Source organism: Mya arenaria, chromosome 9, assembly GCF_026914265.1.
Source record: "Mya arenaria isolate MELC-2E11 chromosome 9, ASM2691426v1".
NCBI classification, from domain to species: Eukaryota; Metazoa; Mollusca; class Bivalvia; order Myida; family Myidae; genus Mya; species Mya arenaria.
Window position 1 is genome coordinate 68,482,263 of NC_069130.1, and position 72,089 is coordinate 68,554,351.

Sequence of the window (72,089 nt, forward strand, 5' to 3'; positions counted from 1 at the left end):
GGCAAAATGATAAACATTCTGCTATATCTGAGTTTAAAAAAGATCTTAACATGTCTTTGTCAACTTCAGTTTGATGTCTCAATCGACGGATTATCAGCGCTTATTTTATTTTGAAGCGAACGCTCCTATTTTCCAACAAACAAAATAACACTTTCTGCTTAAGGTTGGTTGAATCGAACAACGCAAAAAGCATTTGAATAAATGTATCTGACTTGGGCGGACTGAAAATGTTATATTAGACAAAAAGTTTAGGGTGTGTTATAAATTACACTTTAAATTAATAGAGTTATAATTATTCAGGTAAATCATATTTCCTGATAAATTGTTTAGATAAATGTTTGTTCGTCTATGTCTCCTGGTGTTTTAGAAGAGATGGAAAGATTGTATTCCTTTACTCTAGCTTGCACTGTTTTGTTTCCGCCAAAATGCGTGGAACAAAACAATAAATGAGTGAGGCTTTTAAGATTTACATTTTAATTCTCAATATGTCCCTGTCATCTATATTTGTTTTAAAATACATACATTATATAAAGGAGAATGATTATTTTATTGAAATATTACATTATATTATATTTCACCAAGTCACCAGGTGAGCTCTAAAAGATGTATGTTTTGTGTTCCGGAGGTAAAAATATTTGCGATCTTACACTTAAACCATTTTTCTTTTTAGAATTCGCCTGACATGCCTTAAATGATAGAAAAAGACTGGTAATTGTTTTAGATGTTTTTAAACGCTCTCAGAACGGTATGCGAACGAACCGTTATTTCAAAAATGACCTCGTTAAAATTGCATGCAAGCACTGTGCCCTCTGACGTATCATTTGTACGTGTGAAGAGTACTTTTTCAAAACAGCGATTAATAAATCAATCTTTATGGACATATTTTAACTACATGTGTGAATGGAACATGCTATGTATATGCGTGTATATATAAAAAATATTAAAACAAAAAATGACCGTTCCAAAACTGGCATTATTTGCAAAAGGCAAAAGTTCTGTGAAAAGTTATGCCAAACTAGTTGCAGTTATGGGTAACTATTTATGTGAATAACAGGGTATTCTAGGCATGTCACAATAGTTTATATTAAATTATTAACTTATGTTTTTCACATTATTACTATCAGATCGATACTTTAATAACCTGTACTGATACTTATACCTTGTTCGGTGCCTTAAAATGCTAGCAAACAGTCAGTAAATTTGGAGTGCCATGGTGGGTCCACAACAGCAAAATTCTGAACCTTAGGATTTTTAAGTGACATTCTTCAGTGGTGCATGTGTAGCATGTATACAAGCAGCACCATAATCTGTCAAGAATACAGCATTATTATTTGAGTTTATTTTTATTCATTTTGAAGACAGCTGAAACCTGAATATATGAATTACCCTCTAATATGTTTCCTTGGTACGAACTAGTATGATGTCCTTTTAGAGAGTCCATGAGAATGTGTTCTAGCTTGAGATCGAAGAGGAGAGGTCGACACCTACGCAACCAAACCATCTTAATCCTCTCACAATTGTTTGTCTTATTGTGGCACACATTTGCAATACCATCCCTGTGGCAAATACTTTGGCCTAACGCTGGTATATCCGTTTTCTGTGGAATGAGCGAATTAACTTTTACCGCTAACACGCTTGATGATGTGTCAATATGAGAGTCAATATAGCGATGAATGTCATTGATCGATCGCGATGAACTTGAACGTTTGTGCTTATATACCTTTAATAAAAAAATGGAGTGAACTTAATAAAAATAAGTGTTTATGTATCGTGAGTGTGTAGGTGTTGATGTTCAAACATCAGTTTAATAGGCTTGTCCCTGTAATTTCCATTGTTAGCGTTTGTGTTCAAACATCAGTTTAGTGGGCGTGTCCATGTAACTTCCATTGTTAGTGTTGGTTTTCAAACATCAGTTTAGTGGGCGTGTCCATGTAATTTTCATTGTTAGTGTTGGTGTTGAAACATCAGTTGAATGGGCTTGTCCATGTAACTTCCATTGTAAGTGTTGGTGTTCAAACATCAGTTTAATGGACGTGTCCATGTAACTTCCATTGTTAGTGTTGGTGTTCAAACATCCGTTTAGGGGTGTGTCCATGTAACTTCCATTGTTCGTGTTGATGCTCAAACATCAGTTTAGTGGGTGTGCCATGTAACTTCCTTTCTTAGTGTTGGTGTTCAAATATCAGTTTAGTTGGCGTGTCCATGTAACTTCCATTGTAAGTGTTGGTGTTCAAACATCAGTTTAGTTGGCATGTCCATGTAACTTCAATTGTAAGTGTTGATGTTCAAACATCAGTTTAGTGGGCGTGTCCATGTAACTTCCATTGTTAGTGTTGGTGTTCAAACATCAGTTTAATAGGCTTGTTCATGTAACTTCCATTGTAAGTGTTGGTGTTCAAACATCAGTTTAATGGGCGTGTCTATACACCTTCCATTGTAAGTGTTGGTTTTCAAACATCAGTTTGATGGGCTTGTCCATGTAACTTCAATTGTAGGTGTTGGTGTTCAAACATCAGTTTAGTGGGCTTGTCCATGTAACTTCCATTGTTAGTGTTGATGTTCAAACATCAGTTTAGTGGGCGTGTCCATGTAACTTCCATTGTAAGTGTTGCTGTTCAAACATCAGTTTAGTGGGCATGTCTATGTAACTTTCATTGTTAATGTTGGTATTCAAACATCAGTTTAGTGGGCGTGTACATGTAACTTCCATTGTTAGTGTTGATGTTCAAACATCAGTATAATAGGTGTGTCCATGTAACCTCCATCATAAGTGTTCGTGTTCAAACATCAGTTAAGTGGGCGTGTCCATGTAACTTCCATTGTTAGTGTTGGTTTTCAAACATCAGTTGAATGGGCTTGTCCATGTAACTTCCATTGTCAGTGTTGTTGTTCAAACATCAGTTTAGTGGGCGTGTCCATGTAACTTCCATTGTTAGTGTTGGTGTTCAAACATCAATTTTGTGGGCGAGTTCATGTAACTTTCATTGTAAGTGTTGATGTTCAAACTTCTGTTTAGTTGGCGTGTCCATGTACCTTCCATTGTAAGTGTTGATGTTCAAACATCAGTTTAGTGGGCGTGTCCATGTAACATCCATTGTTAGTGTTGGTGTTCAAACATCAGTTAAGTGGGTTTGTCCATGTATCTTCCATTGTAAGTGTTGATGTTCAAACTTCAGTTTAGTTGGCGTGTCCATGTAACTTCCATTGTTAATGTTGGTGTTCAAAAATCAATTAAGTGGGCGTTTCCATGTATCTTCAATTGTTAGTGTTGGTGTTCAAACATCAGTTTAGTGGGCTTGTCCATGTAACTTCCATTGTAAGTGTTTGTGTTCAAACATCAATATAGTGGGCGTGTCCATGTAACTTCCATTGTAAGTGTTGATGTTCAAACATCAGTTTAGTGGGCGTGTCCATGTAACTTCCATTGTAAGTGTTGATGTTCAAACATCAATTTAGTGGGCGTGTCCATGTAACTTCCATTGTAAGTGTTGGTATTCAAACATAAGTTTAGTGGGCGAGTCCATGTACCTTCCATTAAAAGTGTTGGTGTTCAAACATCAGTTTAGTGGGCTTGCCCATGTAACTTCCATTGTTAGTGTTGGTGTTCAAACATCAGTTTAGTGGGCGTGTCCATGTAACTTCCATTGTAAGTGTTGGTGTTTAAACATCAGTTTAATGGGCGTGTCTATGTACCTTCCATTGTAAGTGTTGGTGTTCAAACATCAGTTTAGTGGGCGTGTCCATGTAGGTTTCATTGTAAGTATTTGTGTTCAAACATCAGTTTAGTGGGCGTGTCCATGTAACTTCCATTGTTAATGTTGTTGTTCAAACATCAGTTTAGTGGACGTGTCCATGTAACTTCCATTGTTAGTGTTGGTGTTCAAACATCAGTTTAGTGGGGTGTCCATGTAACTTCCATTGTTAATGTTGGTATTCAAATATCAGTTTAGTGGGCGTGTCCATGTAACTTCCATTGTTAGGGTTGATGTTCAAACATCAATTTAATAGGTGTGTCCATGTAACTTCCAATGTAAGTGTTCGTGTTAAAACAGCAGTTTAGTGGGCGTGTCCATGTAACCTCCATTGTTAGTGTTGGTGTTCAAACATCAGTTGAATGGGCTTGTCCATGTAACTTCCATTGTAAGTGTTGTTGTTCAAACATCAGTTTAGTTTGCGTGTCCATGTAACTTCCATTGTTAGTTTTGGTGTTCAAACATCAGTTTAGTGGGCTTGTCCATGTAACTTCCATTGTAAGTGTTTGTGTTCAAACATCAACTTAGTGGGCGTGTCCTTGTAACTTCCATTGTAAGTGTTGATGTTCAAACTTCAGTTTAGTGGGCGTGTCCATGTAACTTCCATTATAAGTGTTGATGTTGAAACGTCAGTTTAGTGGGCGTGTCCATGTAACTTCCATTGTTAGTGTTTGTGTTCAAACATCAGTTTAATGGGCTTGTCCATGTAACTTCCATTGTAAGTGTTGGTGTTCAAACATCAATTTAATGGGCGTGTCCATGTAACTTCCATTGTAAGTGTTGATGTTCAAACTTCAGTTTAGTGGGCGTGTCCATTTAACTTCAATTGTAAGTGTTGATGTTCAAACATCAGTTTAATGGGCTTGTCCATGTACCTTCCATTGTAAGTGTTGGTGTTCAAACATAAGTTTAGTGGGCGAGTCCATGTACCTTCCATTGTAAGTGTTGGTGTTCAAACATCAGTTTAATGGGCTTGCCCATGTAACTTCCATTGTTAGTGTTGGTTTTAAAACATCAGTTTAGTGGGCGTGTCCATGTAACTTCCATTGTAAGTGTTGGTGTTCAAACATCAGTTTAATGGGCGTGTCTATGTACCTTCCATTGTAAGTGTTGGTGTTCTAACATCAGTTTTGTGGGCGTGTCCATGTAGGTTCCATTGTAAGTGTTGGTGTTCAAACATCAGTTAAGTGGGCGTGTCCATGTAACTTCCATTGTTAATGTTGTTGTTCAAACATCAGTTTAGTGGGCGTGTACATGTAACTTCCATTGTTAGTTTTGGTGTTCAAACATCAGTTTAGTTGGCGTGTCCATGTAACTTCCATTGTTAATGTTGGTATTCAAACATCAGTTTAGTGGGCGTGTCCATATAACTTCCATTGTTAGTGTTGATGTTCAAACATCAATTTAATAGGTGTGTCCATGTAACTTCCATTGTAAGTGTTCGTGTTCAAACATCAGTTAAGTGGGCGTGTCCATGTAACTTCCATTGTAAGTGTTGGTGTTCAAACTTCAGTTGAATGGGCTTGTCCATGTAACTTCCATTGTAAGTGTTGTTGTTCAAACATCAGTTAAGTGGGCGTGTCCATGTAATTTCCATTGTTAGTGTTGATGTTCAATTATCAGTTTAATGGGTTTGTCCATGTAGCATCCATTGTAAGTGTTGGTGTTGAAACATCAGATTAGGGGGCTTCTCCGTGTAACTTCCATTGTAAGTGTTGGTGTTCAAACATCAGTTTAATTGGCTTCTCCATGTAACTTCCATTGTAAGTATTGATTCTCAAACATGTGTTTATATACATTGCAACTTTGTCATTTTGTATTATAACCCTTTTGTATGTACATCGTTTGTAAAGGAGTATGTTCAATGGTGATTCCTGCGAAAGGAATACAAATAAGTACACAATGTATGGAACCCAAGATAATCATATGAACACAATTTATATGGTTAACATTCCACTTAGTATTTTAGCTCATTAATTCCTCAGTAAATGTCTTTAATATTCATCTCATGATATAATGACGATTTTATTATTATTACTTTTTTCAATTTCAGTACATTAAACGATATACAGTATATAAAATGATCGTTCTACATCGTTATTTGTTTACTCGTTAAAGCTGCACTCTGATAGATTCACCGTTTTACAACTTGATTTATCATGGAAAGAGCAAATGTTTGCGTTAACCAGTGATGCAAGGCTGTTGACAAAGGCTCAGGCCGCAGTTTTTCATATTTTCGTTGTGGCTTACAAGGATGAATAAAGCCTTATGAAAATGAGACTTTCGCCAGTTTTCTAAACAACTGATTTCTGTTCTTTTATGAGCCATCTTTATATGACTTAATTGAAGGCATAGGTACATAAAAGTTGATAAAACTGTCCATCTGTCATGACGTACATGGGGAAAGGGAAAAGCGTGTATCGAAACGTCATTTGGCCTTCTTGGGGATTATGGCCAAGCAAATACTAAACTAGAAATATCCAAATAAACAAGACAAGGCATACATCACCCAAGTAATAATAAACTGTATTAACATGGTCAGTTAAAACTAACTGAGAAACCATTGGAGAGTTAACCCGGTTTAAGTTGACTTAACGTCACACTTATCCCCATATGTATCAGTATGCGTCACATGTTGGCGATATGAGAACTAGCATTAACTGGATGGCAATGATAAAACATTACCACCGGAACAAATTTTTAATTAAAAACCACATTGCACTTAAGCGTCAATGAAACAAATCATTCTGCAGGAAACGGTCAGGAAGCTGCGGTAACAGTCGGATATTGGTGATACAATGTAACGGGGGCCTAGGAATGTTTGGTTTCTGCTATCGCATAAAAGGTATTGGCTTTTCAGGTAAGGAGCATAATGCAACACTGCAAAAAAAGATCATATTAAATATATATTCTTGAATTCTATAAATGAAATTCATAAAATAATTATAAAAAAACTATTATTACAAAATAAAAGCATTGCACCTATATTCTTTTAAATAAACATAAAAAATAGTTTATGATAGTAAAAGGAGGTCATTGCTATTATAAAGAACTAACGGTTTATTCTGCATACACATGATCTGACTCATTTGTTGAACAATGACTTGTATAAACCGGTTAAGTGACGATAAGTATTAACTGTGCAAAAGAGGGTACTTTTAACAAAATTTAGTAGTGCTGTCATCAATATAAAATTTGATTTGTATACGCCTTAATGAGAACGTGTCTTCGTTGATTTTCACAATTCACAATATGGAAACAGCGAACAAGCAAAACCTCATTATTTTATATGTTTTAGTACAATTCTATGTAATGATTAAGCATATATAATTTGCTATTTAACGCCATGTTTTGGTTTTATAGGCAAGTACGTGAAGGAATATTTGATCATAGCTTTCTTTTACATCAGAACTCATAAGTCACTTGAACAAAATAATCCGGTTTTTATGCCAAATGGTCTCAAATCTTCCAATTAATAATATATTTTGCTCACTGATTGTATTTTTTGGAATAATATTTATATTAAAAAATACATTATTATTCACACTTTTGTTAAGAACAGATATTTTCAGAATAACACAGGAGGCTCGCGTAGTAAATAATTGGTCTTAATACTCTGTAGCAGTGTTCGCTGTGTCATTTTTTGCCAAAACAATTAGCTGGGGCTGTTATTAAGTTCTCATTCTTAAAGGTTATGAGAAACTGTATCGCAAAATGGCTATATCTGATATAAGCCTTTAATATTCTTCCACCATATGTACATTTAAAATGCAGTTGGGCAATGGATTAATGGGATTTCCATTGCGGTAGGCCTTACCCCAATGCTAGACGGGAAAACAACTGTCTCGAGCTATTCTATTCGATAACATATGATATTCACTGGCTTAAGGTTCGAGTTGGTCAGAATTTATTTATAAATTTAAGAAAAGTTTCTCAAAATATGTGAATGATCATTATAGTAATATATTTAAGTACAATAATGATCTGAAATCTCTGATAGCTACCAGTATAGCTTGACCAGTATAGCTCATACCAAATTTTATGGTGATTTAAAAAAAGAGATTCGTCAAATTAAAATGATTCTAGCATCCAGTGGGGCAGATCTGCTAAATGAATTGCTGGGATCTTATCTAAGCCGTAAATACTGAGGCAATACTTTGAAGAGCACTTGTCTTCTGCTTTTTGCGGATGAATTCCTTTCAAATTTATATAGTTTAAGCTAGCGTCTTTATATAACTAAGCTTTCAGTCCTTTGGTTTTATTTCATATTTGAAACCATTTTTTTCATTCGTTTGGTTCACTCTTATTGTTTCAGTGTATGACGTCACTTTTTTCAAACAATTTACATAGGTTAAGTATTTAGAAAAAAAATGTATTATGATTTTATCTTTAAATGAAATTTTCTTTGTTTATTCTGAAAGGTAGTATAATGATTTTGTTTCATGAAACTCGATGATCAAACAGTTTTAAACCTTTTACTTACTAAGGCCACAACAAATTGATCATTTGTTCTACGGATTTTGCCCAAAAAAAGTAGGAGCGAGCGAGCGAAAAAAAAAAAAAAAATACTTTTTTTTTAAATTTAAGGCAAATCAGAGGCGAGCGCAAGGCGAAAAATAAAAAAAAAATAAAAAGTATATTTGTTACCAAATTTATCATACAATTATGTCAAGAAATGCTTTTTAATTGCAAACATATGTTCAGTTATTAATGAAAAGGTTTTGATTGTATCACAGTGACATGTAAATCTGTCTCAATATTTAACAAATGGCAATAAGGTCCAGTGCTTTACTATTAATTTTAATTTAAACGTGGATTATTGTAAAGACAACATTCCTCATAGTAACATACAATTATTCGAAGACCAAAAAGAAAACTATTGTATTCATTCCGTAACTTACTATTACAAAAAAACACATTTTAGACTTGTAAGAGTTATTCATGATTTGAGTATTTCTAAATATTGGGTCAGGTCTAAATTTGAACCTCTTGAAGCACATGATTAAATTGGTGTCAACTACTAGTGACTTTGACATTTCAGAAGATTGAAAATGTAAATAACACAGAGAACATATCTAAAAAAGACACTATGGATTAAATTGCGGGACAACATAAATGAAGCAGTATCAAACAAATCTGCAAATGTGGCACCAGTCATTATATTAGAGCAGGTGTTGGAATAAAGATATTTCCCTTTAAAGAACCCGCCTTTACCCCGAACCTATGGTTTATAGGTCCGTGCCTTGAAAAAGAATATCATGTCGGCCTCCATAGCTTCAATGCCCATAAGAAACAGGCCACTTTAATTACAGGCCATTTTATACAAATGGATCAAAGAAAACAAGTGGATAAAAACGTAGAATTGAGAAAATTAAAACAGTCATTTTACTTATAAAAGGTTTTATTTTCTGACTTTACTGATGTTTTTTTATACTGTCCATGTGTATGTAATGCACTAGTCAATTGTAACCACGCCCCAAGGTCCGGGAAATAGCGGGGACTTTGATTTTCAGTCCAGCCAACCCTGGGTATATCCACTGGAAGGTAAAAACTTGGCCCATTTCCCCGACTATCCCTGGTATACCCCAGGACCTGGGGGGGATGGGGGCGTGGATTGACTGGTTCATAAATTCAATGTACAGGCTGTTCTAAAACATTTACAAGTCCTACTATTTTTATCTGTTTATAACCATTATGATTATATGAAAACTGAGAAATGCATTTTAGAAAATTTAAAAAATAACTCACCAAAACATGTTCAATTGTGTTAAGTCGTGTGTCCGTGTATTTTAATATAAGTTTTGCACTCAAAATCCGATTTAGTTATTATTTAACACAAAATTTTGAGTACAAAACAATGAATTATTTAAAACACACATAGATAATTATTGCCTTCGACGCTGTGAAACTGTTGTTGTTTACTGAAGACTGTAATCCATTGACTTTGACACTGATTTTCATTTAAAACGTGTATTTTACATTACGAAAACTGAAAGTAACCCGAAAATTAATACCGGAAATAAATAACAACGGTGCGTCCTGCAAAATATTCCCGACAAAAAACTTGTCAACAAATATCGGCTGTTTTGCGGTTACCCGGACCTGATTTTGTCCTGACACGAGGAAATTTTGCTCGCGAAGAATGTAAAGCATGGAAATACCTTCCAAAAAGGCGAAGTTGACGTTGAAGGATTAAATTCTTAGTAAAAGAAATTCAGAAAGAAGAGGAAATTCAGAAGTAAAAAAAAAAAATAATATGCGCGGCCAAATAGTAAGTGCGGGCGCAAAAAAAAAAGTTTTTTTTTTTTTTCGTTTTTCGAATTTTAGGTGCGGCAAATCCGACGAACAAATGATCAATTTGTTGTGGCCTAAGGTAGATTTGGATTGTTTTATATATTCAAACAATAACGGCATAATATCACTAAACGTTTTTGCATAACGTGTATTTCTTCATAGAGTTGGGAGCATGGAAACACTTAGGGTTTACCTTTTGGTGTTATTACAATTTGTTTCATTCTTAAGTTTCCTCAAGGTAATGCATACTTTGATAAGATTTACTACTTACAGTTTTTACTTGATACGGGATTGTTGAAATAACAGTGAGGTTGTGCACACACAATAATTTAAACTTCTATTCTTTGTCATTGACCTTGAACCTGTGTCATTGAACATTGTTCATGTTCAAACAACCAATAACTGTAATTGTTTCTGTAGTTTTTCATGTAAATATTGATGACGCTTTTAAAATTGTGTGTACTTCAACGTAGACTATGTAAAGTCACCACGAATTAATTTACCGAGAAACTTCCATTAGCTCGTACATAACAAGTATGTAATTTGACATCTGCACGTTCGTCCAGTAATTGGAAACCCATTTGTCGTCATAAGAGAATGTGGGGAATTTTATTGTTTCAGAGAGTGCATAATTATAAATCACGCGAGGAAACACATTCCAAATCATTGCATTATCTAATGTTTAAACGGAACAGAAATCATGTCAACTGATGGTTGAAAGTTTCTACGTTTGCGTATCGTTAACAAAACACGTTTTAATTGTATTAGTTCCGTTAAGGAACGGTTCTGGTTAGGTTAATCAATACTGAGGAAAACTTTGAGGAATTTTATATATACAGTGTGTTATAATGTTTTGAAGATTGCTAGAAATCAAACGGGGATATATTTAGTATTCCAGTAAGTAAAGTAATGTTTGTGTTGATGTTTTGATGCAACAAGATTGTTTCTGTTTGCCAGTATCAATTGCTAAAGGATCGTGTTATTTATTACATGATTTATAACAAAACGGTTTATGTTTGCACCGGGAACAAAATAAAATACCATTTAGATTATTAAATATAAATTTAGATTTAAAAAAATTTCAAAAGTCTATATTTTACATTTACAAGGAATTCAATATAGCATATACATATAGCCAAAACGATATTTCTGTTACTTTCTTTACTAGTTTGGATTTTAAATTCAATTGACAGCTATAACTAAAGACAAACTAATATGAAGCCTGATTACGCCGGATATTTCTTAATGTCTATTATAAAAATTTAATTGAATCCATAATTATTCAGACAGTAATTGCTTCATTCACAATATCTCATTATATTGTTTACCAATACAAATGTGTGTCATTCTTGAAATATATATAATGGCTTCTTATATGTCATTAAATAACATATATGCATGCAAACACCTTAAAGGTTGGACAGGTCTGACAATGCCAAATCAGTTTATTGAAAAACAACAACAACTATTTTAAAACAAAACAAAAATTAAACGACCTAACTTGAATCAAAATGTTTGACAGCATTAAAATCTGCATTTTTTTTATTTTGAGCGATCACTGTTTGAACAAAGTCGGGCTGGAAAAATGGGAATCAAACAGTAATTTACTAAACGCAATGATTTTTGTACATTTTGCATTGACAGAGTAAATTACCAAGCCGACAAACGAGTTTCGAGGTATTTGGCAACATCAATATACGCAATGAAATTATACCATCAAGCGTTGGCAGAGTAACATAAGTAGAGAGAGTAAATGTTCAATATTCTGAGTGTTCATCTAAAGTGGAGTCAAAGGAATCGAGGTTTGCATAAATTAAAAATCCTGCAGCCATTATTTAATCAAAGGCTGTGATATCAATTACTCGTAAGATTTTAAACTACTACGGTAGCCGGGATATAATATTTCATTCCTCACAATAGATGGTTTCTTTTTGCATGGCCTTATGGGAAACAAGTAAACTTTGCTGAAGAATATAAAACTCTTGACATTTAAAGAAAACAGAAGTTTTTCTTATTTGATTCTGTCATGATCAGGCTCACTTCTCTGTTATGCATACATGCATATCTAAGTTAATCAATGGAAGTTCTTAAGTTTGTATATGTTATACATACTGCGATGAAGAAGGATCTTAATGATAGCTTTAATACATTTTCGGCCATTAGTAAAATAAATTAAATAATTAAAACAACAGACGTTGTTGTGTCAAATGTATGAAAATGGTTATGTCTTGTTTCCATAAGCATTAGTCATTTTTTAATATGTACATATATAAGGACCTTTTGGAAAAACTGTGTATTTGTGGTACCTGCTATCTAAATAACTATTTAAAACTTTTTTTTTATTTCGAGATGATTCCATATGACTGTGGCGCCTCTATGTAATGCAGGCATTAAACCGATTTGTCCTGTATTTAAGATATTCTATGACTCGGTTATCATATCCTTTAAAGCTTATCATAAATTTAAACAAATGTTTTTGTTTCTTTCGTTTGATCGTTTCATCATTTGAATGGTCACTAAAAATGAGCTTAAATGTACACAATAATCGAATCGCTTCAGTTGTATTACAATGATTAACGAATTGAAGGTCCCTCCTAAACGGTTTAAGTATTAGTTACTGCTCCCACTATCTCCACAATTGAAATTTAACACGAGCGCAAAGCTCTTCAAATGTATATGATTTCCACTCGTTAATGGTGATATGTCTGCAGTTTTGCATATTGAATAAGGACAAAGAAAATAAGATATTTCGTACTGAACAATTTATTTGTGTTTACGAATCCGGAAACTCTGGTATGTCGATTTTTAGTTCCTAGAATAATTGTGTTGTTAAGGCGTGTGTTGAAAAAAAATATTATAAACGTTCAGTGGAATTGTTGACATAATTAGATTTATTGTTGTTTTGATTTGGACAGGTTGGAGATTCTAGATAAAAGACCTGCATTTCCATTGTTTACCGTTATATACATATATATACTATCAGCCTGATGTTTGTCTCAGTTCACGATTTCATAGTAGTATAAAATTATTAACCTTTGCAAAAACCACTTAGCCTTCTGGCCTGTGAAGTAAACTTCGTTACAAACAGACAAAATTTGAATCATCCACATTTAGAGACAAAATGGCGGATATCTTTGACTTAACGCATGAACACATGGAAATATGTTTTTACATGCATTAACCCAAATAAGACAGAGCTGGTTTCATCCATAATTCCATCGTTAAGTTGTCCCCTGATGAGCCCTGTTATATCGGTATGCATGCCAAAAAAAAAAAAAAAAAAAAAAAGTTTATCAAACAATGTATGTACATTACATTATTGTCTTTCCACTTTTTACAGTTTCTTTGTTCTCATATAAAATCTTTTACAATAATGCCAAACTTAAATGGGGTCACCTTGCATCCAATATTCACATATCGGATACCGAAATGAGAGCGTTGACAGACCGTTTTACAACATGCCTGTCAGATAGTTGATATAACAATTCCCTAAGCTTATAAGTATCTTCCATGGCCGAGAGTGTAAGATTCATTCCGACCCGAGCGTAGGGTGTTGTTGAAACGAGGTTTACCGAGTTTGCTAAAGCTCTTACACGAGCGGCAATGGTAGATGCTTTTTCTCCCACCTCAGTTAAACAAAATTAAGATAAAAAAATATTTTTTTGCTGGAACGCTTTTGAGCTTAGTGAAAATAATTGCGGATGGATATGCGATTATTTGTGGTTGTCATGGATATGCGCGCAGTAATTCAGATTATGTTTATAGTCAAATCGGTCTTTAAATAGTTCTTAGGAAAGTGAAGCATTATTCCTTGAATGGTGCGTGAAAACTGTTTTATGGTTACATTTGAAGCGAGAAATAATTAATTAGCGGTCTATATATTGCTACAAGACAAGGTTTCCATGATGCTACAGACGACAGTCTTCAACAAGGGAGGTTATTACAATGTGGTGATCATTAAAAAGGAGTTCCATACGGGCATTTTATCTTCGCCCGTGGTCAAGATAAGAATTTCTAGCATGGTTAAATTATTGGATCTACTTATCTGAGGAAATGGATATAGTCATTCAAACCAGTGACAAATATTTCAGAATATCATGAAGAAACTCTGCAGCAACGTTTTATTTTAACCTTTTTTCATCTTCCTTATTGTACGAAGCAATGATATACCAAAACGTTTTATTTATTTGATGTTAATCAGCCATAAAGATTATTCGACGCCTTTCGCTAACATTGATTTCTAAAACAAAGTTGAGAAATATCGTATAAAATACAATGTGCAGTTGTAATTTACAACCAATATTGATTCCGAGCACCGTAATTGTCAAATAATAAAATCTGATTTTATAGTCGAAAAATGATTGTTTTGAATCAATTGCTCAAATGCTTTTGCTTTGATATATCATGCTTTTAATTACTTTGCAAACATTAAATCACATGCAATATTTATACATTCACATTAAATGAGTTCATTTTGAAACTCGAACCAACTTCAACTAATATTGAAAACGAGTTTCGTAAATGTCAAATAATAAAAACTGATTTTATAGACGAATTATGATTGTTTTTAATCAATTGCTCTAATGTTTTTACTTTGAACTATCTTGCGTTTTATTACTTTGCAAACATTTATCACATGCAATGTTTATACGTTCACATAAAATGTGTTAATTTTGAAACTGCAATCAACCCCTACGATAGGAATAATTCTGAAACGAAGCTTATTAAATTAACCCCTCCATGTTCTTTCTTTTTTATGAAGAAATGACAATAAAAGACATAAAGCAAATTTTGAAAAACAAACGAAAAAAGGCAATCACTATTTTCATTTTTTACGCTCGTCCTCTTACTCCATGAATGATGTCTTATTTGATTCTCCTAAAAGAGTAACACAAAAACTTTGGATAAAAAGTATTCTCTTTTGGTGTTCGTGTCCTTAGATGAAACATCTTACGGGATTTAATATCCGATTGAATGTTCAAAATATATTATGGCAATACATTTAGACTTGCAGACCAGACATCTTATAATGTAATGAAACTCTTTCTCTTGAACGAGCTGTTCTTTGTGTTATTATATAGATCCAGGATTTGGCGTTAGAGGGAATGCGCTTTGGGGTGAAACTAATGACATGCGGTCCCTCGAAAAGGGTTAACAACAAACATGTGCAAAAAGCATGTTTACACGTGTTCTTAGGGGTTTCATTCTGCAGTCGTGTTCACATTTTATTTCAATATATATGCATGAAAAGTGCACTTGATCAATTTTTGAGCTGGACTAGTGGCTCTGGTTGTGCTCCCCTCCTTTGAATTATCTTATAATCTTCCCTGAACAGTATTCAATAAACCTTTTAACTGTTGCCTCGCTGACCGTTCCAATGCGTTAACACCAACATTTGTCAAACAATACTTAGAAGTAACATATTGTAAAGCCTATCATATTTCCGACCACTATTAGTGTTTTGAGAGTTCTTTATTTCATGTAAATGAGAATATTAAATTGTGTGTTCTTGCAGTATTTAATATTAATATTTTAAGTTAAGGATGCATACTTAAAAAGGTAATATATGTAAACAATATATTGAGGTTCTTTACCTTTTCCCTACTAAAGGTTTTGAAAAATAACAGTCTAAAAATATAGTAGTTTTAACATGGTCGAAATAGTGAATGGACGCTACAACATACTACAATTATAAAATCAGGTATGATTATCCCTCAAAAATGTGAACTGATCACGTGATCAACAAAATACCAATGCAATTTAGATGTTCACAAGCTCAAGTAATTGTGGAATTTGAATGAATCATTACTGAATTAAAAACAATGTAAATGTGAAAATCAGAGATGGTTCGACACTTCAAGTTGTTAGCAGGGATTTCAGATCATTTGATATCGAAAAAGGCAACATGCTGAGTACCGGATTGATATCTGATACTATATAAATCAATGGTGTGGTTATCCGTTCGTGCAGCATGTGACATCATTTACGTCCAGTTATGTAAATTGTTTCTGTTACCACTGGTGGATAAGTAAAGTCTTTTTTTGAAATCGTACGGCAATACCATCTGTTACTATCTCATTTATTTTCCTAAAATAGACTAGAAAACAGTCAGTTATTGTTTATGTATCAATCTATTGATTTACTTAAGCATACTAGATTTGTGCATGTTTTGATAACGTAGTAGCATTTTCGTGTCAAGTCTCGAAATAATTAAACGAAACACAACATAATACATGTTACTTGAGCGTATTGGAGGAAACTCTCAAGCAATTAAACAGTTTCATTCGTATAAGTATAGAGCAATGGATCTTCATGATCTCCGTTTCGTCTTCAAATGACTAGAAAAGACTGTCAAATATTGATGCTGTTTTAAATAAGGTGTAGAAGACATGTGAAACGTTTTATTCGGATAAGCGCAAATTCATCTTCGACATGGTATTTCAGTTTTCGTATTTGTTTAAAACAATATATATTTCTTTTACGCCAGTTTGTTGTCATTTCATAATTATTGATCCTTGTGTTAGCGCAATCAGGATTAGACAATATTAACCTTTGCAAATATCACACAATTGCTATCTGCCCTTTCAAATGAACCTCAGGGTATGAATAATTCGTTTTAACAACCAACATAGTGACGATGCGTAGTGATGGAGAAACAACAAGATTTGTTGTTAGCTCGTAATATATTCTGGTTGAGAGAACCTTTTATATATCGAAATGGTGATTAAAGGCAGTCTGGGTCTGACCATAAAGGCATGCTATGATAAACCTCCACGACTCAGAGTATATTTGAATTAAATGTGGATAGTGGTAAGATCATGAATACAGGTTTTATTAACGTTTTTTCTTCATATGTAAAACATGTAATTCTTTTTATTATAACATGACTTATTACTTTCGAAGTTTCAATCATATCATTTGACTTCTGGTTTATAATTTTGCACACCTCATTTGTATTTATTTCATATATTTTCCATTCCAAACTCTTTACTTGTAACATCGAAAAATTATAGAAAATACAAACCAAATTATTTTACCTTTACTTCACTGTGAGGGCAGGCTACTTCAGCTTCTAAATGTGATAACCAATTTCTTACATGACTGTCCTAATTACCATATATTTAATAAATAAATGTATTTCCGGTTAAATTTATTTTGAGTTCTGTTATGAATATATCATCAAATAACAAAATTGACGTTAATTATAATAGACATGTTAATTATCCATGGTTGAATTAGATTTGCCCAAAGCTTAACCATCCATGTTTCACTGTCAATTCGAACAGGAATTCAGCCATACACCATTGTTTTTGGTTTTTAGAAACGAAGGCTTAAAATGTGCGTCAGAAATTTAAGTCATACCTTTTCTAAAAACTGACATAATTTCGATTCCTCGTATTTTACATCCATTTAGATATGTTGGTAACTATCTGATAAAACAAGCTCATCAATATATCAAATGAAATGTATATTAATAAGGCAATGCTTGGTTTGCAATATGTTTTGGGCAGAAAAAATGATCCGGAGGGACTTAAATATATCCTAAGATACTTGTGCCCATTTACAGTTTCATTGTTCACATTATCAAATGCAAGTATTTATCATTCTTCCAGATGAGATAATTCAATCTTTTTTATCAATATGAACGTTTAAATTCCATGCTAGAAAGGCCATGTTATTGCCGAATATGTTTTCGGATATCATTAATCTTAAAATGTTGTATGAAACACGTTATGGAAAATGTGTTTATAGTTTGCCCAAGGCTCGCTTTCTAAGCTTTCCGACACTTGTTAAAGAAATATTAATATCATAAGAACACGCTTATATGGTCATAGGCATGCAGCAAATTGTTAAATTCCATTTGTAGTACAACTTATTTGTTAAAGACATTTACCAAATGTCAGTGGCGTTGCAAAGTATAACGTGTTCGGGTATGCTTAAAACAAAATGGGCCCGGGTAAGAACAAATTCGCAAGGGTTATGAGCAACTTTCACAAAGTCAATATCATTTTTGATAAATATTTCAATATGTCTTCAAATATGTTAAATTGATTATTATTGTGTACAAGCAGCTACAGTTAAGACATTTTCTCTTTTTGAACAACAAATGGTAATATAAATCCTATTAATTGATCAATTGCCAAACGCTTCACCAACATTTTCGAAAGAATGAGACAATTTTGTTATATTGTCTGAAAACAGGTCGGTGCAAAACAATGCACTTAATTGCTAGTAGATCATATACTAGAATGGCCGAATAACATACCACTACAAAGTCGAAAAATAAAAGAATAAACACGTGCATACACTTATAATCATACATACGATATTAGCTTGTTTACAAATAGGCCGCGTGTTAGAACATATTTTTCTCTTTTGCAAATGATATCCTTCCACTGAATTTATAGTTATATATCTAGCATCTTTACGTAACTAAGCTTTCGGTCGGGACGTTTCAGTATATGACGTCGCTTTATTCCAATATTTTACTGTAGTTATTATTTGGCTGAAAATTTTAGCAAATATATATAGTAATTTTGTTTTTCTTTGTTGATTCCCATAGTTTGTCCAATGAGCATTTAATTATGATACTCTATGATCACAATGTTTTAAACCTTTATTTCACTAAGGCCTTTGGGATTTTTATAGTAACAAACATTTTCTGCATTATATCTTTGAAAACTTTAAAATGATTCTTTTGAAAACTTTGAACTGGATTCCTTCGTCTGCAGATAGAGATTGAGATCCCTTGACATAAACGTACTTGGATTTTAGTTGTATTATTTTTTTGTTTTATTCTTAAATTTCTTCAGGTTAATGTATTCTTTGATAAGATTTATCATGTACGGCTTTTACTTTATAAGTGATTGTTGGAATAAGAGTGACTTTGTGCACACAAACTAGTCTAAGCCCATTACTCGCTGCTATGCCATTGGCGTCGAACCTTTGCCATTGGACTTGGCTTATGTTTAAAAGGTCGATTCCTGGACTTGTTTCTGTAGTTTGTCATATAAAAGTTGATGACGCTTTTAAAATGATGTGTTCTTAAACGTACAACTTTATAGAATAACAATAAATTATTTAAGCGAGAAACTTCCATTAGCTCGAACGTGACAAGTATGTAATTCGACATATGCACGTACGTCCAATAATTGGGAACCCATTTTGTCGTCAGACGAAAATGCGGGGGATTTTATTGTTTCAGAGAGTGCATAATTATATAACACGCAAGGAAACACATTCCAAATTAACTATGTTCAATTTTATTTATTGAATGTTTCAACGGAACAGAAATTATGTCCACTGAGTTGGTTTATAATAAAGTTCTTAACGGGTTTGTTCCGTTAGCATAACACTTTATAATTGTGTAAGTTGCGTTTCGGAACGGTTCTGTACTAATGAACTTGAGGTCATATGCTAGAAATCCAACGCAGATGAGGTTTATATTTTAGTAAGAAATTTGTTTTAGTGGTTTGTGTTTTTGTATATATATATATTTGTTTCATGTTATTTTAATTGTATTTTTGTAACAATAAAGGGGTATTGTTTGGCCGAATTCATCACTAAAGGATCGCGATATTCAGTACATACATTAATATCCAAACTGTCGCACCGGGAGAAAATGAAATACAATTTTGATCTATACATTTTAATTGAAATTTTAAAAACTCAAAAAATATTTGTTTTTTAATGTTAATATTTACACGGAATAATCTAGCATTCATATGTATCCAGGACAACTTTCCTGGCACTGTCTCTGAAGTCATTTCCTTTAAAATAATACAATCGATTTTCTGAACATTCGTCGTTTACTCCTATTAATCATAAGACAAACTAAAAGAGCACTTGTCCCATCCACTTTGTTAATTTACTGAAACATACGACAAAATTGTGTTTTTACTTCACTAGTATGGATTTTAAATTCAATTGACAGCTAACAGGAATAACGTTCCCCTAGAAATACAAAGACAACTCAGTCTTCAATCCTGATTAAGTAATTGCTAAATCGTGATATAGGAACTACGAACAGAATCCGAAATGCTATTACCGTGTCATGGGGTCTCTCCATACATATTCTCAAATTCAAGGTTCTTTGGCTAGAATGATGAATATTGTGATGTATTTCTCTTGCTTTAGTAGGATAATTTTGTATACTAACTAGGAGATTTACTTGGGAATTAGCTATGTAATTTTAAGGGTGGCCTAAAAATAAACAAGTGAGATTGTATGGAATTCAAATATATTTCAAAACAACGTGGTTTGATTTTGATTTAATCAATTTGTATAGTCTTTTTGATATATGATTGAACATATTTATAAAACGTATTTGGTGTTATTTTCTTTAAAGAATATAAGGGATAATACCGCCCCGTATTTCTAAATGACTATTTCAATAATTAAAATTCAGACATAAATTGTTTAGTTCACAATATGCCATGAGATTGTTTACCACTACAAATGAGTGTCATACAAAAACACTTGTGTTCTAACAGTTACTTTTATCAATTATAACTGATCACATACGCATACAAACACCTTAAAAGTTGGACCTAAATATGTTTTGAAAAGAAAGGCTTGAAACAAAAATCGGACAAACATGAATCGAAATGTTTGACAGCAGTAAAACTGCAATGAACGTATGATATTAGGCGTAGACAGTTTATCCCGTACAAAGAGATGGATAAACGAGGGTCATACAGTTTAACAGTAGTTTACTAACTGCAAAGAAATTTTAAAATTAGGCGTTGACGCATTACTAAACCGGTCAAACGAGGGTCGACAAATTTGATAGCAGAAATATACGCAATTACATTATACTATCAAGCGTTGACAGAGTAACATATATAAAGGGGTAAAAGTTGCAGTTTTATTCTAAGGTAAAGTCAAAAGAATCCAGGCTTGCATAAATTATTCATACTGCAGACATTTAGGCATTATATAAGCCAAGGCTCTGTTGCTCATAACTCGTAAGAATATGAGCTATTATGGTGAAACATTGGCTGGACAGAATATTATATGTTTTTTTATTACAAAAGTCTACAGTCTTTTTTGTATGGCCATACAGGAAACAAATACGCTTTACCCAAGAATATAAATCACTTAACATTTCGGGAAAGCAATATTTTCTTCTTAATTGATTCTGTCATGATCTGGCTCACTTCTCGGTCATGCATACACGCGTATCATAGGGAAACGAGGAGAGCTTTTTTGTGAACTAAGTAAGTACATGTTATACAAACCCCCATAAAGTTAAATCTTAATTATAGTCTTTAAAACATTTTCGGCTAACAGAAATCCATTTCAATATCAGACGTTTTTGTCTCGAATGTATGTGAATGATATGTCCTATTTCTATAAGGGTCCTGTTGAATTAAGTGTGTATTTGTGATGTTTGTGATCTGATAAAGCAATTCAATTATATCATTTCGATATAAGTCCATAAATGGGCGAGGCCTCTATGTGATGTATTTATAACTTATTAGAACGATTAGTCCTGACTTTGGTTTCTGACTTTTCATTTTAATGGTCACTAAAATTGAGCATAAGTGTACACAATGAATAAATCCCTTCTGTTGTATTACACTGATTAACAAAGTGAGGGTCCCTCCTAAACGGTTTAAGAATAACTTACTGCAACCCCTAGCTTCATAATTGAAATTGAACACTAGCGCGAAGCTCGTTTAAAGGGTATGTGAAAATTCCACTAATATTTGGTTGTATGTCTGCAATTTTGCATTTTGCTAAAGGAAAAAGAATATCAGCTATTCTGTGCTGAACAATTCATTTGTATTTACAAATCCGGAATCTCTACTATGCCTGTTATTTCCCTGAATTATTTTGCTGTTGCGACGTGTGCTTGAAATAAAGATCATAAACGTTGAGAAGAATTGTTGAGAAGATTATTGCATTTTTGATATGGACAGGATGTCCTGGCCGATCATACGATTAGCATTGTCCATTGTTTACAGTTGTATACACGACTTCCAGCATGATGTTTGTCTTCGTTCCGGATTGCATAATAGTAGAAAATTAAATAAACCTTTGAAAATAATTCATTTAGCTTTCGGGCCAGTAAAGTTAAATTAGTTACGTGAAGACAAATCATCCAAGTTTGGACACATTTGGCGAAATTCATTGACGTGACGTATGAACACGTGGTGACATGTGTTTAGTTGTTTACATTCCGGATAAGGAACCTAAATAACAGATAAGCTGGTTTCATTCATTAGCCCATTGTGTATTTGTCCCCTTGTAAGCCCTGTTGCTCGGTATCCTTTGAAAAAGTGTTGCTTGCTGGTTATTCATATAATAATATTAAAAAAGCACAACTACAGTTTATCTAGAATTGTTCCAACTAAATTCTCAATTCAAGGGTAACTATATTATGACATGTTATGCATCAATTTGAAATACGTCTGTGCTATCTAAGAACTATTTGGTATGCAATAAATGGCTCACAGACACGGTAAAACATTAGAAGTCTGATTTCCGAAGGAGACCTGAGTATATGGTTATTTCAAGGTTTATTTTAATTGATGGTGGATGAACAATCTCAACATGTCATTTCATTGATTGAAAAAGAAAGTATCGGTTAGAAGTAAACGAACATGCTGAGGAAGATTTTTCATTGATGTTTATCAGCCAGATTGAATATTCGCCGCAATTCGATTAGATTGATTTCCATGGAGACGTTGAGAAATAAATTATACAATATTATGCTTTTAATTCACAACCAATATTGCAATGACGTATTTTACATGTAAAATAATCAAGCCGATTTTATAGTCGAATGATCATTGTTTTCAGTCACCTACTCAATTACTTTTGCTTTTATATCTTTGGCGTCATTTTACTCTACATGCATCACATGCCAGTTTATACATGCGCATTGAATATGCTGAATTTAAAACTTTAATAAACTATGGGGATAATTCTGTAACCAAGTTTATTAAATTAAACTCCCAGACATGTTATTGCTTTGTTGAGTAAGATTAAACAGTAATAGACATAAAGATATTCAATTTAAAAAAAAAAAAAAAAAAAAAAAAAAAAGCTTCTTTCTTCTTGCCAAAAATAGGCTAACACGCTTTCCAATACATTACTCTCATTTCCTCACATCATTAATGAAGTGCCTATTTGATTGTCATAAAAAAAGTAACAAAAAGGCTTAAGGTTGAAAAAAAAAACATTCTCTCTTGGCATTCGCTTCTTAGCCGAAACATCTTATGGGAAAACATGTCCGATTGACTGTTCAAAAGTATCAATGCAATACACTAAGACAAGCAGGCTTGACATTGAATAATGTGATGAAACCAATCCAATTGAACGAGATGTTCTTCGTGCTATGATACAGGCCCATGATTTGACATTAGAGAGATGCACTTTACAGTACAACTTATGACATACCGCGGTCTCTCAATAAAAGCCATACAAATACGTTACAAACTTGTTAGAATGTGTTCTAAAAGGGAGCGTTCTGCAGTCTTATGAAAATGTGATTACTATTTTCGCATGAAAAGTGCACTTTTTTCAATTAATTGTTGGGCGACTGGCTCCGATTGCGCCCCTCCCCCCCGAATTATCTAGTAACATTCCCGGAACCGTATTCATCATTTAACCTTTTAAGTTATGTTTCACTGACCGTTCCAATGCGGTAACCCCAACATTTACCAATACACATATTTAAAGGTGACTGTGCCTTTGTTGTATTGTGACGTGTTTATTTCATGGAGGTTAATGTTCTTGAACTATATGCTTCAAAAGGGGTTTACAAATGAATCATGTCAACATTATGAAGACACGATCCTATCAATTAAAGACAGCCATCTAACATAGCTCAAGGTTTGAAACAATATTTCATATAATTTGATACTGATTGCATCATTATACAAACCAGATGACCAAAAACAATAAATAAATGAATCAATTATTATTTACGCTGACGAACATTCTTCGATATGTAAAAGAAAACGATTTAAAAACCTTTCGAACACTCCATCAATTACCAGGCATCGTCGGCTGGTATCGGGTTTTGTCCTATCTACTTCAAATGGCATGGTATATTCGACTGTTTAAAGATCACAATCTTAGGCTTTCAAAATAACAGAAACATGCCAGGAACAATATATTCAATCTTATATCTGACCATGATGTTCTAATAGCTCTTTGATTCACATGGAAGATAATACTTAATTGAAAAAAGTTGTTTTGTGTGTTTTTTTGTTGTATTAATTATTACTATTTTAATTTAAGGAGTCATGCTTTTAGAAGTATATACACTGAAACAATAGGCGCTTGATCCTTTCCCTACTTACTTTTTTGAAGAACAAAACAGTTTCAAAATAATGTAGTTTCTAACAAAGTTGATATAGTGAAGGACGATTCAACAACAAATTATACAATAATAACATCAGGTATTAATCAGTTATGAGTGTGCCTCAAACATTATATAATCAATTGATCAACGAAATACCAATGCAATGGAGACCGTTCACAAACTAAAGTAAATGTGAAATATGAATGAATCATTACTGAATTACAGACAATCGTAAATGTCAAAATCAGAGATGGTTCGACACTACCAGTTGCTAGCGGGGATTTCAGTAAATTTGATATCGAAAAAGGCAACATGCTGAGTATCGGATTGATATCTGCTATGATATATTTCATTGGTCTGTGGTTTACCGTTCATGCAGCATATGGCAGTGTCTGTGTCCAGTTATGTAAAGGTTTTCTATTACTACATATGGGATACAACTTAAAAGTGCACCAGGTAAGCTTAGTATAATGAGTCAGTTACAGTAGAGATAATTTGTTTATGAAATCGAACTGCAATACCATTGCTCCTATGTCATTTCTCTTATTATCATAGCCTTGAGGAAAACCAACATTGGTACATGGTTAAATTGATCGATATATTGATATACTTGAAGCATACTAGATTAGAACTTGTCTTTTATTACGTAATTACAATTTCGTCTTATACATAATTATATTCGTATCTGAAATATGTTCATATGAAATCCGGTTTTAAAAAGTAATATTCAAATAAAAACCAAAATATTGCATAATAATGGAGAGTATATGAGGACGCTATTAACATATATTTAAACAGTTTCACTTGTTTAAGAATCTAGCAAAGATATTCAATAGATAATTCTTTGGAAAGTCGCATTTTATTTTCGTCGAAATTTCTGTCTACGTTTTAAAAATTGGTGCTGTTTAAAAAATGAAGAAAACGTGTCAATTATAAATTATGTACAATGGTGAGCACAACTTCACCCTCGACATAACATGTCACTATTGTTAAACATATTTCATTTGCATCAGTATGATGTCATATCATGAGTGTTGATATCCTCGTGTAAGCGCAATCACGAGCGGAAAATATTAACCTTTGCAAATATCACACAATTGCTGTCTGACTTTTCAAATTAACCTCATGGTGTAAATAATTACCTTTGTACAACCAACACAATGACGATGCGCAGCGATGGAGAAACAACAAGATTTGTTGTTAGCACTTAATATATTTGGGGGGGGGGGAGAAAAACTAGATTGATTTTAAAAGGTTGATTTAAAGGCAGTCTGGGTTTGATTAAAATTTCGTATTAAAGGTAATATTAAGCGCAAACTTGCGTATACCGAAATAGTTGACTTCATTGGTATTCTAGTTTGAATAGCCACAAATGCATGTTTTGATAAACCTTGACGACCCAGAGCATATATGACTACAGTGTGTGTAATGGTAAGAGGCGCTATGAAGTACTCCATGTCAGCTGCATTTAACGAAGAATACATTCAACAAGATTCAAAGTATAAAAGTAATATTCTCTGTGTCATCGAACTTGATTGATTCAAAAAGTTGATTAAAGGCAGTAATTGGACTTTTACATCACTAAGGGGTGTCAGTCAACTAAAGCATCTAAATATACGTAATAAACAATTTGAATATATTTCTGTCTTAATTACCATCTTTTAATACTGTATTTCGGCTGTATTAATTTAGAGTACCGTTAATATGCATACCATTATAATCACAATGTATGCAATAGTAAAGGACTGAAAACAGTTTTACTGTAGTAGGATTAACTAGATATAAAAGTGACTATGTCACAGATTGGCACTAAAAAAAGTTTTTTTCTGTAACGAATCTCAGGACAATTATCTAATAGAATGTGTTACGCTTTGATATGATAATTGTAAAAAAAGTACCAAAATGTAAAAAAAAATGTGTCGGTGACCGGATTCGAACCCGCGTCGCCAAAATTGTCCAACGTCTTACTAACTGAGCTATTAAGGCTTACCGGGTGACATAATTAAGCTATACACCTAACTCGGTAATATTATAATGTTATTAATTAGGTAATTTCATATTGGCCTAGTTATTTGTCCGAGGTTAGCTGTATATGCCTGAGCCCGAAAGGGCGAAGGCAAAAACAGCTGACCGTGTATTTTATTAATTAACTATTACTGTTTTGGTTAAAAACATTCTTTCAACTTACCTTTAGTTCACATTGAAGCCGTATTTATCCCTTATTCATTCATGGTGTCTGCTTTTCTAGACTTGACTTTGCTGATTTTGACATGCATCCTTATAGTGACATTGCACATACTTATTAATAAAGCACTGTACATTGTAAGGAAGCATGTCTTTTCGTCTTAATTTTGTAAATCGTTTCACCTTCGTCGTCCATTTTGTCGGCGTACAAAATTATAATAGTCGTAAAATCCACCAACGGGTTAAATGCAACTGTTATATTAAACCGTACAAACTGTTCAATCATTCAATAGGTTAAAGTATTCCAAATAGGTTTATACAAAGCACGAACTTTTCAATACAGTCGGAAACGGAAAACAAAATGGCTACCTTTAAAATTAATTTCCAGCGTATTTCTCATTTTAGGCGACTTTCGACAGCCAATTAAAATGACTCATTTCTAAAATCCTATATTAGGCGAGTTTCGTAGCCAATAAAAACGGAGGAAACTCATATTAGACGAGTTTCGTTGATATTGGCCGAGTTTGTTCGATATTGAGCGAGTTCTGGCATATATTGTCTTCAATTGTCTGGTATTGGTACCGCAATTGTCTCTGTATCTCGTCAAATACGTAATAGTTGATTAATAACATTTGATAACACCAACTAGCCAATCACGCATAAGGAATGAATTCTACCTGGTAGACATACCGAGTAATCTTTTGAATGGAAAAATACGAAGTAATTGCTGAACTTAAATAAATTGTAAACTATGTGGTACTTCAGTTAGTAAGTTTCAATGTATTGTACACATCGATGCCAAGTTTATGTCATTTTTTTGACAATTTTCTTTTTTCCTGCTATTTAATCATCTTTGAGACAGCCCCTTTAACAATAACCATCCTTGTATCTTTGTTAATTTGAATAGAAATTACTCCAGTCTCGCAATACATAGCTGAATTTGGTTTAGAGGAGCGGAGGCAGTGAATGTGATTCAGGAATTTAAGTTCTTCCTTTTCTTAAACCTCCCAAGGTTCGGAATCCCAATAAACCACATGCATAAATAGTATTGGATTAACCTGTTGATTAAAGAAGAACATGTGCATATCAAATGGTAGGAATATAGCCTTAGCCTATTTATAAGGCAATACATTGCTTTTTTAGCTTCATTCGCAATATGTTTGTTAGAAGAAAGAAATGATCTGAACGGACTTCAATGTATTCCAAGAAACTTGTGTTCAGTTTTTATGTTAATAATATCAAATTGGAAAGTACTATTCGTCCTTTTACCAGATAAGATATTAAACTCTTTGTGTTATTAATATAAATGTTTTGAATGCCATGTCTGATGTTGCATGCTATTGACGAATATGTTTTCTAATATTATTATTGTATTTCTTACATTTTTTATAAACACACATTATGGAAATTTTGATTAAAGATTGCAAAAGGCTTGCTTTTTAAGTTTTCCAAAACTTGTTTCTCAAATGTATTTTTTTTATCAAACGAAAAAGCATATACGATCCTATATATCCAGCAAACGAGTTAAATCTATTTGTATTCATCGTTTTTTCTACTCGAGGCGTAATCAAAGCATTACAAAATGTTCACAAAATTCATAACAAAAATATATATTTTTAAATATGTCATTTATCGTGAACTAATAGGAACAGGTACTGACTGATAATTTGAACATAATTCTGAAAATAAAGTCTAATGTTATCCAATCGGCAAACGCTTTACATGTTGAACGAATGAGGTTACTTCTTACACATAATTGCTAGAAGGTCATTTACCAATATGGCCGAATATCATACACAAAACAAAATGGGGAGAATTACAAACGTGTACATGTTCATATATGTATACCATACAGACGACAATTGCTTGTTTATGTGTAATATTGTAATATGTTTAACCGAGTAAGCACCGAAACTTAAGCGTGCACGAGTGACGTATTTACGTTTGGTTTCCATGACGTCATAATAAGACTTAAAGTGGTATTAAAAGATATTTGGTTGAATTGAACAAGAAAGAAAACTCTTTGAGCATAGAACGTCATTTCAGAAGCGATATCGTTTATATTGTGACTCAGCCCTGAGCGCGCTGGTACCTGATTTTGGATTACAGAACGGACTAAATTTTCAAAACATTAAAACATCATTTTTGATTCACTGATTAATCTTTATCAACCAACGGAAAACATATTATAGCTTATCATATATAAACACAATAGATAAGATTGATATACATTTAAACTACAAGATGGCACACCAAAAGACATTAACTGAACGACACTTTAAAACATGCTTCGTCTTCATTGTTACATACTTAGTAACTTAGTTCGCAATTTCGTGTTAGTTTGATTGCTAGAAGACAAGAAAAGACAAAATGTTTCTCTCATTTTTCAACATTTTCATATACGAGGGTTGTCCGGAAAGTTTTGAGACTGTGTCTATATTTCAAAATGTTTTTAATATAAATCTACAAACAATAAACAGCTGTGTATATAGACTATTCACGCGATTCCTTTTGAAAAATGAAATTAAATGATCTCACGATAAGGAAGGAAATGATTGTCTCGTAGAATTATATCTTTTTAAACAATACGTAATTTGAACAATTATTTGTAACAAGCATATTTCTCTGACGAGGAAACAAGGAGCTCAAGCTGTGTTAGACCTCTTGTCATTCAGGAATGTAGTTATGATTTATGTTCCACAACCACTTGTAGCATTAAACAGCGGTATTATATAACTTAAATCTATAACTTCATAACACACAGTAACGAAGTACCTCTCTGCCAATCATTTGCATAAACATAGACCTCATAACAAGGTGCCTTATATAGTTTGCTTCGTTAGAAAACATGCCACTTTTAACATATCAATTGGACTCATGACTTTTTCTGTGGATTATTTTCAAACGATTTTATTAAATGAAGACAGTGAACGTACATGCGATCCAATAGTTATTTACCCCATTTCTTTTCTTTTATTTGCCAATGTGTTATTAGGTCGACGGCTTCATTGAATGGTCATTCGTTTCAACGAGTATCTGACGTGACACTGTTGACGAATGAAGATGCAAATACTTAAACGACTTTGATCTAATTACATAGCCCTACACATGGACAAACACACACACTCTTTATTTGAAATACGTACAAAGTGTTCAGTATTGTTTGTGAGAATGACAGAATATAAGGTATACTATTCCTTTCAAAACTGTGGTGTACGATGTGTTTTTCTTTTTTTCTTTTTCTGAATAAATGACTCAAACACATTGTACACGTTCAAAGACGAATAGAATATGATAACAAAACGATACTAAATATAGAAGCAAGGTCAATCCCTGGCTCACGTTCAATGTTCCTCATTTTGCGGATCATTATTCTGCAGACTACCAGGAAATTGATGTAATGCGCTGTGTACCTTCAATAGAACATCTGTATAGTACTTAAACTGATCTACCAAATGTACTTTGCGTTCAATAGTTGTACTTAAAATTATATCTTAATAATAGCAAGAACTACAATGGCCGCCATTTTAGATGTTATTTGTGTCAATTGACTTGCATAACACGATAAAGAACAACTCAAGAATGTGGTATTTCATATTCAAATATGTGCAATGTTATGGCCATCAGGAAAATCACGGTCAAACATATTTTGCACTTATTAAAATAATAAATTAGACAGATAGGTGTATTTCGGCAATGAGTGCGTAAGATGGATAGTCAAAACAACATGTACAGTAAATATAATGAACTTGATATTCAAACCTTGCAAATAAAATTTGCTTTCTTCCAGTATCTATTGACATGTAAGTATCGACTCATTGCTTGGACAGTGGAATGCAAATCTAAATTTCGTTGAACTTAAACTGTCGTCGTGTCTTGCACGCATTCCATTTTGCTTCAAATCGACATTGCGTCTTTGCTACTGCAAAATTAAGAACTTAATTCACCAAAAAAGGAATTATATTTCATCGATAAGACAAATTAAAGCACATTGTTGCGTTATTGAATGGACTACTCAGACAATCAACATCCGACAAGTGACAAGGCGGAGCGATGCTGCCATTAGCGTCATGGTAATTGGCCATTCGCCAAAGCAATTACTGCAACTTGTCCCGATAAATTTGTGGATATTACCAGTCAATCGACTAAATATTGAAACCATGTGCTTTTATTAATTTACAAAAAATTAGTCCTATTATCATTCGATTTACAACTGGCCCTTTTGATTGACTTGTCGTAAAATTTAACTTTTATAAGATTATTTCTAAGTAGCGGAATTAATGAAAACAACTAAAAAAACAAACTGTTTGCAGCCGTGGAGCGGTAACTGAAAGTAATATATCACTGTGGATTACATTGGTATATAAACACCGTGCTATATTCCATAAGTAACACACAAGATATCAATCGTAGCCAGTTCAAATAGTTTATGTATATATTTCTTAACCTTTTACAGACAGTTCATACAGACGGCCGGTGTAAAAATGACATTAAGCAACTAATTACTGGTCATAAACATCAACATCACCTTAGTTCATGACGTTAGTAGCTATAATGCATATACATGCTTCAATTACTTTTATTGTATTACGATATTGTAATACTGTATAGTTATTAGACAATAATGGACAATCACTCTTTACTCCTGTAAACGAAATAACAAAAGTCATCAACAGTTGAATAGGATATATTAAGATTTGCATTGTTTAAGAAATGAAAAAAAAATCTTAGTAATTTGATAAAACATAATTGATTTATACAGAATAATATAATACAGAATAATAAAAAATAATAATAAGAAAACAACAGACAAACAATGAGAGACACACCACATCGCAATACAACAGACAAACCACGACAGACAAACAATGAGAGACACACAACATCGCAATACAACAGACAAACCACGACAGTAAAACAATGAGAGACACACCACATCGCAATACAACAGACAAACCACGACAGACAAACAATGAGAGACACACCACATCGCAATACAACAGACAAACAATGAGAGACAAACCACATTGCAATATAACAGACAAACCACGACAGAAAAACAATGAGAGACACACCACATCGCAATACAACAGACAAACCACGACAATAAAACAACGGGAGACACACAACATCGCAATACAACAGACAAACCACGAAAGACAAACAATGAGAGACACACCATATCGCAATACAACAGACAAAACTCGACTGTAAAACAACGAGAGACACACAGCATCGCAATACAACAGACAAACCACGACAGACAAACAATGAGAGACACACCACATCGCAATACAACAGACAAACCACGACAGACAAACAATGAGAGACACACCACATCGCTATACAACAGACAAACCACGACATACAAACAATGAGAGACACACCATATCGCAATACTACAGACAAACCACGACAGGCAAACAATAAAAGACACATCACATCGTAATACAACAGACACACCACGACAGACAAACAATAAGAGACACACAACATCGCAATACAGCAGACAAACCACGACATACAAACAATGAGAGACACACAACATTACAATACAGCAGACAAACCACGACAAACAAACAATGAGGGACACACAACATCACAATACAACAGACAAACCACGACAGACAAACAATGAGAGAAACACAACATCACAATACAACAGACAAACCACAACAGACAAACAATGAGAGACACACCACATCGCAATACAACAGACAAACCACGACAGACAAACAATGAGAGACACACAACATCACAATACAACAGACAAACACAACAGACAAACAATGAGAGAAACACAACATCGTAATACAACAGACAAACCACAACAGACAAACAATGAGAGACACACAACATCGTAATACAACAGACAAACCACGACAGACAAACAATGAGAGACACACAACATCACAATACAACAGACAAACCACGACATACAAACAATGAGAGACACACAACATCGGCATACAACAGACAAACCACGACAGACAAACAATGAGAGACACACAACATCGCAATACAACAGACAAACCACGAAAGACAAATAATGAGAGACACACCACATCGCAATACAACAGAGAAACCACGACAGACAAACAATGAGAGACACACAACATCACAATACAACAGACAAACCACGACAGACAAACAATGAGAGACACACAACATCACAATACAACAGACAAACCACGACAGACAAACAATGAGAGACACTCAACATCACAATACAACAGACAAACCACGAGAGACATACAATGAGAGACACACACCATCACAATACAACAGACAAACCACGACAGTAAAACAACGAGTGACCAGCCAGATAACGACAATGGCAAATCAGACAAGCAACGAAAAAATCAAGCAATACAAAACGTCACGCAATAACAGTCCATTAATGACAAATTCACAAAGTCACACGACAACAGACCAGCAACGAGAGACACACAACGACACATGACAGCAGACAATCAACGAGAGACACGTAACATCACACGATAACAGACCAGCCTTGAGAGACACCCAGCACGATAACAGACCAGCCTCGAGAGACACACAGCACGACAACATACATCAATATACAATCATCGCAAGACATACAACTTCACACGAGAACATACAATAAACGAAACACCGGCGCCGCATAACTATATGCGGTCAACGAGAGACACACAACATTACAAAAACAGATTGCACAACGTTTTGAAAGTTTGTTAACAGTCAATTTAGAAGGGTTAAACAAGACTCGTTCTTTCACGTGTATAAACATGTTTTAAAAAATGAACTATTTCACCTATTAGCCTTATACGAATCAGCATCAAAAATAAAAGAATAATAAAAATGTTAAATGCACTAAAATGTTACATAAACATAACCTTCAGGTACTCACCTGTTTCAAAGAATCGCCATGCGCACTTATTATAACAAGCTTAATCATAAGTAACTAAGTGAGACTATTTTGTCCTACTTTTGAAACCGATCAAAATTGTTTTCACTAAATGAAGGTTAGGTTTGAACAATGCTAAGGCTACTTATATACATGATCTAAACCTGTCGTTGTATAACAAATTGTAGTTGACGGAAACTGATTTTAATTAAATTTTGATTACCCATACAATATGAAGTTGAACATTAAAATTTCTCTTATTTTATAGCGTACATATTTTAATAGCAAATGGATTATTAACACTAAGGCATTAATATGATCAAGAAAGATTTCATTCTAACAAGTTCAATGGTATATTTATAACTGTGCATAAGTACTCTATTATTTGCGTTTAGTGAAAGGTTTACAGGATCATTAATAGGATGTAAGCGTTTGAATTGAATAGCGTGCATTTGTTGTATTCTCTACTGTCACCTGATACTAAGTATATGCCTTAAGTGCTTAAATTTGTTTTCGTTCGGCGTATCAGTATAAACAACCTCAAGTTTGAAAATGGAGCAGTGTATAGGTAATGTTTTCTTTAAGGAAAGACGGAGTAAGAAAACACTCAAATTTGTTTGTAAGTACTGATAAAATATATATTATAATGATAAGGAATGTTGCACATGTTAAATAAAGCTGTGAGTTTTACAAAAGGGAGCATAACATGCGCGTATGTGGCTAGCATGAAAGAGGAACAGCTACTTTTGTGTTTAATATATGAATGTTAATGAGATGATTCTTTTCAGTCGTGTTTGTATATTACTTTGTTTGGTCTCTCTTCAACTGAGTTGGACATCAAGATGCTTGTGTCTGTTTCGTAAATGACTGCCATATATACTATGAGTATGTATAGAAAAAAGTTCAGCAGAGTAATAAAGTTTTAAAAAAACTTTAACCTTTTGGAATCTTGCAGTCGTAGTATGGCAAATGTTTTTAAACTATGCGTTATTGTATTTAAAAGTAAATATTGCATGCATAGCACTATGAAAACGATTACATATAGCCGTTAAATATCAACAAAAGAACGAGGATATGCATCAAAAATGTCGTTTTATAAACTGCAAAATGTTAATAATACGATAGTTACATCCTGAAATTTCAAAATTCTTTTAACCATTAATGTTGAATTTTGAACAAAACATATACAAAGATAAGCAGTCAAACAACCAGTTTCCACCTCTACAATCGTTTAAATTGCTTCTAAAATAAACTAGCCTTTAGAGTGCATTTTTTAACGTTATTTTCAGCTATTAATCCACTAATTTGAGTTAAAGAGGCTTTAAAATCTAGATTAATTATCCGAAAATTAGACCTGAAACAAAGAGATTCATTTAATCACTTCTACATGTTTGGATTATGAAATGGTTATGATGAAAACTCCAAAAGGATTTGCTTTCTCACCTTTTCTATAAAAAGAAAAGGGTCACCATACCGGAGCACAAGAGGATATTTTTATGAGTTATTTATAATATGTGGCAAGGATACGTGTAAATCGACGGTATTTTAAAGAATCATCGGAAACATCTGAGGTCAGCCAGTATTAATTTCTTGTAAATTGTACATTCATTATCTGGCCGTAGTAGTATCCGAGGAGAAAGAAAATAAGCACCAACTGACCTTGTTGAGCATTGATAGGCAAACACATCAGGACAAAAATATGACCAGGCATGCAAATGCCACCGTTAGAGGTCATGAAGTGGTATAAATCAGTAACGGGCGGTATATGGCTGTGTACTGATGGGAAACACTCACACTAGATATAACTTATAGCCTGCTCCTAAATAGCATCACAGTATACGTTTTTCTAAATGATTACAATCTTAACATATTACAATTTGTCATCTGGGAAAGTTATGAATATTATCATAGCATAGGCATTGCGTCACCTTAGCGGATCCGTGGTCTAGTGGTTAAATGAGTGACAAACCACGTGTGTCAGGTTTTACCCATCGCCTTATTACTAAAAGGTATAAACAGTGATCGACGTTAAACGGTCCTCCCATATAAGTGTTATACACTGTTGCGTGAAAAAAGTCCTAGGGTAACTATGGCCCCGGTTACTGCCTGTCTGTGCTCTTTTTCCCTAAAACCTTTTGACAGTCCTGTGGCGTCGTAAAATGAGCATACAACCCCCTCCCTCCGTTGTGCATCACATTATAATGCGATTGATCTCATCATTTGTTGTTGGTTGATCTCAATGTATTTCTCTGTGTTTGTCACCTGAAAGTATAAAAACAAATCTAAACGAAAAACCATGTAAGCACGTCCGCAATGTGTCATTAAAGCTCTCTGCGATTTATATTAATACTTTTTTATCTGTAAAACAAGTGGGCTTAATTCTCGGTCGGAGGCAAAGTTTGTACCTAATCAATTATATTGCAGAGAAAATTAATGGCATTCACACGCCATGTTGAGATTAATATTGTTTGTTATACATATTCGGAGCGGGATTTACACGTGGTTGCCTTTTTTGTCACAATTGATTAGTTTGGGAATGGGGACCAACGCACCCTTTTAACGTTTTGAACATTTCATTGACGTATACATTACCATCAAATTACTATTGATTATGTCTGTCATGGTGTGATAAAAATCCGGGAAAAGGATAAAAGGTTCCCAGTATAATGTGCAACTAGAAGAATAAAGTTATGTTCGTTATGTTTATTTGTTAGAATGATACAACTCGTCAAGTGGTGTTAAATGTTTTATACTGCCATTTTCCATGAAATATTGCTTTTTTGCGAAGATTGACCATTAAACGAATCTTGTATTTACTGATACACTATCAAGCAGTGTATCATTTCACATTTGTCAGTTCATGTTTTGGATGTCAATGCGATATATAAAGGCTTAAATGTTGAAAGGTTTGTAAGGGAGCTATGCAGACTTTATTTCTACATTTACCATATTTATCGGTATAGCAAGGATGTATTAATGTGTTCATGTTGGTCGTTGTTTCCAGTATACTCATGTCTCATGAATTCATCCGAATTTGTTTGCTGTATATTATGCTTTTTTAAAACTTATATTTTATTATTTTTTTAGCATGTTTGATATGCGTATGTGTTTATGACTTCAAAAAACTGAAATGTACAAATACAAACAGAACCATTTGGTTGTGTTCGTTCAATGAGAACAAAATGATGTATATTGACATTATTAAAGTTTTCAATATGCTCCAAACTGTAACTGGTACACACGTCTTTTGCTATAGTTTAATGGGCGGAAATGACTTCGAAGAGCTTTAAAGCCTACATTTTAAACTCACAAATTCTCATCAGGAAAGGTCGTATGTTTAAAACATCCATTTTATGTGGACAAACACTGTAAATGGCTTAACTGTCAGCAGTAATTGTCGTTAAATGTACAAGATATTTATTTTGATCCTAAATTTAACACGGCAATTAGCAAAGAATTGCTCAAAATTAGTTTCTGTATTTATTCCAGAATGCCTAGGTTTTTCTAGGTTACTTATATAATAAGTTTTGATATTTTAGTAAATTGTATATAGTGTTTTTTTTCCTATAAAGTATTTCAAATTCAATCCAAAAATTGTAATCAAGTATTGATCTATAGTATGTGTTTGAATCTCAGTGTGTATGTTTATAGATATAGAGTGTTTAAATCTGAGTACAGATATCATGCATATATGGTTTAAAGCTGATAAACATATTGGAAATATCTTATTGTTATGGTAATTAGTTAACGCCAATTAGTAATCATAAACAGATTGTACCCAGAAAAGTGAAAATGATGTTCTGAATCATTCGCACCAACACAACTATTTACAGAGACCAGTTGTTTTTTTCAAATTATATTTATTTATTTAATTCAGTCTCATCCACATTCACAAATAAAGCAACATCTTATAAAGAAACTGCCTATAATTAAGGTTAAACACTAATAATCAATTTCGCAATAGATTTCAATGTAAACAAGCGACATTTGAGATTTCTAGCGTTTTCAGTATATAACAACCATACATTTTCTTAAAATTCAGTTCAAATCCTATTGATTTGAAACGCAAAATTTGTGTCGCTTTTTCTCGGAAGAGAATTTACTCACTTTGACGTTTAGCATCGTTATTTTTTCCATGGATCAATACTGCATCAGGCCGGAAGTAGGTGCTCGTTCAAGCAACATTTCTGAGATATGTATGTCTTTTCTCTTTTAAAGAAGGTAATGAACTGTATTTAAAAGTATTACTATACAAACTGTAACTATAAGATATGTACATCACTCAAACACAAACATAATTTTAATCCGAGGGGCATTTAGTTTGATATTAAGAATGGATTATGATTGTTTCGCTGTGGAAAGAGTTGGAAAATATATTTGTATTCCGATAATTCTACATTAAATTTGAAAATTTGGTTTGATAAAGTTAGGCAAGAAATAGAAAACGTTATATTACTGACTTTATAGATTATAGTTTTGGACAATATGTTTTTCCGATTGAAGGAATGTATTGTTTAGAGTAGTAAATTATAAAATAGTCAACACTACTCATTCAACAAAGTATTGTGGCTTTATGGTTATTGCATTTTTTAAGAAAGATGGTTGCATTTTTGTGACCATAAATAAATCTAATCTACTTGTTTTCATTTTTCTTATTACATATCTTTCTTATAGAAAAAGATCATCAATATACCATAATACTTTGTTTAGTAAGTAATCTGGGGTTGGGCACAAACACATATTTTTTTTGACGACAGACTTTGCAGAAAAAAATAATAATGCTTTTTGATATAAATCTGATAAAATCATCTTCGTAAGTTCTTCAACACTTCAATACCCCATAACATGTCGCAAAAGATGAACGTATTACTCCTAAACAAAAATGTTGCTTAAAACTAAATAAATCATTTGACATTCTGACCCAGTTTTACACAATGGAATGAAACAAAGACAAAAGATCACACATTTAAAGGAATATGTTCATCTTTAGATTGCATTGTTCTTTACTATCGGTAACCATTTACGTATCAATGCATTGCAGTGTTGTTTTTGAAGAAATCAATTTGACCTACAAACAGTATGAAATCTTTAAAGTGTTTTCATGCGACGATACTATTTTATGAAATGGCGTATGTAACAAAATAATATGAACTAAGGCGCTGCCTCTACGGGCTTGAAGTGTTATTGCCGGAATCGTAGTTCTTTTTATGAAACACATGTTGTACAATACATCGCGGTCGGCATTTTTGGCCTCTCAGGCCATCAAGAACAACTAGCGGTTTTATATAAACAAGTCGCAAACTTTTCAGTACATGTTCTTTCAGGTTAATTAAGCACAGAGCCTTAATTTATTAATATTCATATGGCAAGGATGAAGAGGCTTTTTTGAATGTGCTATTCAGCTGTATAATTATTTTTATATCGAGTCTACAGTCCAGTACAGTCCATACTTTCAGTGTGTGTATACCACGTGATAAATTGCGTCATAAATGCTACGTCGGAAGGCAATATTTTGATTTGAAAAAATACTTCAAACAAAGATAACTTTACTATTTCTTCACCATTGTAAATGAAACATAGCGCAGTCTACGCCGATTACGGAGCCCTACCTTCTTTCTTTAACCAAATTTTGATTGCGAGTTTAGTTTTCTAAAACACTTCGACAATCCTTTTCACAATACAGCCGTCTGACGGAGCACTGTCAAAACATTATTTTGGAAACAGGTGGTATATACTAGTGATGGGCCGATGATCGCCGATAATCGATTATATCGGCAGACATTCGTAATTTGGCGATCGGCGACCTCATCGTTCCATAATCGAATAATCGAAAAAAAAAGTTTGCTTGAATCCAGTAAATTTCCAACTTTATATAGAGCAGTAACTTAGAGCTAAAGGAAGTAACCGATACTTTGAGTTTTAACAGTACTTTCATTTAGTTTTCCTTTGCGTTCAAATAGCTTTATGATGGCGGACGGCCAGGGGGGACATCGATCTAAAAATATTTGATTACCCTGGATATCGGTCGTCCAGGTGCTGGACAAGTGCAAATTATTTCAGCGAAATGGTTAGGGTCATTCAAGCCCAGATTCTTACGAAATTAGGCTTGGTCGACCCCAGCTGTGCTCACATATTGAAATGAACGTCAAGATCAATGTAAAAACTGTTTGAAGAATTCGCCTTATTCCAGAAGACCAGAATGCTTTGCGACAAAGGTGACTTCCGGTTTATTTCCGCATTCAATTTCCTAGTTATCGATACGAGTAAAAGGAAGAGCATAATTGGCAAAATAGATTGATAGGTGAGTAAAACCTGTTAGGAACATCAGTTTATACATTTTTCTATAAATTTCTACCGTTTTTTGTAAATGTCAATGACGTTTTCGACGTTTATACCCAACTTCAGTACACATTTAAGTGGGTGGGGTAAAATAACCAAAGACTCATAGTAGTTCTTAAAGACTTCAAATACATATTGATTGTTATGAAATATGCATTAAATTGTGGTTTGTTGAGTTTGTTATTGATTTACATTAATGATATTTTGCAAATAGTGTGAATTGTTAAAATATGCAACTTGAAAGCAGTCCAAGTAAATGAAGCTTAAAGCATAATGTGATTAAGAAGGGCATTTAAATACTGACTGATGTGCTGTATATAAACAAATATTCAGGTCATAGAATAGCAGCTTATAAATAATGTACTAGTAAATTGTAACTATTTAAATATCTGACTGATATTAAAGCTGAATTCTCACAGATTAAACATTTTGACAACTGTTTTATTTATTGTCTTCGAACGAGCCAATTTATGCAAACCTGCAAAAAAAAAAGTAATATAAGTCTGCTGACAAAACATCGGATCACAGATTTTCATATTTAAAAAAAATATTTTAATGCATTTTTCTTAAACCGTTAGTAACGTTTTTAAAATTAGCCATAAAATTATAATTTTCAAATGGAGATATGAAAATCGGTGATCTGATTTTTTTGTCAGCAGGCTTCTGTTCAAGAACAGAGATAAAGTAAATGAAGTGTTTTAATATGAATGAAAACTTTCCTTGACTGCAAGGACTAAAGAAATGCACACAAGTGACATAGATTTAAATGTTTGATGCAAAAAGTAGACGTTTAGAACTTAAAATTATGACACAGGATGTGAAACAACACTTCATAGCCGATAACAATCGAACAAGAGATTTTTCAAAAAGAAGAAAGATTTTTAACCATTAGCAAATGAACCTTTAAAGGAATTATTGCATACCAAGGACAATTTATTGTTTTTGAATTATATAATGTTTAATGTTATTATTAAATTGTATATAAAACGTTTTTATTAATATGATTGTCTATGATCTTCTTATTCCAATGACTAACTCCCATGGTTAATATTAAAAAGACATAAAATCGAGTTTGTGGGCAATAACTAGCCACCCGGTTAACCTAGTTTGTAGGAGCGCCGTGCTAGTATACCGGCAGCCTTTGGTTCGAGCTTTTTCCTATCATGTTACTTTAGTATTTTTATACTCAATAAGCCCAGGTGTACAGTACAGCGTACAGTAGGCCGAAATGATCCGAGCGATTTAAAACTGTGCCCTGAAACCTTGCAGGTGCCCTTCATGTATGTATCGTTATGTTTTGACAGAATTAAATGAAAATAGCCGTCAAACTCATAATTATAAGTTGGATATTTATTTTTTGTGTACGGAACTAATATAAAATAACATTATCTGGTAATATTTCTTGTTTTTATGATATTTTATAGACTCTATATTCTTTAACCCGGAATCCTGATCGGAACAACTACCCACTTTTGATACTAAACAATTTGTACGTGAAGGATTTGCCATATCAAAAATCTAAAAAAAATCCGCCAACGTATAATTATTTGGACTAGGTCTCCGATTAATCTGACAATTGACTGGTGCATAATTACGACTATAGTATCCAGTTCATAAATATGTTGATTTAACTGCAACATAAGTAAAACATTCCTTTGAACAAATACACCCGAAAAGTAAAAACAAGGCCCATTTCCCTGGCTATCCCCGGTATACTCCCGGACCTGGGGGGGGGGGGGGGGGCGTGGTTACAATTGACTGGTGCATAATTAAGACCAAAGTGAAAGAAATCGGCTAAGTAGTGTGAAGGAAATGGTTCCTATTACCAGATGTAAAACCTTATAAGTATCGGTCTTTCACACCTTCCATAAAGCAAGCAGTAAGTATTTCACAGTTTATTTATGAGTCCTTAATTTACATAGATACACTATCTACATACATTTATAAACTAAAGCTTTAAAATATGAGATAAATATGCACAAGGCCATAGTAAATGAGTAATGTGAAATGCATACAGTTCTGTTGCAGTAGACATATTATCAATTATTATAAACAAGAACTAGGTAGCATATAATTATAATAAGGATAAAACATGAGCATTCAGCTGATACTAAAGACATTTAAAAAAGAGGAAAAGATGAGTATATATTCTTGTAACAATAACATTCAATACTCATATTTGAAGATTTAACTTCAACACTATCCATTTCATAAAATATGTTGATTTAACTGCAACATCAGTAAAACATTCCTTTGACCAAATGCATGAGTATAATCCCTGATTAACAGTAAATAAAACAATTATTTTTAATATCACATGTCAAAACCATTATCGCATTTGAAAAAAAACTATGTTGTTTACATAGAAAAAAATACAAAGAAAATAAAAGTTAAGGAAGTTTTTTTATAAAAAAAATATGAATGCAATAAATTGCCCATTGAGGGAAGGGTCAAACATAAGAACATTACTCAACTTTTATTAAAACTTCATTTTTCAAACCAAAAGATTTAAGGGGTTTATTCCATTTTCAAAACCTAGTATATTTTTTAAAGCGCATTTCAATATCTGCAATATATTTCCATCACATTTATAAGTGTTTCGTTTATAGTATAATTGTAGAATAAGTCTGTAATTAGAAAATAAATATATAAAAATGTAACAGAAAAATGCATGAATTTTTTTTAATTGAAAATGAAAACAAAAGTGAGCCTTACATGTTTCAAATGTTTTATCATTTGAATGTGGAGGGTAACATAAGTGAATGAATAAGTTAATGCTAAAATATATTTAAGGCTTACACTAAAAATAACTGATAATCTATTGGAAAAGAATGGATTGAAATTTACTACTACATGGTCTTAATTAAGCAGTGTAATGTACATGATTGTCAAGTTTAGAAGTGGTTAATAACTTTCCTGCTTGTACATGAACTAAAGCAAGTACTTTTTGCTTTTGATTGTTTTCCTTTAAAGCATTGATATAAAATAAAGAAAAATCCACTTATTTGAGGTTGTCATTTCTGCACACATTTGATTATGGAGGAAAATATCAAAATGCAGTAAAAGTTTTGCTGTTACTTAAAGCTGCACTCTCACAGATTTACTGTTTTGACAACTTTTTTTTTAAATTTTTGTCTTGGAATTAGATTTTTTTGTGTGTAAATATCTGCTTACCAGTGATGAAAGACTGCTGACAAAAGATCAGATCGCAGTTTTTCATATTTCCAATCCAAATTTAATGTTTTATGGCTTGAACCGTTACTAACGGTTTATTAAAAATGCATAAAACATCGTTTTTGGGACGGAAATATGAAGTAAATTCCGAGTAATATCCCAAAATATGTCATTATATAAATATTTACCCGAATATTGACAATATGTACTGTCACACTGGAAGCCATGCAATATTTATTTTATTATACCGAAAACAGTTACATTTATATACATATATAAGATTTTTACCCTATAAACACAACTTTCAAGTTTAATCAATTTATTCTGTAATTATTGTTTATTCACATTTAATAGCTGTCATTTTGTTGCAAATACTGTTTAGAAATAAGGCAAACACCGGTTGTAACCAGATTCAGAATACATTTTAATAAGCGCTTACCACCTCAGACTTGGGGAAACCAAAAAATGCCTATTTTTAGAAGCACATGCTATGTGGCGTGAGACCACAGTTATTTTTAATATATGTTTCATTTAGACACTAACTTGCCTTCTTACTTTTAAACAATTGAAAAACAAGTAACTGGCTGCTGTAGAACAATCCAAGACACAAAATTTAATAACAAGAAAACATAGGGTGGACTATATCGTTTTCTCACAAAATTGAGTAGTAAGACATGACCCTGAGGTCAAGACGGAATAAGGCTACAAACAACCAATTTACAAAGTTCCACAAGCAATGATTTTTCCAATTTTTACACTGAAAACTATAAGTTTTTGCAATACAGTGTCAAATTATGTTAAGCTCTATGCAAAAAGGCCACCTGTTTCTTCTCTTTTATTCAACTTTAATAAAATATTGATACTTGAACACAAGCACTCTTTTTTCTATATTCACATCCGGATCTTGGTCAACGGGGGGCAGATAACTGTGGACTTGAGCCTATTTAAGCAACATTTTTTCAGAAACAGACTTCAAAACTCCTATAGTTCAACTAAAGGCTATATGCAACACATGCTGAAAGTTTGCCAATGATATATTAAACTAAATGAATGAGAGTATTAGCACCTGTGGTATTTTCATAAAAAAAGCAGAAACAGCCATTCCCCTCAAATGGTAAGCCGCAAACCTTTGAAGAGCCATTATTTCCTTATGCATTGGAATAATTTGACAAAGTAAAGTTTTCCTTGTAGCTGTAAATGGTGTCTATAGAACAGCCCACAAAAATGGCCTGCCTACTCTTTTAAGATTTTTTTCTAAGCAAAATAAGGTTTTTCAACTTCATCAGCTTAGTGTTTTATATAAAAAATGACATAGAGCCAAACTGAAATGCTTCAACTTGTCAAAATTTTGCTTTTCTGGTCCACTTATATACAAAAGTAACAGAACTGTTCAGTTTAACAAAAGAAATTTAGTGATCATGTGTTTATAGACAGTCTAAACACCACTATATGCCAAATTGTTTGCTTCTGGGACAAATGGCGCAAATGGAAATGGAAAAAAACCCACCAAAACTGAATGATTCATGACAACTGCTAGTGGTTTCATTATTGAGGTGGCTACATGATGTAGAAAATGCAGAGAAAGCATTATTATGCCCATTTTTAAAAACTTTTTACTTTAAGTATCTGTTTTGAAGGCTAGATTTGGCATTAAATTCAGAGTACAGCACTTCACCACTGTCTATAAGTTGTTTATTTGCTATAAATCTCACTCTTTGGAATCATTTCACACAAACAGGTACTAACATCTTCATGAATTCAAGGATTTTCAGGACAAATTTTATGAAATATATAGTCTTTTGGACATTTTGCAATCAGTTTTTAACATTTCAAAGTTTAATCTCATCTTATTGAGTATCCAGATGCATTTTGAAAGCATTAAAACCAGACATGCTTAGAATTTCTTCTTACTTGGAGACGGTATTCCTTTCTCGGAAATCCTTGCCGAGAGCCGGTATGGAAAACCACACGACACCACTTTTTGACCAGCACTGGTATTTGTCCTTGAAAATTCCTCTGTGGCTACAGCAACCAGGCTGACTATTGCAATAAGCAATAAATTAGGTTTTTTAAGACATTTATAATGAATTAAGGTTGTTTTTTTTAATGCATGAAGGGAAAAGGCTCTTATCTTTATGAAAGCGGCTCACTTTTTTTATTTCTTTTGCCTTGAGAAATGTCAAGTTTTTCAATGTATAAACTGAATAACTGAATGAATAAATGAATATATATGAATGGTTGATAGAATTGATTAATGAATTAATGAAAGGTGGCATTATTTCTTTAAAATAGGGATCTCATTGTGTTGCTGTGATTGTTGAAGTAGATGTTTTCTTGTCCATAAGCTGAAAATCATATGCACACTAATGCTTCAGTCAATTGAACACACGCTCCCCCCAGGTCCGGTGGTTTACCGGGGAAAAGTGGTGGTTTTGCCATACCGCCAATTTTAGCGGAGGTGTGGGGGCATTTGGCCGGGGTTTAACCATCAGTTCGTCCCCGCAGGGTTTGCTGGACTGAAAGTCAAAGTCCTGGCCATTCCCCGGACCTGGGTGGGGGGGGGGGGCGTGGTTATAATTGGATGGTGCAAAAATAAAACATCATTCTGCATCAAATGTGTAGTAAGTTTTGATAAATTGCTTAAAGAATTTGCAATTAATGTAATGTTTGCTTAAAAGAGCAAACAAAATGTGCGAATAGATGCACAATACAGACCAAAGACTAATACAAGTCAGCAGTTTCATTAGAAAATAATATTATTATCAAAGCCGCACCAGAAATGATTGAAAAACAACATGAAAGAAATTCATTTAGGAATGGAACAAACAGTATCAATGGGCTTATATGACCAAACTTACTCACTTTATACTTCATTTTGGGTACAATTTTCCATTATATGATCTTGAAGTGCTAACAAAATTTAGCATGTTGGCATGTTGGCATACACCAAGTACAGCTCGGCGGGGTAGCAGGCGGGCTGTCTATCTGGTTCATCATCATTTCCTCCCGGGTCTGTTTAAAATAAGAAAGGAAAATAACACAACACCTACCCAAACATACAATCATTGACACCTTTATAGTATATACAACATACTCAATTAACACATCTCTGGCCTACCAGTTTAAATTGATGGGATCCAATATTTATTTGAGAGCTGGCTGAAATTTCAAACAGTAAAAAATATCTCAATATGTTTGAAACAGTGAAAGATTGTTTTATTGTTTGTAAATGTCTATAAATCACCACAAAGCATAATATATAATATTAATAAAAATGTTTTGAATTTTGCTATGCCTATGCTTTACTATATTAGAGCTAGCATTGTAAATGTCTTGTTAGTTTTACATAAACAATATCCCTTTTTAAGTAATTCATATACAATAGACTGTTTTAAGAACAAATTGAGGAGAAAATATTTCTCGACGATATTCTATCTCAAGTCTAAACAGCTGTTAGGAAGAGTATATTGCACACTGCATGAAGAAAAATCACTGATCTACAAGCAATGGTTAAAAACTTCTGAAAAATATTGCAAAAACCGCCACTGTTTTTGTGCTGAACTGATGACCCTGCATTTTCTGATTATATGCAGAAGAAAAAAGGTATTATTAACATTGCTTGTCGGGTCGGGAGGGGAAACCCATCCCGAACCCACCCCATTTAAATAATTAATTACTTAAATATCATTTTTTACTTTGTAGGAAAGAGTTTGTCTTAAACTGTCTTGCATACTTATACATGCCTTCAGCTGAATAATTTTGAAAAGAGGTTATTTTTTTACTTAAAGAAATTCTGTGCATAAATATGAGCCAGTTTAAGTGAGACATGTCAATACATTTCATCTCGCCTAAAGGTATCCTTCTGAAAACCTTGTTAAAAAAATCACCGGTAAGACGCTGTAAGCTCTAGTGTTGTCATATAATTCTGCGAAAAAGAAACACTGCCTTTTAATGCTTAAACCTCCCCAGGGTTCATAATCTATAATACTCACATTATAATGCTTGTTGAAACCAGGTCAAACATGCCAAATTTGATGGTTGTCGCCTGTAAATCAAATTATGAATTACTAAACATTTGATTTCATTGTTTGTGCTGAAGTGGTTTTTCTGTAAATTCATTCATACATCTTTATCGCTTAAAGTATTCGCGAGTTATCTGGCCCACTCCGCCATGACAAAAATATTAATTCAAAAAACATTTTTTTTTTTAAACTGGGCATAATTACACTCAGGTTACCCACAATCGTGGCAGCAGTAAAAGAGCAGGAGTGCCTACATGTCGGCTTAATGGTTAAAGGGACTGTGTCACAGATCGATACCAAAATTATGATATTTTTCGACAATTTTATTTTTTTCTCGCTATTTTATCATCTGTGAGACAGCCCCTTTAATGGACGGACGAGTCTAGTCTGTGTGAGTTGGAACCAGCTGCCCGCTTAACTCAGTTAGCAAGAGCGCCGTGCTAGTGTTCCTGTGGTCGTGAATCTGAGCCCCACACCACGCTCACTTTTCTTCTCAGGTTTACCATAATCATGCACAATGATTTTCAATAAAAAACGAATGTTTTTTTAGATTTAATTTACACTACTTAAGTTTTAACATTTTTTATTCAATACTTTAATTTTACAATACAATAAACAAAGTACAAATCTCAGACTCACAGTTAACAGTTAGTTTGGCATCGATAGTGATGAGTCATAAATTATGACTTGAAGGTCATATCGATTGATGATGTTGATATCGATTGCATCAACTTAGCTTGCTCATTACGTAAAAACCAACGTTATGTCATTATGGTGTCCAAACAGCAACGTATGAACGATTGAATTTACATAAACAATTATAATTCTTAGTTCAACTCACCGTGAAAACAACGTTAAATCCGTGTTATTGCATCATGATATATTCAAATCATTGTTTACATCAACTGTCGTAAAATGCGCATAAATACATTTATCTTAATTATTTAGATATCCGGTTTAGACGGTATTTTTTAAGATGTGGGGTAAAAAAAACAATTGTTATGACAAACCCTGTTCGTTTTGTATTATTATTGCAGAGTTATGAAATATAATTTCTGGTCAAAAGAAGTACTCTTTAGACGTGTACTCATTATATTTGTTATCCACTCCTTTTATGGAAGTGCCAAAGGTGGATTGTACATGTACCTCGGGTATTTCCGTATTGATTTTCATTGGTTAACGGAGGTCAAACCCCGCCCTAAACATGTACAATTTGCTTGCCGGCATGCACGCGCTTTATATGAACAATGTATGACGAGCTTTTCTGGTTCTCATTTTCACGGTTCACTGGTGCCCAAATTTGTTTAATGCCTATCACTCCGGCAAAAAAGAAGTAGTCCCTTGCATACACGTACTTACCGTAAGAGGGCTTGTACAGACAAACGCTTTGCGTTTGTCTTCAAGCCCGTATGAATCATTAACACAAAGTTGCTTTTTGTATTTAACCACATTTATTCACAAAAGGGGAAACGTACGTTCGTCATAACTCGCCCTGGTGTTTGTCGTTAGTGTTAAGTTAACATTGTGTAACAATTCATTAACCTACACATGGCACTGAAATTATCAAGGGCAATTTGTCGAATTCTAATCAGAAGCAGACACATTGTGAGATGTCATGATAAGTATGATTATACAGAATGTATGTTTTTGACCAAAATACCGCCATCATTGTGACGTTAAACACAAAGGAAATAATGATAAGTATGTGAAGTAATTTGTAAATCACTTGCAAAGGTGTTCTTGGTGTTGTGATATGTTAATTTTTATTTAAGTGTATGGACGCTGAATGTAATGTTATATTTAAATCGCATTTAACGTACTTTATAAACTTATAATGAAAACAATTACTCCTAGAACTACATTTTTTTAAACTCTACAGCCTCAATCGAATGCACAGGTCATATGAGGTCTTAGGCCATTAAATATTTAAAATTACATGCATACGTATACATACATTAAACATGAAATAAACTCATTTACATTCGAATAATGATATTTAGTACAGCTACTGTCATTTGAACTTTAAAGTCATGAGCTCAAGTGACAGCGATGGTTACATTTTAATTACATTAACAAACTTATAACATACATTTGTATATGGATTAGTTTTTGAACAGCAATGCAGGTATGCTTAGTGTTTTCTTATACCAAATAGTATAATTAGTATGCATAGTATAACTATTACGGATGTTAATTGGATAATCATAAACTTAGTGCTAATGTACATTGTCTGATATTAATAGCATTGTAATGTATTGTTATTATTCCATATTTCACTATCATGTGTTCCTTCATACTAAATTCATTTTTTTCGGTGAGGAATGCGGTTGAGGCATATGTTAACTGACATCCGCGTCAACTTAGCCTGAAGAAACTAAAAAGCAAAAAACAAAGCACTTTATGTTGGAGTGTGATATCCACATTTGTTGACGCTCGCACGTCAATAATATAGTGTATTGCATTTAATTGCTTATTCAAGGAATACGATATATACATATTTCAAGCTTCACCTAAACTAAACAACGTTTGAATGCGAAATCAGGGAATTATGACATTATTATTTTTTGTTATGTAAGGAATGAATTGCGGGGTTGATGTCATTATCGGGGTATGAACGCAATTGGGTTGTTCAATGTGTGTGGAGTCCTTATATTTACACCAATAGTTCATTATTTCATTCAAGAATTGTTAAAAAATTCTTTATTTCATTTAAGAAAACCTTTAAGTAATCCGTTCTTACCCATTCTGTAAATAGAACGACCCGACTATAACCGGAAACATTTTTTTCAAATGACGTCACAATAACGCGGGAAAAGATCAACCACTTGAAATCACGTTAAAACGTAAAATTGAAACACTTCTGGTACCATTATATTTAAAATATAATAAACTAACACTTTTAAAAATGTTGATCTATATTTTATGGGACCTGCAGACACAATACAACCAATAACAAGATCAATAGCTTTCATGTATATTGTTATGCAATGAATTACAAACATATCCGAAGATGTTGCGTTCATCGATTGATGAACGCAATTGCCGAAAGGCAGTTCATTTAAGGAATGGAAGTTGAGGTGTAAATATTTTGCAATGACGCCATTACTATGTTTGCAATGGCCATATGTTTATATATTGCTTCCGCCAATAAACTATGAACCTTATATAAACATCTTCTTGGAGCACTTTAGTCCATTTACTGCATCCACGTTTGAAAGTGATTTCAAGTGATTGATCTTTTTCCGCGTTTTCGTGACGTCATTTGATAAAAAGTTTCCGGTTAGAGTCGGGTCGTTCCAATTACAGAATGGGTAAGGAAGGATTACTGAAAGATTTTCTTAAATGAAATGAAGTAGTTTTAGCAACTCTTGAATGAAATAATGCACCATTGATTTAAATATAAGTAATGAATTGCGGGATTGATTTCATTATCGGAGATATGATCGCAATTAGGCTGGTCAACGTACGCGTGGAGTCCTTCGGACTCCACACACTTTGACCAGCCCAATTGCGTTCATACCCCGATATTAACATCAATCCCGCAATTCATTTATTAATTGAACGCACCCTTAAATGATATAATATATTACCATAACGGGATCTCACATGTATTCATGTATTGATAGGCGGTATTTATAGCCTTTCCTATTAGTTATGACGCAACATGACATAATTCATACAAATGTCACATCCATTATGGAAATTAAGTACTATTATGAGATGCTATGATGAAAGTGTAAGTAGTGTCACAACATGTAAATGTTCAGAATGTATGGACGAAAAACACACACCATATTTTAACAACTGGTATAAACTAAAATTAAGTTCTAGCAAGATATAAATAAGTAACCATGTCAAAAGATTGCTACTAAGATGTATTTGTTTTTAAAAGACAAAAACATTCTTAACTGGATATTATATTTATATTGATTAAAATATAAATTATATAAGAAATCTGATATGGTTATATTTTTCTTCAGTCTGCTTACTGTTGATGGGTTTATTTTTTAAAAAAGACAGGCAGCCACACAATTTGGTACAAATAAAAAAAGCATATATATATATACATACTTGAAGATGTCAATAGTCAGGCAATATTGTAGAAAATAGATATACAGATGTACACGATATAGACATTTAATAATTTATCTGGTGCAATTAACATTATACAATAATAATTTCTGTGAAAGATTGGTGTTGAGGACTGAAGTAAAGTTGGTATACAGTGATGTGTAGCAGAAAAAGTCGCCCTCTATTTCAACAACATAAATCTATATTCTGATAAATTAACCTTTAAATTAAGTCTTCGTGATTTTCGAAAATATAATACGAAAAGATATTAAGGAGAATTGAGATGTCTCAGTTATTGCTACTTTCAATGTTCATTCTTCATCAAATCGGGTCTTATCTTTTTATAATGCGAATCCCGTTGTTCCTTCGAAGGATCTGTCTGGCAAAATTTATCAAATTAAATCCAATGTTTTGTAAAGCTCGCCATGGGTTTTGTGAGAGAAACGTGCTAGAAGTACCAATAATGTGCCAAAACGTTTCACTCATTTGCCTTTAATGTATTTCCAGAATGTGTTGTACTTTCCTCATCAAATATTTATAATTTCATTAAATATTGTCGATCGACGCGCCTATTTCTAACTCGAAATTGCAAAGATGTAGTGAAATGATATTCATGTAATTTTCCAAGTGCACTGTTGTGTATTGTAAATGTCAATGTTGTTTTAAAAGCGATTTGTCATAGCTAGCAAGAAAACAATCGTCGCATGATTGATGACTGTAACATAATATCTCGCTTGTCTTGATGTAATAAGAGCGGGACTGTTATAAACTCGTACAACTCTTGTATAAGATTATATTTAGAAATATGCCATGAAATTACCAAGCAGATGTATTTTACTCCTAAATGTTTACATATTAGTGGATGTAAACAGTGCACACAATTTATTTCTCACCATGATTGCAGAGTCAACTGTTTAGCTTCTCAAAAGCAGTTCATGGAAACTAGTTTAATTAGGCCTTAATTTGAAATTCATATTTGCAGGATGGTAATGTCTTATGTTAATTACGCCTATCAATGAATGCTGTGAAGATTTCAACGACTCCTATTTCAAGATGTAAAGCATTGTTCAGTGTTTAGGCTATTTTTATAAGACTTATTAGACGTTTGAGTATTGATAGTGATGTCGATAACGAATTTGCGTGCGAAAACATTTTCAAAAAACAATGAAAATATAGCAAAAGTTAAACTTAATTTAGTATCATAAAAATACATATGCTGAATCTTATTAAATACACATTGACAGTGGAATGACTGTTTGATGCATGTTATTTACTTAATCTTTAAGCCCTGCGTTAGTTTTTACCTCCTTTTTTTCTGCAAGTGTCAAGGCGGTTACTCAACTATTAATGATCGTTTGTTTGACATCAATTATGTTATGTATTTCTTGTCATGTGACAATGTGTCTGTGTTGTGTTTGTTCAACCCTGACATCTCCCTATGTTTCTCGTAACATGTTTTCAGTTACATTGGAGGCAACTAGGCATGTCTCAATCTTTTAACTAACATGCAATGTTGACATTGTCCTAGCGATTTAGTAACTGTGGTCAAATGTATTAATCATGTCAAAGAAATCAGTTGTAATAGTCAACCAAAGGGACTGTCAAAACGTAAGCATTTAGAAAACCTTTATATACTCCGTTCATTTGTAGTAAAATGGAGTTGCCGTGATCAAAACAACCTGACATTTATTAACACTAAATGTCATTAAATTGGCACATTATCTTTTCATTTACCTTTTATCTCTTTCAGTACTATGAAATTGACGCTGCCATGAACGTCTCGTATGACGTGGGTTACGTCGACAACAGAACAGAGCTGGGACGTTTGGGTCAGTTCTATCAGGCGTACGCTGGTATCCATGGTTACGCCAGCATCTGTGTGTGTCTCTTTGGAATAGTCACAAATCTGTTCAACGTCTCGGGTGAGTTTATATTTTTATGTGAAAAAACAACAGAAACAAGCTTAATAGCCAAAAGTTTAAACATAAACCCCGTTTAATGGTTCGGGGTAAACGCCAAAGACATAGAACACAAACAAATCACAAACCAAAAACATGGAACAACAGGTCATAGCACTACTTGTAACCCATCATTGTTCAGTCATATTACTAGACTCTATAAGACGCATTGAAGTTCATCGAATGAGCCGACGAAAAATTGTATTTACCCAAATGACTTTCACGCTTTAAAGCTTAACTAAGTATATAATCAATAGAATGAATTTGTAGAACAGTTTCGCCTTAACACGACACTGTGTTGAATTGGTGAAGAGTTAGTGTGGTGTCTAAGTTATATAGTGAGTATTTGTTCTGTAAAATGTCTTCTGCGAAAAGTGATTACGTTTACAGACTCCAATACAGCTTTAGTTCCATTAGGCCATGTATTTAATAACATCACAGTGGCATTATTTACAAACCAATGTCTGAGAAATGGATGATTTCTTTTCGAATGTTTGAAGCTCTATTGAATTGCGTCACTCAAATTTCTTCAGTATTACTTTCCTGCAAATTCAATTATAATTTCGTCCAAGACTGTTTGATAAGCTGTCGCTCATTCGCTTGAGATTTTAGAACTGATTGAAATATAGGATAAGAAATACAATATATTTTTTTTAAACGTCTTTGAGTTGGCAGAGTAACCTTTTATTATAGGAATAACTCTGCGGTAAGAACAACTAAATACAAATAAACTCTGGAATGTGACCTTGTAAAGCTCAATGCCTTTAATTGAACATGCATATCCTATTTACAGCTGCAAACTATTAATTGAACCATTTAGGTTGGAACATATATGTCACACTCAGCCAACTTGAGTTATAATGGAGTAAAACTAACATATTAGTTTTTAGCGAAATGATGTTCCTTGTAAGCAGTCAACCATGAAAGTTACAAAATAATGTTACAGAAGATACCGCTGAATCATAAATATTATAATATTTTCTTCAACACTTTTCCTAGATTCATATTATGTCGAAAATGAGATTTTCTCTTTGTAACTGTAATATGAGTTATACTAAAGAAAGCTTACTTTTCAATTAAACGGGGCTTTACCTGGTAGTTTTGATTTTGTGAGTTTAGTTGGAATAAACTCTACAAGTATATTTTGGGCACTAATAATTTTTTTGTACCGATGACCTGACTTCAAAATTATTTCATAACGGCGTTAAAAGATGTGCTAGTTAAGAGAAAGTATTAAAAAATTGCGAAAATTTGTAAGACATAGCTTGTTCCAAAAGAAATGATGCTATTATTTTCGACAAATCATTGTATTTGACTATGTTCATAAAGGTGATTTTGTTGGTGATCTTACTTTATTCAATATTGGCACCACTGACATTATTGAATGTTAAACACATAATTTCTCTTTCATTTTCGTTATCACTCATAATAACGATAATAATCATGAAAATATTAGGTTTGTATTGGTTACGATCTTTTGTTTATTCCAATAAGGAATTTAGGAGAAAGATTATGGCAATCTTGGGAACGTAATTTAAAATAAATGGGTAGGACTTTTTTGTGTTTGGTTCAACTTAAAATGAGGAATGAGAAACGTAATATTATCCAACACTGACAAGCTGACATTTGCATTTTCTTATTTGAGACATGGAAAGGAAATTACCGTGAATAGACCCTGTCTTGTTGATTACATGTTGAAAGTGAATTATTGAAGACCAGACTTATTTTATCCGATTTCATAACACAAACATGAAATAAACAAAATGATTTCGAATACCTTACTTCTTTAAAGCAGTCATTGCTTTATACCAAAGTGTTTTAGTAAGTAATTGAACTACCATTATAAAGCCATATATGCCTTAAAGTACTTCTGTGCTTTGTTTATTGAGACTGCCAATTTCTATTCTAGTTCTGACCCAAAGGCCTATGAGGACACCCGTGAATGAGCTGCTCACATGGCTTGCTGTGTCTGACGTTATGACCATGGTTTCATACATTCCATTTGCCACACATTTCTACATCAGCTATCCAAGCACAGGGGGTCGCCTTCCAGAGCGTAACAGTCGCGCATGGATGACTTTCCTCGTTGCTCATGTGAATCTTACTTCAACGACTCATACTATATCGATCTGGATGTGCGTCACTCTCGCTATTGTCCGCTACTTGCACATAACTAGTCCCACAAAAACAAACATTTTTAGAGTTCGTCGTATACGACAGACACGTATCATGACAGCTCTGGTGTACATTTCATCAACGGTTGTGCTTATTCCGAACTACTTGAGCAACGAACTTCATAAACGTAGTTATAAAAACCAAACGGTTTACTATTTAGCAGACTTGGGACTTGGGCGACCGGGAACAGAAACTACTGTGTTGATAAACGTGTGGTTGTACGCAATGGTTGCAAAATTAGTTCCATGCCTGTTGATGTCAATATTCAGTGGTCTGCTCATATATAACATTCATGTTAAAGTCCGACATAGACGAAAAGTGCTCCAAATTTCTGGAAACAGTAGTATACGCTTGAGTGAACATTCTCGAACGACAAAAATGTTGATTGCGGTCATAACGCTATTTATTGTAACGGAACTGCCGCAAGGAATACTTATAGTTTGTAGCGCGACGATACATAACTTCTTTGATCGCGTGTATCAATCACTTGGTGACGTCATGGATATAGTAGCGTTAGTAAACAACTCTATTAATTTTGTTTTGTACTGCTCAATGAGCGCAAAATTCCGTCAGACGTTCGTGAAACTGTATTGTGGCCGATTTAAACGACAGCATACCACTGTGCCAGATAGCATTCCATTGCCCGAAAAAAGACTCCATCATATTGATTCAGAAAGCAACATTGCGATGTTGCTGCCAAAATAAACATTATCCATGTATTTATTTATTATTGTTTGTTGTGCGGCTGCGCAATTCTATTATATCTGTAAGTATGTCCGTCATCAATATTTGTGTTATGACAGATGTTTATTTTGTTTTTAATAAAAGTTGAGTGATCATGAGTAGAATATATTATTCGCTGATTTATAGCAGGAACAAGTATTCATACATGAACTGAACGTCATTTTTTCAGTTACAAGTTGTTATACATGACGTAATGTAGTCAGAAGGAAACGTTAAATGTTGGGTACCGTCCAGTAAAGTTTTCAAGTAATATGGTTTCTATCTGACTTAACCATCAACTCCTAGTTGATGTTTGTACATAGCAATGGTTTATATACAATATACATGTGGAACTCCAATTCGCTGTAGAAATAGAGTGGAGATGAATGGACAATCATCTCAAACATACGTTATATGTTATATCTATTTGTTGAAAAATTATGTAATTCCATTAAGATATAGAAATAAAATACATGTACATATATTTCTCAAATGTACTCTCCTTTAAACATCTTCTTGTTTGCCGCTGCGTACTTCTGATCATGTGACTTGTAAACCCCGTCTTACAGCCCGTGTAAGATAAATAAGGCACGTTAATCATAACGTCACTATCAGACTATTTTTAAATTTTGCGAGCTTCTAATATTGTTATTTTAAAGTCATATTCGTATTTAAATTGATACATAAAATGTATAACAAACATTAATTTTGAGTGATAAACTTTTACCTACTTACTAAATAATTCATTTTCGAAAATGTTTAATACAGATAACAATATTGTAACCGTGTGTTTATAGCTGCAAACGCACACACTTTAAATGACTGGTGGGTCCTAAACAATTAACTATGATCAACTATCGTCTCGTTCACTTATTTCTCAGCCTGTACTTCTATTTCACCCTTTAATGTTGAACATTGGGGCCGAACCTTTAGTAAGTAATATAATTAACTTATTTGCCTTTTTATACTATCATACATTTATTAAATCACAATTTCTTGTTTAAAAGTAACATTAGACTGTATCTTTCCTGAATTTCTAAAATTTGTATACAAATGTTGTAAGTTACTTTATTTTAGCAATAACAGTTCCTATCTGGATTTTCATTTCACATGTACATAAATAAGGAAGTTTAGGCTTCGAAAAAGTTTTAATAAGCTTTAAAAAAAAGCCTCCAAGTATTCATACTTTCGCCATGAACAAATTATATTACAAAACCTTATATTTTTAAGTTACTCATGATATCGTTTCTTAATAAACAGTTTTTACTTATTCGCATTTTACTCGCAACAAACTTATTAGAAATCTTACAAATTCACAATTAACTGCAGCATCATATATTTGCGGTTTTAAAAATATGTTCATCTTTCAGAATAAGAACATAATATAGTATATTATTATATAAAATAAAGCAATAAACATTATCAAACAGCTAGAGACACGCGAGACAAACTATTGCACAAAATTACGTACAAACAACGACACGAAACGTCACAAGAAAAACAAAAACGAGCAGCATGAGACAAACTAGATGCAAACAACGAGAGACCAACAAGGTCATAAGATAACAACCGTAAAACGACAGACATACAATGTCACAAAACAACAGCATAACAGGAGGAGAGATTCAGCGTTACAAGACAAGAGCCAAACATAAAAAGACACACAACGTCTAAAGACAACAGCTGAACAGCTGGAGACAAAACATCGTCACAAGACAAGAGCTGAACAAAAAGAGACAAACAACGTCATTAGAAAACAGCTGAAAAACAAGAGAAACATAATGTCGCACAACAGTCGAAACATCGAATACATCAAAATATGAACAGACAACAGCCGAACAACAAAAAAGTCAAGCAACGACACAATACAACAGGCTTAAAGCGAGACAAATACAATGTCACAAGACATGAGTCAACCAGCAAGAGACATACATTTTTATAAGACACAGCCGAACAACGAGAGACACACAGCGTCACAAAACAACAGTCGAATAGCGACACAACGTCAAACGGCATCAAGAGAACTAAGCATCACATTGAACTAAGCACTCACTTTGGACAAAATAGAATAAAATCTGAAATGCAACTCGTATTAACTAAGAACATTTACTTCAAGTAATTAACTTCGATCTCCAAACATCTCCAAGATACTCGTACACAGGCATCAACCCCCCCCCCCACCCAAGGAACAAAAAAAACACGATAGAAAACGATAGCAGAGAGACATCGTAGTCAGTCCCGGTTATCACAACTTAACAGGCCTCCAATCGCTCTAAGTTACGATTCAATCGTACACAGTCGTCCAACTGTTAAAATGAAGGATACAATCATACACAGGCATCTACCTGTCTCAATACAATCGTGCACAGATATCCAACTCGTCCAATGAACGACATAAATGAACGCAGTCATCAAACTGCTAAAAGAACATTCATAAACGCACACTTAACTTCGCCAAGGTACGATGCAATCATCCACAGTCCTCAAACTGCTACAATGTACGATACAATCGTAAACTGACATCTAACCCCTCCAATATGCGACACATATAAGACATAGTCATGACACTGCTACAATATACGAAACAATCGTATAAAGTCATCAAATCGCCCCAAGGTGCGATGCAATCGCAAGCAAATATTCCAGTCTACCAATGAATAAGGCAACTAAATAAGACTGCTACAAGGTACGATATAACACAGCCCAGAATTTGATGATTTGAATACAGACATCAGACAATTCAGAGGAACTACACTATCTTTCGCATATAAAAAAATGCTACAAGCAGTAACAAGATAGAACAGACATCCAACACCTACAACCGTTTACAGTCAACAATCTGCTACAATGTACGATGCAATTAAACATAGACATGCCGTATTAAACACCTTGTAGTTTGGAAATGGATTTGTATATGCGTTTTTCTTTTCTTCTTAAAGACGGAACAACAAAACACTTTAATAATGGTGAACAAATCATTATGGTAATGCTAATAAACTTCGGCCATGTATAATGAAATTGTTAAATTTAAAAAATATAGCACAACAAGTAACATAGTAAATACTTACTCTTTTGTTAGCAAAATGCATATTACGGCAAATATTGAACAGTTTTGCAATATCTCCCACATAAGAAGGTTAATTAATTTTGTGTGCATGTGATTTTAATCTGTTTCCGAAATATTTCAGTCAAATACAAAATGTAAAGGTTTTAGGACTGTCGCGAAGTAATATGTATATGTAATATATATCAACCAAATATGTAGCCTTTTAAATATTTACATTTTGTTGCCATTCTAGACCGTATATTTAAAGCTTATATGCTTTAATCATCGATCCAAATATTATTTGAGTGTTTCTAGACGACAAAATAAATGCCTAATTTATGTATTATAGTTGGTATAGGGAAACATTGTCACAGGGAAATAATATGCTTTGATAGAAAGTAAATATAAAATGGTTGAAATCTTGCATGATAGGATGACTACCATACACCCGTTTCTCGGGAATAACTATGTATTTATGCAATAGATGCAGTATTAAAATAAATTCTACATTGTGTGGTGTTATCTTTGTCAAATGTCGAAACATCATGTCGATAGTGTCTCTTCCTGTTTAGCCAATATCTGCGTACGTCACCTAAGGTATTAAAACATATCTAAAATACAATCCTTGCTTGCACGTCCTCAAAGTATCATTAAAGATCTCTGCATTTGCATGTCGATACGAATGTACCTGCTAGACAAGCGGCTGGAGACAACGCTAAAGGCAAAACTTGTACCTGAGCAGTTATATTGCAGAGAAAATTAATAGCATTCACAATCAACGCCGATATCAATTTGCTTTAATACAAATTCGCAACGGGAGTAACACGTCGTCGCCACCACTTTTGTCACAATTAATTGGTTTGGGTGTGAAGACCGACGTAACCTTTTGACGCTTTGAATGTCTCATACTGTAATCAAATCATTGTTGATTAAGTACATCGTGATGTTATACAAATCAGGAACAAATATTAATGGTTTCCAGTTGAATCTACATCTAATGACGTTCTGTTAATATTTTTGTCGCATCGAAATTAAGTAGCTTGCTAAAGTCCGCGTATCTATGTAGGGAAAATCGATCAGTTGCTTATGACGTAATGTGCCTTTTAACGTTTAGGACAATAAACAATTGAAAATATTGAAAATCAATAAAATGTTGTTCAAAGTGTGTCTCATATTACTGTTTTCTTGCCATTTTGAGTTGATTGGGTAGTTTCGACCATCTAACGAGTATAGTATTTACGGATACAATATCAATCAGTTTATTATGAATATTATTAATATTTATTTTTTATTCAGTGTTAAAATTCATTAATGCATTTATTACAGATTCATTGTACGATCACACATTATGGCTTTTTGCAATTTATTTATAATTCAATCGACCAAATATAATTTGTTTTGCAATATACGCGCATATTTTGTGTGTTTTTAACTTGAAATGAATGTTTTTACAATTATATTTATTTTAGAATGAATGTTTGACTAAGAGTGCACTGAATCTCGCACTGCAGTATTTCTGTTTCAGTCTTTTTACAGATATACAGATCATGTATATATGGTTAGAAGTGCATTAGCATAACGGCAATATCCCGTAAATGTTGTTATAAACAAACATCAATTAGCAATCATAAATAGGTAGTTTTACACAGAAAGGTGAAAATAATGTGTGGATACATTCGCACCATCACAGTACTTTGCACAGACTGCCTTTGCTTGGACCTTAATGTGTTGTACGACAAATGCTTATGTTAATACTGTTTTTGTCGACGTATTGGAGAGCATTAAGTTAAGGCGCAGAGCAATATACAATGCAATACAATAGTAGTTTATTTCGCATAAAAAATACAAAGTTAAACAAACAGGATGGTAGTAAAAGTCTAACATTTTCAGAGGAAAATAAAGTGTGGCATTTACATTTAGCATGTATAAGATTCAATGCATTTTAGAAAGTAAAATAAGCAAAAGTTTGTACAAATACCCAAGCCATCTACAATAATTAGACTTAAATTATTTCATACGTAAATCTCTATATGCTGGACATACTAATAAAAACTGATACTCTGATTCTATAACTTGCATATTACAATACACACACTCTTTGTTCTTCAGGGGTATTATTGTATCTCCCTGTTTCAATGGCCAAATTATGAGCAGACACCCTGAATTTCGTTAAGGAGATTCTATATTTTAAAATATTAATGTTATCAAAGTATGGTTCTAATGTAAACTCGTGTTTATACAGAAATACGACCTTAATTTTCGAGAATTGTTGATATCTGAGCATCAATGTTGGTAATACATGTCTAGTAAACATTGTTTTATAACAAGAAATGGAATATCATCATAAAATCTGTTTGTCAATATATATTATTATCTATGTTATTGTAACGTTGTTCTAATTTGATGTGCCCAGTTTGTGCCATTGTATGTAATATTTTGATTTGCATCACATTCAAGCATAATATAAAACTTTCTCAAGATGCTATTTTCGTTGCATTTCAATATCTTCATCCAATATTTAATCATTCTAATTTTTCTATAAACAATTTCTTCCAAATTCCCCATATAGTGCGGAAAGATTAGTCGACTTTTTTACACCAATAATTCGTCTCAAAAATTTAGTATCTATAAGTTCAAGGTCCTTGCACACACATGTTCCGAATATCTCACAACACAAACGTAGGATATATAATACAAGTGTATCAAACAGTTTTATTTTTTTGTAAAACTGGCAATTTAACCTTGTTAAAAATCGAAAACAATTTGTTCTAAGCAACAGAACCATGGTGAGCTACAGGTTTTTGGCTTCTAATGCAGGAGCCATTTTTGAAAAGGTAAATCCCCAAATATTTAAACGAATTAACTACCTCTAGTTTTGTGCGATGAAGATAGAAATCCTTCACTGTTTTGCGTCCCTTTTCAAAAATCATTACCTTGGTTTTAGACGTATTAATTTTTAACTTACAAATATTGCAAAATAGTTTTATACCATTCAACAATAGCTGTAAAGATGATGAAGATTTTGCAAACAAACAGCTTGATCATCAGCATATAACAGTAGAAATAGTTTTCATTCACCTATAGAGAAAATGTTGTCTATATTGGCATCAATATTGTCTATTAAATCTTTCACGAACATCATAAATAACAATGGAGAACTAGGGTCCCCTTGTTTCAGGCCTATATGCGAGTCGAAGAACTGAGAGTATTGTCCTTTAACCATTTTACAATGAATGTTTTGTGACAGTAACTTTTGCCAAAGGAAATGTCTATCAATTTTGTCAAAACAACGCTCGTAATCGATAAACACACAATATAGTTTTTCTCCGTGATTAAGCACCTTATTTGTCATTGCATTCAGAATAAATTTGCAGTCTATAATAGATTTATTCCTTTGAAAGCCAATAGTCCAGCACATATTGTATCGTAGTCTTTCGTCCATTTAGTAAGTCGTTTTAGTATGAAGCTTTTTTGCATATATATATTAGTAGTATTTGTGAGTAAATTTTGCTTGATATATTTATTAAGGTTATACCTCTATAGTTTTGGAATAATTTTGGGTATCCCTTTTTGAATATTGGTGTATTAATTACCTCTCACCATGACAAAGGGTGGGTTTCCTGAGTTATAATCTTTGTTATATATGCGTAAAAGAATCGGTGAAATGATGTCAAGTGAAGCTTTAAATATTTCTGCAAGTGAATTGTCCAAACCGGAGGCTTTATTATAAATTTTGATGATACTGCAATTCATAGCTCTTCTATATAGTCCTTCTACTTTTTGAAGAATGTCAAAGGTAGTTATCATAATTAATGTATGGAATTACTTGTTTTCCAATGAGAATACAGCAGATTTCTGTGTCACATATTCTTGTTCATTGCGACATTCTTCCACAATCTGCTCCTCGCAATATATGTCTCAAAAACGATGAATAAAAATCCAATCATTTATACACATACGTTTGAATAGTGTTTCAATATTGAGAAAATGCAGCAAAGAGTGTACAGCTTATCGTGCGGAATTTATTAAAAATGCTAGATCTAATTGTCATTATTGAATAATTTACTGATTTTCTATTATTTTATTCTGATTTTTAATATAACGTTTCTTTACATTTTTGCCATGATTGCGATTAAATGTTTGAAACAAAAACTCATACGCAGCCTATACGAGTGCTAATAATAATGAATGTTTTTAAGTGAGATATTTCACTAATTAATAATTAATTAACTAATAATTAAGATAATGACTAAGTTATTGGAAACAAAAAACGAAATCGAGTTTAGTTTTTGTGCTAGTCGTGAATTGTGAAGTAATAGTGCGACATAAACTTTGGAATAAACCAAGGAAAATCTGAATAGCACTTGATTATCGTTTATCCAAGAAAAGGTTCATATACCAGAATTATCGTATAGCGTTTTGCCAATTTATTTGGTCAACTGTTCGCAACAGGCAATCATAAGATTGATAACAAAATTAAACTACTTCATAAAGACAATTATTACTATACGAATATACCCATAGTGATAGGACAGTTGGAGAAAACATATATCAACATATTTAATTAATATAATACTCTGCCAACTGTATATATAGAATAACATAAAATCAATATTTAAAGTACTCCTCATTTAGAGGAATTTTTATTCGTAGCATAAATTGCCTTTGAGGTATTGAATTTAAATATAATTTACAAATACATCTTATTGAGAAAAAACGCATACATTAATGAGATATTGACTTCAACTAAACAAAAGAAACATTATTTTGTTTTTGGTCAAATTAAATTTGTACTATGGTTTAAAAAGCTAAGAAAATAATGCATTTATTCTTTTTTTACATATGTTACAGTTCTTATTTGTGTATAGTAGGGTCATTTCCTTAAAGGCGTATGAAGTTGTATAAGTCGTGTATAACAGTTTGAATATCAATTCAGTTTGCTATACTTGTACATATTTTAATATAACTGTCACGAAACATGGTACAATATACCCAAACTTGCCACAAGTACACAGGTGGTGTTTGATTGTCTTCAAGAATTAATCAATTGTACACCATGATATATGTATGTTAAATGAATAATCCATAGTCAGGCAACACAGTAGACATACCATTTACATATGATATAGACATTTAAAAAAATATGCAATGCGGCAATAAACCTGAAAAAAATATTACAATTTTGTATAATTGGTGAAAAGGACTTGATTAAGTATGGCATAAATTGCGTTGCAGATAAAGTCGCCATACTTTATACTTTTCTAAATAAAATATGTTAAAATGATTCTTGATAAAAGAGTACCACTCACACAAGTGTTAGGGGAAATGGCAATGTCTCATTTATGCTTACTTTTTGTATACAGTTTTAATCAAAACGGGTTCTCTCTTTTCAGACTGCGGGCCACTTTGTACTGCCTAAGAATCTCTCTGCTAAAATATATAAGGTTACAACTAATGTAATATCGCCATGCCTATTGTGAGAAAGCGCCATTTTTTTCCTGAACGTGTTGTACTTTCCTGGATAACAAAAGCTCGTCAAATATTTACATTTTCAGTAAATATTGTCGATTGACGGGCCTATTTCTTAAACAAACTTGCAGTGATGTATTTGAATATTATCCATAACTCTTTCTAAGTGCATGGTTGTAAACTTTAAAGGTCACTGTTGTTTTGCAAGTGATTAGTCAAGTCTAACAAGAAAGCAATCGTGCCATGATTGAGAACTGAAATTTGATATCTGGCTTGTATTGAAGTATAAAGAACGAGAATGTTCAGAACTCGTACAGCCCAAAACATATAATAAGGTCATATATGACATGAATATACGATAGAAAACATATATTCTTGAAATTGAGCTCAAATGTTAACATTTATTTTAATGTAGACAGTGCAAATCGTATATTTATCTATGTTACTACTCAAAGCAGTTTGTGGCCACTAGTAGAATTTTGTCTGAACTAGAATTTCATCCCTGTATAGTGATTATGTGTTATGTTAAATTTTGATTAGCACGGAAACCTTTTTGAAAGGGCTATGCATTAATACGGTTTAAAGTGAGACTGAACAGACGTTTCAGGAATGCCTTTGGTCTTTATATGGAATAAGCATACACCATACTTATGCTATTGCTATTTCTATTTGTGCTCAGTTGGCACACATTTCCGAAGATCAATTAAAACATTGTTAAACCTTTACCTAATTTAGTATTATAAAATGGCATGGTCCTGAATGCTACATACACATTGAAAGTAAAATGAATGTGTCTTCTTCCTCGAACTAAAACTTATACTACTGTTTTTGAATGTTGTAAGGGCCCATGGGGATGGCCCCGACCCCATGGTCCCTATTACGGGACAAATAAAAAGGGTCCTCAAGATCTCAAAAAGAAAAAAAAAACCTGAGAGTTCTTAATTTTCGCAGGCAATGTAAAGGTAACCGAAACAAATAACGATCGTTTGACATTTGTGTTATATATTTATACTTGCCGTGTGACGTTGTTTGTCTCTCGTTTTGTGTTTATTTCAACCAAATCTGTGTCCCTTTTAACAGGAACTCGGTTACATTGGAAGCTACTAGGATTGTCCCATGTTTTATTAAACAGCATTTAAATGTTATTCATTGTAAGGTAAAAGTAACAATAGCCATATCTATGCATACAACTTGTTAAAGAAATCGGTTGTACTTCTAGCATATTATATTGAAAAAACAATATACGAAACATTTAAAAATCGTTCGTTTATTTTTGGTAATATTGGGTTTCCTTAACCAAAAGTTATACACTTATTATAAGTATTGGACATTATGCAAAATTTAATGCAATTATGTTGCAAACAAATTTCATTTATCTTTTGCCTCCTTTCATAACTATGAATTTGATAATTGACAAGGACGTCACATATAACGTGGGTTACGTCGACAAAGGAATTGAGCTGGTAAGTTACGGTCAATTATATCAGGCCCACGCTAGTAGATATGGATACTTCAGCCCCATGTGTTTGTCTATTTGAGGTAGTTTCAAATATGTACAACGTCTCGAAGGATATTTTTTTATTTTCATTTATTCGAAACATTTTTTTTTTAATTCAGCTTTAAATGTGTAGCTTCGTTTCTTATGACCCCCTTTTGCTTGGCACTTATTTAAACATTACAAATTGTATTTATATGAAGAGTAGGTGTGTTGATTTCCGTAACATTTGCCGTAAGACTATAAAATAAATTGGTAGATATCTTATGCGCATGTATAACAATACCATACTATTTTTCAATATGGAGATACCATAAGTAAACAGTCATAAAACAAAACATGAACATAAAGGAAGATAGTTACCCTGTATGTACAGAATTAATCTCAAAAACATGGTTTCTGCCGACCAGATGTGCTTGCAGTGTTGTGGTTGAATGAATTCATTTTCGTCTTGTCATTTTGTATATCTATGATCCGACAATATCGAGACGTTTCAGAATATCAGGTATAAGCGTTGCTCTTCACAGACGCGGTTTTATATATTGTTAATTCTGAAATCAAGACTGACATTAACAGATTCCGATTTGAAATGAACGATTTTGTTGATTTTACTATACTAACAATGTCAGATTGAGGAGAGGATGTGTATGTGTTGAGTGATGTGGAATGAACCAAACATTCGAAGTTGATTAATTAGTATAATCACGCAAAAGTAGCAGGAGAAAATTAAATATATAATGGCTAGTTTTATGATGTTAATTTGATACCTCCATGAAGCCTTCAAAAGCCTTCATTTAGTCCAACTGTACCCATTGTACCCACATTTTTCAAATTAAAACACTATCCAAAGAGAGTGGTTGATTTAAAAAAAAATGAAAAATTCCCCATCTTCGAAACCACACATGAAGTGTGAATCATTCTTCTGAAATAATAAACAACAAAACCGATACTGAACCAAAACTGGTCACAACTGAACGATATATGTAGGTTAATCTGTATGTCATAGATTTTTTTTTTTTTGATCATACCTGACAATAGATTAATTATGGATTTCTTCAAATGGTCAATATGTCAACATTGAGTGACGTGCACACCGTTTTACATTTTATAAGGCTTGCTCAAAAACAGGCATTCATCTTCAGGTTCATCAGCCAGAGAAGAAATGTCTTTACCAGACGATGTTTTATATAAAGTGTTTTTTTCTGTAAAATGTCGTCTGCGAAAAGTGATTACATTTTTGGTTTCAATGCAAACTTCCAGTAGATCAGATCACTGTGACTTTATTAACAAAAAATCGTCTGAGAAATAGATTACTATAATCAAAAGTATAAAGCTCTATTAAATTGCGTCAGTCACACTTTCTTTAGTATTTCCCTCCTAGAAATAAAATTGCAATTTCGACTACGACGGATCAGCTGTCGTTTTCTTAATTGTGAACACAAAAAGAGACGTTTGGACTGTTTATAATTAAACGTGTTGAATGTATTTTTCGATCGAGATATTTACGACTGATTCGAATATGATTCGAGGTGAATAACGATTAAAAATTAAAAAAAAACTATTTTGCGTTGTCAAATTGGTTTAACCTTCAGTAAGCAATTATTTTGTGAATATGAATAACTGTTGCGGTAAATGCAATTAAAATTCAAATACACCCTGGTACGTATACTTGTAGAGCTGAATGATCCAAACTTATACGTGGATTTTCTAGTGACATTTGCAAAATACCACCTGAATCCTTATAACAACATGACATTGTCAGCAATGATGATGAGGAAAGAACAACATTTTCATCTTCTGCAAAGTGTTTTCCTTTATGAGCAGAAAATTTTGAATGTTTTGAAACAATTTTGAAATAACAAAACAATCCGCTTTATAAAGTAAAATCACGAGAACTTTTTCTTCAACCTTTTTGCGCAGAAACTTATCGATTGCTTCCAGGTATCTTAAAAATGACTTAAAACAGGGGTTGTTTTCGATTATTGAATACTATTTACCTAGTAGTTTTCATCGTTTTTATAAATAGTCGGTAAAACTCTACATATAGTTATTTGGCATTATGAATTGCTTATACCAGTTACCTGATTTCAAAATGACGTACTAGGGGCATTTATCTTAGGTCGAGCTATATACGATGTTATAAAAATATAAAATCGAGTCTTTGATAATCATTTATCGGACAAAGCTTGTACAAAATGTAATGATCACTTACTTTTTGCGATAATTTTCTGTACCTGACATTTTCCACATAATACGTAATTATTGTCGGTGACTTCTATTTATTCAATATTGGCACTTTTTGCATTATCCAATTATAAACGCATGTTTTCGCGATTATTTGTTATCTTAACTATATCATAATTCTTCATCATGCTCATATGCATACATTACGTTTGTATTGGTAATACGTTATACCATTGAGGCACTTGGGACTTTTGGAGCAATAAAGGTCGGATGGTTAGGTCTTCTTCATGTTATGAAAACACTTCTATATGAAAAATATATTAATAGTTTGTTGTTCGACGATACCTTACTTTTGGCATCGCGCGTATCAATCACTTGGTGAAAACAACTCATTAATGTTGTTCTCTACCGGCCAATAAGCGAGCGCAAAATTCCGTCAAACATTTGTGAAACTTGTGTTGTGAACTGTGCATGATAGCATTCTATTTCCCGAAAAAGCTCTATCATATTAGTTCAGAAAACAACATTGCGATGTTGCTGTCGAATTGAACACTATCAATATATTATGTGTTCAATTGTTGTTATCGTGTGCGCCTATTCAAGTGTATTATTCCCGTTCATATGTCCGTCATCAATGTCAATATATTATATTTATCAATAAAAGTTTGGTCGAAGGTATCTGTATATTCTCCGCCATAGGGACTATAATTTGATGATGGAGAGCAGGTACAATCGTTTATTAAAAAACTAAACGTCAATTTCAGATATAATATGTTCTCCAAGACATGGAAAAAGCGGGTTACATCCTGTTTTCGCTCAACATCCTTCGTGGAATTATAGGATGTGTTCATAAACAAGTTTATTACGTCTGTATACAATATGCAGATTTTAGATGAATATTTGTATTGTGTCTCACTCAATATGGTCCTTTAGGTCAATATAACTTCGACGAATCCGTTGTGAGAATATGTTGCTTACATTGAATCTGCAGTTTACATTCTAATGGCATACATACATTGCACTAATGTGATACTGGAATTGGCTATAGATTATCACAATGAGGATGCGCAAAAAAACCCTCAAAATTAAGTCCTAAACAAAATCAACACTATCATCCCAACAAAAAACACATCGAATGATATAATTTGGTAATTAAACACTAGATCAGCCTTAACCTTCGTGTAATTTTGCGATAGAAAATATATGTTTTATCTAAATTGATATAATAATATTTAGTATTCATTTAAATTATGTAGTATTTAATTATTTACTTCGATATTCAAAGATGATCATTCCGTTCATTGTAATAAGAATGAGGTGTAAACGTCTACGCCATTATACAATCAAAACTACTAGTGTCAACTCGTTTAGAACACTTAAATGACGAATATTGGTTAAAGTTACATAGTGAAAGCTACGAGCTCATTATACGATTTAGGAATGCAACTTCAAGTATTTCTTACATGTACTGTTCCCTATATACAATCCTTACATCAGACAAATGCTGACAGGCTTGATAACCAAACACGTTTTCAGAAATGAGCTCTTAACAGCTATATGCCAAATCGCGTACACGCATATGACAGCTCATTTCTATTCATAGAGGTGCTGACACTTTGTACTTCCGGACATGCTTATCTGCTTTTGTCAATAGATATGCCAACCATCTATCGAATATCTACGTTTTTTGTCTTCCCTGAGTTAGTTTCAGAAAAGCTATTTGTAATACCACTACATGTTATAAAGCAGAACCGTTTGTACTCTTATAGTATAAAATAAAAAGTATATTCATTGGTCGTCAAAAAAGCAGAAACATATTGGAAATTAAAAATCCACTTTAACTTCAATAGTACTATTTCGTAACTTTTTTGCAATCCAATCCACAGTGAACAGTTGAACACTGAAGTGTTTATTCAACGTGGAAAATGTCAAGTCATTGTATTTTTGCAAGTTCTATAATAGCATTGCCAATATAGAAAGAACATATCGTTAATGACAACACAAATTAAGTGCAATATAAATAAAATATGAAATATTAATACACAATTAATGACATGAAGAGAAGTATGCACAATATGTCTACGTGGCATATATTAAAACAATTTTACTGAAGAAAACTTTGAATGTGTACTATCTGTAGTAAGCGATAAATAAGAAGCAATACTTATCAATGTATCTCAAGACAACAAGTTGTTATAGTTTGTCATTTTCGACTATATATCTATTATCCCACCTCATATTCCTATATCGCCCATCAATGTTTAGCTTGTGAGTCGAACGTTTCAATCTAGAAATAAATTTTTTCTTAACTTATCTTCAATGTATATTATAAATATATTTTTTTCTATTTTAAACACCAGCTCTTGTTAAAATTAACACTACACTGTATTTTTGTCTGAGATTAAACAACTTTTATATCATTGTTTTGCGGTTGTGGTATTGTTAATGTCATATATTCTTCAAATAATGGTTTATATCACAACAACATGAATGACACACCACCATGGGTCAAGAACTGGTAACGCGATGACCCCATATTTTACCATGTTGGGTCACTTATTCGTACCAAATTGGTGTCTATTGTCCGCTTTCAATGAATAAATGAAACATTTCGAAGATAGTGTGTGTGCCTTGATCCATGTCAACTAGTTGTCAACGTGATATATACGTTACGGGGCTAGTAGGAGGACGGTAGTTTTAAAATACGGGAAGCGGAAAACTATATTCGGGTTCGAGCCTGGCTCTCCTCCAATATAGTTTCCTTTTCCCCTTTATCCCATTTCGGGTCACATACTAACCACGTAACTAATAGTACATCCAAAGTAATATAACAACTTTGCAATCAAAAGCATATCCAAGCTAGTTTAGGGGCAATTGGTCAAACTTTATCAGACAATCAACGAAATACGCACAAGAGACACGTTACAAAAGCCAACACATGAATAACGAGCGACAAATAGGAGAAGTGATTAAGTTGAAAAAAATGCAAATTTAAACCATCTGCTAAAATATGAAAAACATGCTTATCATTGAACACTTGAAACCAAACTCTATATGATAATTGAAAACTTTACATTAACATTATGAACCGATAAGAAATATATCTCAAACTACATCATTTCGATATAAAACAGAAACTGAAAAAATCCCATTTGACTTATAACTGTATTGCTAGAATCTGGCCTTATCTGTCATTTACTTTATTTTACCTTATATCAAATGTATGCGGTGTTCATACAATCGTGTCTTTTGTCGCTTTGGCCATAAAACATTAGCGTTATGCATCTTACGGCACCTATCAAAACAGTTTGACCTAACCTCCACACATGAGTGTGTCTAATTCTTATCGTCTTGTTTGTGTTTTTTCATCTGTTTCAGAAATATTAACGTCCAAAATATTTTTGTTAAGATTGTCGTGCATTGTTATGTCGTAATGTATCGACCAGCTATATAGACTATGAAATAATTACTTTTTTTCGCAATTCCAGGCCGTATATGCCATGATAATGTGCAAGTAAGTTTGACCATCATTTGAGTGTTTCTAAACGACGAATTGAGTGTCTAATTTTTGAAAGAGTTAGACAGTGTCCCGACGCAATAAACGGATTTTATTGGAAGAAAAAAATATTAACATTCGTATGCAGACTGTGATAATGCACATGTTTCCAGTGTATTTCTATTAAATCAGTGTATTATTCTGTTCCTTAGTATAATACTATATGGCAGTGTAATTTTGATATCAATCTTAATAATAAAAATGATCCATCATTAAGCGACACGTTCCATTCTCAAATACCCATCATATTCAATTTCAGACTGCAACACACTGACAGTACAGTTTTAACCAGTTGGCATGATACTATTACATAACATCTATCACATAAAATCTGATGTGGAGAACGCCTACTTAACGAAAAGAAATACAGAATAATTTGATAAAACTTGAAAGTTATGTAATTGGGAAAGGCCTACACGTACCTGTGTTCGTTATAATAAA

General features: G+C 33.0%; 1 pseudogene; it reads left to right on the forward strand.

Moving 5' to 3' along the window:
- The first annotated feature begins 24,742 nt into the window (after positions 1–24,742).
- LOC128203496 (G-protein coupled receptor dmsr-1-like) lies at positions 24,743–55,767 on the forward strand (annotated as a pseudogene).
- Positions 55,768–72,089: the final 16,322 nt, after the last annotated feature.